At 38.3% G+C, this 72,089-nt stretch overlaps 1 protein-coding gene across 3 annotated transcripts; it reads left to right on the top strand.

Moving 5' to 3' along the window:
- Positions 1-4,374: 4,374 nt before the first annotated feature.
- On the top strand, positions 4,375-50,708 carry LOC149263509 (uncharacterized). Of its 3 annotated transcripts, none has more exons than XR_016259277.1 (4): positions 4,375-6,361; positions 46,626-47,649; positions 47,930-48,596; positions 49,161-50,708. XR_016259277.1 is itself a non-coding variant. In XM_089426404.1 (3 exons), the coding sequence occupies exons 2-3, from the start codon at positions 46,653-46,655 to the stop codon at positions 48,445-48,447; spliced, it is 1,515 nt and encodes a 504-aa protein (XP_089282530.1). In that variant the 5' UTR covers positions 4,375-6,361; positions 46,626-46,652; the 3' UTR covers positions 48,448-49,180. The 3 variants fall into 3 exon arrangements, 1 of the variants encoding a protein (XP_089282530.1); XR_016259276.1 differs by having other exon boundaries at positions 48,687-49,180; XM_089426404.1 differs by having other exon boundaries at positions 47,930-49,180.
- Positions 50,709-72,089: the final 21,381 nt, after the last annotated feature.

A 72,089-nucleotide genomic window follows, 5' to 3' on the forward strand; every position in this document is an offset into this window, starting at 1 on the left:
TACCGTAAAAAGATTACTTCTCGAGAAAATTGAACCTATAACTTTTCAATAACAAAAAAATGTAGTAGTCTAACTAGCTTGCAAATTTGCCTTGAAAATTATAGAAATCCAGTGAGATTTTGATAGAATCTGGTAGGGATTTTTTTAAGTCCACACTTGCAAATTTGCCTTGAAAATTATAGAAATCCAGCGAGATTTTGATAAAATCCGGTAGGGATTTTTTTAAGTCCACGGTAGGGATTTTTTTAAATCTAGGTTACAATGGTCAAACTTCAAGATTTTGGGTGTCCCAGAGGTTTTTGATGGTGCCTAATCCATTTCCACCATCAAAAACATGATTTAAACACTACTACTAGGAAATTTTTTGGAATTTTTTTATTAGATTATAGCCACTTTTGACTGTCCTAACAATTCCTCCACCTAAATAAACTACTTTTGACTCTCTTAACAATTACTCCAGCTAGATAAACAATGCCACCATTTTTTTTTTATAAAAAAAATCATCCGAATAAACTCAACCTTAAAACTTATGTTTATTATTTATATACACATATGTATAATTAATTTTATAAATTTGCTTACCATTTCCGTTTAAGTATTTACGATGGTTGAATGTGAATCCTAAATGCATAAAAGAGACTAGAATTTTTAAAAATGTTTTACATTACCGTTTAAAACGTAATTGTACTTATAATAAATTTATATTATTTTCGTATGGAAACAATTTGGTATGGGAGTTGTTTTGGTCAACTCGTTTTGGATGTATTATGATTCTACAAGGTTGTAGGATTAATTCATTTAGCATTTTGTGTTATAATTTTTATTTTATTTTTGACCATTAAAATGTATTAATATAATGTATTTTTTTATTAAGTTAAAAATTTGATTTAATTTTTGTTAACGAATTAAGTAAATTAAAATTATAAAGATATTTGTTTAATTTATAGATGGGTTTTGAAAAAATTAATTTAACTTATTTTTATTAAATTTATAGTTTATGATAAAATTAATTTATTTTATAAATGTAATTTATTCTATAAATACTTTATAACAAAATTTTAAATTTATAAACATTATACATTTATGAAAATGTTTGTAATTTTTTAATCAACACAAATCTCTAAGTGCCTGCTAATAAGGGATCTATTACCATAATGTAAATCAAATCTTAGAGGGAAATTGAAAGTATTGATAAGAGAGTCTCTCTTCTTTTATGCGATCTATTTATTATAAATGCAAGATCACTTACTATCCCTTAGCTTTTTTATAGAAGTGTGGGGATGGAAGTCAATATCAACAAAACTAAAGTAGTGGTTTTCTCTAAAAAAGAAAACATAACCAACATAAGTTTTAATTTGAAGGCAACATTATGGAAAAAGTTGCGGATTACAAATACCATGGAATTGACTTCAACAAAAATCTAAGTTAGGATGGTTGTAGAAAAAAAAGAACTTTGGGGTTGGAAAGCATTTTATGCTTTTCAAAATAAGTGTAGAGAGGAAGAGTTATGGGACTCGAAAACCACTCAAACTCTTTTTGGGCTTCTAGTGATTCCGGTGATTCTATATGGTTGTGAACTATGGAACAACAGTACATCCGACATGCAGTGGAGACAAATTGAGAAAATTCAGAAGCGTCTGATTACAAACAAATTCAAGATTAAAAGTGTAGTTCCTTATGCTATCTTGTTAAGTGAAACAGGGGTTGCTCCTATTGAAGCAATTGCTATGGTGTGAGTCATAAGGTATTTAAAAAATTTGAGCAAATGGAAGAGGGTAGATGACCTAAGGTTGTCTTTAATGACAAATTGTGCAAAAAAAAAAAAAAAACCTTGGATGCAACAAAATAACAAATGGTTTAGTAAATTGGGTATTTGCTTGAACACGTGTCCCATAAACAACAAAGAGATAAAAGCTTTTGTTATGGATAAGTTCCACATGCGTACTTGGGATAAGGAGCTAGGAAGAAAGAAAAGTACTGTATTGAAGTGTTTAATCCCACTCATAGTCATCAACCAAAAGCATACATAGAGGCCAATATCTCTTGGAGGGCCAAAACTCTTATTACTCAGTTAAGGACTAATTCTCATTAACTCCGTTGTGAAACAGGGCGCTGGAAAAGGCCAAAAGAAGTGTCGGAGGAAAGAGTATGCATTTTTTGTTCCTCCGTAAAAGTGGAAACATAAAAGCATTTCATTTTAGAATGTGAGGCCTTCAAAGACAATAGGGAAAATTATGCAGATATGATGACAACTAGCTCTTGGGATAATCTATTTAGCGAGGGGTTTGTCGAGACGCTAGGAGCATTTATTGTGAAGCTTCACAGAAAAAGGGTCGAATACATCAAGCAGATGAAGAAGCAATCTGTCCCATAGGCTATCTTTAGTCTCGTGGACGTTAAAATAATTTCTTTCTTCTTTCTTTCTTTCTATATAAAATGAAATAATTGAAGAATTAATTTGTTTATAGAAATTTTGTTTAGAAAATTTTGTTGCAAATTATAATTCTATTTAATTGATAGAAGTTTTGATCATGCAACTATGTTCTAGAAAGTTCTATTTCTCATTCATCTAAATTATTAACAAAATTCAAATAAAATAATTTAATCACAAAAAAATAAATTTATTCACCTTTTTTTTTTCCAAGGAAAAATCATAATTTCCATTATACATGAAAATTCCATGCTATAGGATGGTGCCAAAAAAACATACAAACTACTTCTTAATGTCCAACCTATCACAAAAAACATGACTATGTTTATGGACTATCTACTAGCACTATAATAATTGTTTTAAACAATTATGAGATAATTACAAAACAATAATAATAAGTATAGAACCAAAGTATGACTATAACTGAATACAATAAACAAGACTTGTGATCTTTGAAGTATAAAGACTAAATTGAAAATCATGCCTGTGCTGTGTCATCTTGATTGCCTTCTATGAATGGCCGATGATAATAAGCATAGTGAACATCATCTATCTACTATGAAATGTGCCAAATGCCCCTAGTGAACGTCATCTATCTACTTTGAAATGTGCCAAATGCCCCTAATGAACATCATCTATCTACTCTGAAATGTGCCAAATGCCCCTAGTGAACGTCAACTATCTACTCTGAAATGTGCCAAATGCCCCTAGCCTGTTGTGCTGCTCCTTTGGAAAGCGCATAAAAAATTGTGTTCCACTCTCTGTAAATGTGATGGCAAGAAATGACGTCAAAATTCATTTTTAGCAATAAGATTTCTTCTAACAGAGGCCATAATGGTTGCATGTGACAAACAGGTTGATGGTTAAAGCCATTTATTACCACACGAGAGTCAGAACTCACGACACCCTTTTTCTATGGCAAAAACAAGAAGAAGTTTGAAATTGAAGAGCTCCATATAATTTAATACCATGATCTCGGCAAAACTTGTTCTTGAAGGAATGAATTTTAGATAGGTGGAGCACTGCCTCTCCTCCACAACTATTGTTTGGTTCTTGACTTAGACATTTCAACTCGAATGACTTTATAAATGGCTAAATACCGTGTTGCATTAAATTTATTCACTTATTAACCTATATGAATAATTTAATTAAACAATTTAATTTGTTTAATATTTTGTATTACTTGAATTAACACAATACACATCATACGTACTGGTGAATTAACATATTTAAAATTAAATTTAATAATAATTATAAAAAACCATATATTTTATAAACATTAAGATTAAATAGTGTAATTATTAATCTGTTTTGAAAATATATTTTAAAAGATGTATCATTAAGAACAACAACTACACCATTAAAAGAATAATCACTATTTCATAAATTTAGATTTTTAATTTTGAAGTAAAGTAATTTATTTTATAAGTTAGATTTTTTATTTATAAATATTTATTATATTATTTTTTGAAGGAAGAAAAAAATAACCAAGAAAAAATGAAAATTAAAAAATAAATTCTTTTAAAAATAAAATAAAAAGTTCACAAATATTTTTAAATGGAAAAAATGAAAATAACAAAGATCATAAACACCTCTAAATTTAGAAACACCTCTAAATCATTTTAGAAGTGACTTTGATAGCAACAAGTTAAGATATACTACAATGCATACACAATTCTTCATTCGACTATTATTACCAAAAACGCCACAGCGAGCCTAAAAGGATTGCCATAGGATTGTGTCCAACTATGACAATCCTCACAACACAACCCCTTTTAACAAAATGAATACAACTCAAACGAAATTGAAAACAAAAACTATGAAACTAATGGCAACAAATAACACAATTTCCTCATTTAATCCTTCTCTCCAATTTAATTGTTTTAGAACCCCGCAGAGCCAGTTAGTGGTGTTCCCCCCTATATATTTGCGGGGGCGTACCTTCTGTCTCTCCTTTTATTCATTTCTTCCTCGGGACGAGCACTCGTTTCGTGTGCGAAAACACTTGGGTCTGAAACCCTCAGAGGCACTCGGCTCCATCGTTGCCCACAAAACAGTCACAAAACTCCCTGTAATATACACAGATCAAACCCCATTACAAGGCTCTACCGGCCGATGCGCAAATTATGCCATGGCCCGCAGGAATCGGCAGCCAGAGCTTACATTTTTACTGTAATCTGGTTCTCGGTAGAGGCCGATCTTACCCCACTTCACAGACGTTTTCCTTTCTAGCGGGCACGGTAAAAGATCCTCTTCACTGCACTTGTATTTTTATTACGATGCTGTGATACAGTGCATTTAGGTTTTCGACATGAAAGAATCGGGAATCTAAGTGCCGGGGTTTGGGTTTTCTTGAATCTTTTGCACTCTGCGAATTGGGTTTCTGTTTTATCTCTATTTTCTAGAGTTTCAAAGAAAAATAGCTGTACATTTTTAGTTAGTAAACTCCGGGCAACCGTCAATGAGTGCATGGCAGGGGAGGGTAGAGCTCAGGAAGTGTCTGTTAGAAGAAGAAGGTCAATTTTGTTGCGCCTTCTGCTTTTTCTGGCAGCGCTCAGTGACGGCCTTCAAAACTAATTAATGCTCAACCGCTGAAAAATTTGCACCTGCCTACCTCAATTTTGCATGTTGAAGTTTGATATACAAGGGAAATTCAGGGGCAAGATCAGCCGTAGAGGGCCCGACTACTGTTAGTTTATGCGAAAAGACTTTTACTGAGAGTTTTCTGAGGCAATTCATACATTAGTTCTGTTTGAAGATTAACTTTTCTTGCATGTTTTGCCCTACTTTTGGCCGAGTTTTCTCAAATCCAAACTTGGTTGAGAGTTGAATGGTCTACCCTCGTTATATGGGTTCACGGGATGGGAGCTGTGATGCTGCTTTGAGTGACAAAGAGTTTGAATTTATTTCCTCTTAAAGGATCGGGCACTCTTTGCTGGATTTTATTGTTAATACTTCTAGATCATTGTTTTTTGGGCATTCACAGAAAGAAACTGGGGGTATGCAGAGATGGTTTTCTCAACCGAAGAAGTGATTCTAGTGAGAAAGGTTGGTAGGTGATGAATAGGTAATCCCTGAAAGGTCTATAACAACCGGAAAAATGCAGGCGGAATGGTTAGTATGCGATCGTTCTTCAAGTTTCCTTTTTAGGAATGGAGTTACTCTACAGTAGGTGTTTTTAGTTATGCAGTTGTGCATTGCATTGCATCGGCTTCAGGACTTCTGACATGGAAAGGTGAATCTGACAAAGATACTGGCAGGTGAACTATTGTGGTTTCTATTTAGAAGTTCCCTTGAGCATTCTGTTGAGAAGCAGTTGTATGGCTGAGCATTTTTGGGAGGTTTATTTTCTTATGTCATATGGATCATTCCAATTCCCGATATTGGCTCCAGAAGAACATCATTCTATAGAATTGTCATTCTTATTTTTACAATTGCCTCCACTTGTCAAAGGCACAAGTAGCTAAAAAGTCATCTTTCAACTCTGAAGATTATTTATTGGGATTTTTGGTTGTAAGCTATTTTCGGCTCATATGCAGTTCCCTTGTTATTAAACCAGTTTTGGGGATCAGTTTTGGGGATCACACAAGTTCAAGCACTACCAGCAGCGAACTCTTTGTGCTGCCCGAGTTTTGCTAGGACAGAGTGTTGTAGTAGTTTCAGAAGCAAGAACAGTTTCATCTACCACCTTTCTTTTTTCAATCCTTTTTACATAGGGTGAGCCAGAGATGATTGCAGTGATATGGTGCATGATTGGGAGCAGAGTTGCAGTTCTGTACCGGAGTTGTGTCAACATTCCCAAAATTTAGGTTACCAACGATTGTTGCTGAAAGGATTCACCTGTTCTGCACAATCTAACGTTGTTTACCATTCCCACCTCCTGGATACGAAAAGAAGAACAAAAATGATGATACGGAGTTATCAACGAAGGTTTGGATTCTTCCTAAGCCTCAGGCTGAAAACTGTTTATTTTCTTGATAATTTATGAAAACATGTTCTTTCTTCTTGATCATCACAACTATGGCCCACATATATATATATATATATAGGTGTGTGTGTGTGTTCAGTTTCTTTTTTCTTGTACGGTTAGCATTGCCTGCACAATCGTGGCTATATTCCATATACTGTGAAGGCCCATACAATGATTTATTTCTGGTCTCATTTCTTGGTAGACTCCAGAGTTTGAGATTTGATTTGTTTTGTTGAGTCAGTCTCATACAATTGAACAACATTCCTAAAATTTATTATATCATTTCTCTTGTATGCTTAGAACTAGTGTACTACACTTTTCACTGTTTTGATGTCTTAGCAGTAGTCATTGGCCTTTGTATTTCAATGATTTTCTTGTTACTGTCATAGTAGTCGCGAATTAAATGGCATTGCTTTTCTGTTATAGGATCTATCAAAAATCCAATATTTGATATTTCAAGGTGAATGTTATACTCTTTCCGTGTCTGCTTTCGAATTTTAAAACAAGGTCTCCCGTGTTTTCATCATGTTGCTGATTGGATAAACACAGCTGAGATCAGTTGCTATGCTGCAACCTATTCGCTGAAGCAGCTTGGGAAAAACTCAGGCTTTCCCAATACATGAGATATATTGAAGCTAGAACACAGGAAACCAAACATTTCAAAATTTTTGAAAACTGAAATCGGATAAAGCTGAATTTGTTTTAAATCTGTAGATTTGATGGAGGCTAAACAATGAACTACACTGAGCCATCTGCAGAAAAGCATCAAAATAGAACCTTTGTTGATATGATGTTTCATACATTATATATTTGAAAAATAGCTTTCCTGAGACTCTCAACAGAAACCTGGAACTTGGAAACTAATGATTTCTGAAACTAATAGGGCAATATAAATAGTCAATAACAGGAAAATTTCAGCTGCAACAGCAGTAAATTCAGCACCAACAGCAATAAGCTTGGTAACAACACAAGTAACTCTAGCAATAATCAACAGTACATGATTACATCTGTTAGCAGATTCTAAAGTACCGGTAGAAGAAAACGTGCATGAGTAGTAACAACACCTGAATAATTGAAAACAACACATATGACCAAATACTTTATTAAGGATGTATGGACACCAACTCAGGCCCAAATCCAATGGCTCTATGAATGCTGCCCTTTGTCAAGAACGGTCTCTCAGGGATTACATGTAATAACACATTCTTTAAGAAGGATCCCCACTGTAAGATGTAAGAGCTTTTTGTAAGCTTATGTTCCCACCTTAGCTTCTTTGTCTTTTGTGTGTGGTATAACTAGACTTGACATAGAACTCTGTTTAACTAATAGAAAAGTACAATTGGCTGCGATAAAATTGATCTTGGCATAAAATTGGTAACTAACAGAAATTATAAATGACTATGAAAAATTCTAATAATCCACACAACCTTCAAAATACCAATAATGAACACTGAAGCAGGTTATTTTTGGATATCACAACAGTTGCACCTTCTCAAACTTCTTTGCCCCTTAACAATATTAGTGCTTGATGATGCTTTGTTTCAGGGCCTCCCCATGTAGCATCCCCCAGTAGTAAAGTCTTCCACTGAACGAGGAATTCTGGCAGTGCCTTTAGTCTTCAGCTTCTTCTCTAGAGTTGCCAAATACATTCTAGAATTAAAAGAACTTGTTGTTCATCATCTAGAGGAGGCAACATGATTTCCCTACCACTTTCTTGAAGCTCTAGACATGAAAATTGTTATGTACTCACGATATTGCTGTCACTTCAAGTGTATATGCAAACTGCCTTATTCTTGTTAGAGCCTTGTAAGGTCCATGGTATCTAGTACCAAGTTATCCTACATTTTGCCTTTGAGAATTGATTATGAAGTTGAGTCTCAAGGGAACGCAATCAGCCACTTCAAATTTCGACTCACTATGGTGCTAGACTGGTTGGGACTTCATCCCACCTCAGGTCAGTTTGAGGTTCTCCTTTTGCTGCTTCAATATTTGCTGGGTTTCCTAGAAAGCCTCTGACAACCAACGTTTGAGTGTCTTCAATGGTCAAATCAATCAGCAAAGGAGGGCCATAACAAAAAAAGGCTTCAAATGGTGACATTCAAATGCATGGGGTATATGTTATATTGTACAAATTCTTTTCGAAGTGCAACTAATTTTTTAAAGGAAGGTTGTTGTTCAGCACAGTTTCTAAGTACTCTTCTAGACATTTATTAACAATGTCCATTTGTCCATCAGTTTGAGGGTGATCTTGGGATCAAGATTGTGCCATCCATTTAAAAATTAAAACAATTCCTTCCTATAGTTGTTGATGAACTTTGGGCCTTGGTCATTATCAATGTTCTTTGGAATCCCATGCAATGTAACGTTGCATAAATAGCCGAGTAAAATTTGAGGCTTTAACAGTGATATCCATGAGAATAAAATGGTCATAACTAGTGAATCGATCAACCATGGTGAAGATACAGTGGCCCTGCACCCAATAGGCAAACTTGTAGTGAAACTCATGCTAATTGGATTCCTATTTCTGGTTGGAAATGGGCAAAGGTTATAACATATAATAGACATGGTTTCTTCATAATTTTCATATCAAGCAACAGTTTTTTTTCACATTTTCTACAAGACCCTTCCAAAAGTTGTAACATGTCTTAAAAGGACTAGTGTGACCAACAATAGGGAAGGAATTGCTTTTTGCTAAGACCTCCATATATTTAATAGGAGGTTGGTACACTATGTATGAGGTTCTTGTAGAAAATCAGATCATCCAAGAATTTGTACTTGCTATCTTCTTGTTGCACCTTCCTTGGTTCTTATAACATAGCAATGACCTTCTCATCCTTGGCATGTTCAACTAATTTCTCTCTTCTTTTCACCCTAGTTCCACTGTAGATATTACTTGTAACTTGGGAATTGAGCTAATGAATATGCAACCACATTATTTTCCCTTCTATCATATTGAATTCCAAAGTTACACCTTGATACTGGCTCACCCACTTTGCTTGTTGCTCACTTAAAAGTCTTTCCTAGACAAAAACACTTCAAACTCTAATAATATGTTTGGATAATGAAGTGTTGCCCTAACAAATATTGCTTGAATTTTACTACAGCATACAAAAGGGTGAACTTTGTTGTACCTTTTCCAATTCTTTAACTTAGCAACAACCATCTCATCCTTGGCGTATTCAACCAATATCTCTTTTCTCCAACCAAGTTCTACTACAAATATTACTTGTAACCCAAGAATCAAGGTAATGAATTTGCAAACATGTTACTTTTTCCTCTCTTATATTGGAATTTGAAAGCCACATCTTGTAACTTTCTTTCCCACTTTGCTTATTGCTTACTCAAGTTCTTATTGGATTATACCTCAAGCTCTAGTGGCTTGCTTGGATAATAAAGTGTTGCCTCGACAAATATTGCTTGAATTTTCCTGTAGTATGCTCAAGGGTGAACAATTCCTTTTCACAAGTGCATAGTAACTCATCCTTATCATCCAACTTCTTGCTTTCAAAGGGATTTGTCTATGGATTTTGCATAAGGACAACCTCTATGATGGTGAAATATCAATGTTGAAAATAGTAGTGAGAAAGGTCCTTCTTTGACTTGTGCCTTAGTTAAAGAGACCAAGAAGCAATTTTCCTTAGCATGCATAATTTCCTAAAAGTTAGGATGAGTTCCTAAAATTTAGGATAGATTCCTATAAGTTAGGACAGTTCATGAAGCATTTTGTTTAATGCGCAGAAGTGGAAGGCTCAACTGTTGTCTTCTAGTGCGAGTTAGATTTGGGAAAAGGACGAGTGATTGAGTCTCAATTCTAAATTGAGACTAGACGAGTTACAAGAGTTAGTTTGACTCAGTTAACTCATCAATCACAAGTCGGCTTCCTAAAATACAACTTGCTAGATTTAGCCTATGCAAATTGCTTATAAGGAGGACGAAGGCACCATTGTACATCATTGTTTTGTGAACACAAGTTGGTGAGACAAAGCAATAATAAGCACAAGTTTGTGTGTGTGAGCTTGTGAGAGGAAGAGCGTGCAAGAGAAGCTTGTCTGCAGATTTGAGGAGGAATTTCTCTTGGGATTTGTGTAAGGATTTAGGGAGAATCCCCTAAATAATGGGAGCAGCCTATGCGCATAGAAATAGGGAGGCAAGATTAGGCTACTGGCAGGGGTTTCAAGCCTAGTTCAGGCAAGGAGAACCATTGTGTTTTTTATTCAAACAATATTGTATTATAAGAGATCTATTGCTCATTCTTCTATCAATAAAATTCTCAAACAAACAAAGGGTTTTCTAGTGGGTTCCATAGAAATTTTTGTGTCTTGATTATCGAGTGATTGTGTTTATTTTTGTTCCTAATCCTCTGCAAATAAGTAGAGAAAATCTGTGTCCTAATGAAAAGAAACTAGCTTTCAGATTGTTCATTAGAGCAGTTGCAAAATTTTGTGGATTTTCTACACTCAAAGTGTGAGCACAAGGCTATAAGTCATTATCTTTTTCAAATGTTGAAAGGTGGTCTTCATTTCCTTCATCCATTTGAAGTTTGTTTTTCTTTGTCAAATTTGTGAGTGGTATCATGAAGCCTACAAATCCCTATATATATATATTTATATATTGTTAGAATTTATAGAATCCTTTAACTGTGTCTTAAGGTGCACAAAACTTTGAAATGGGCACTTGGTTTTTTAATAGAAAACTATTAATAAAATTGGAATGAAATGATATGCAAATCATAGACTTAAAGACAATTTAATAGAAAATTAAGTATATGGCAAACCATGTTGCACTTTGGATTCCAAAACGTGGGAATGATAAGGATAGGGAAGGAGTGTTTGGCATGACTATAGAACACTCCCAATTCTCTCTCTTGCTCTTTATATATATATATATATATAAAGAGCGAGAGAGAGATTTGGGGGTATATATATAAAGAGCGAGAGAGAGAATTGGGGGTGTTCTATATATATATATATATATATATATCTATATATATATCTATAAAGACAATTTAATAGAAAAATCATGTATACACTAAACTTTCTTGCACTTTGGTTTCTAGAATGTGGGAATGATAGGGACAAGGGAGTGAGTGTGCGGAAAACTAGAGCAGACCCCCAAATTTTTATGGGATGACAATAATCTCTCTCTCTCTCTCTCTATAATGTCCCTTTCTTAGGATTGCCCAATCAACGAATAGATAATTTCTAAATGTGCCGGATTAAACTTGTGCAATAATAAAAATTTCTCATTGAATCCTTCGTTAAACACATAACATACATCCAACCACTACATTGGTCATCAACTCATTGAAACATTTTGTCAAACAATTTATAAACAATCATCTTGACAAACAGATTATTTAAACAATTTGCTTGTGCATTATTTTGACAAATATTTTGCATGCAAATTAAATAGAAACTGTCAGTATCATTTGTGTTGCGCATAGTGTTGTCATTGATGTCAAAGGGGATGTCCAAGACAATAGCAATATCGTCCATAGGTCAAAGAAAGCAGTTTGACAACTAGATATCTTGCATGCCTTTATCAGGTGAAGCAAAAGAAATTTGAAGTTCATTGAGTTTTTTGACGAGGTTATGGTGCCCTAATGATCCTATAAAAGGTCCATCTTAACTTCGTATCTACCAAGCACTGAAGAGAGATCAAATCACTTTTTATTCTAAAAGAGATCTGCATCTCAAAAGATTTGATCCCCTCTTAGCACTTGGTAGATCTGGAGTTAAGATGGATCTAGGCTGGTTTATATAGTTATTAATTTATTTGACACATATTTATCCATTACTTGTCATTGGTTCTTTTTCTTCAATTATAATCCTTTTTCTAATTAAAAATAATATTTATTCCCAATCTTTTATATATATATTCCTTTATTACTCTCTTCTTAAATATTAAAATTTCTTTTTACCATTTCAAAAGTTTCACACAAATAACTCCAATAAATTCAAACAATATTTTATTTTATTTGATATTATAATTTGATTTAAAAATCTCTTTAAATTTTTGATAGACAAAAATAATGTTCCATGATTAGTTTAATCCTTTTAACTTATATTCTTTAATAATAAATTAGGTAATTGTAAATAATTGGCTTTATTTTTTATGATGGTAAGGAATAATTGTTTATCCTCAGACTTGATTGATTGTTGCACCAAATTATATCCACTTTTATTCATCAATATGTTTAATGAAATATTGGAGTCCTTGTATAAAATATAAAAAAATAAAAAGTAAAAACCTATCACTTCATAGCATGTTGTTCATTCTACAAAATTAGTATCACCCTTTTATATTATTTTTCCTCGGCAATAAACCAGTTAACTGCACTGCACAACATGGTGTTCATTATGCAAAATTGGTATGACACCCTTTTAATTAATTTTCCTCAACAATAAACCCATTAACTGCATTGCACAACATGGTGTTCATTATGCAAATAGCATGGTGTTCATTATGCAAAATTAGTATGACTCCCTTTTATTTTATTTTTCCTTAACAATAAACCTGCATTGCACAACATGGTATTCATTATGCAAATATTGATGAAACCTAATCGATTTATGAGAACTAGTTCTTACCTTCTCAAGGTCTAGTCTGTTGTATTTACTAATTTAAGGTACTGCAATTTATATGGCAGTGTTAAATTTTCTCTTAGGGCCTCATTGTTCTTTGCTTTGGGTAATTGCATTTCTTCAATTTCATATTACATTCACCCCATAGTGTTTATACATCATTAGCAATTATATAAAAAGAATAATGACATCATCATAGTAGCAGAACATAAAAGATTACAAGAAGAAAAGCACGCACAAGGAGGACACCGAAATTTGGTCAGAGACCAGGGCAAAACTCTTCCAAATTCTTCTTCTTCTATTAGATTGTCGTCAATTGTTCAACGGAGAGATACAGAGTACAAATAGAAAACGTGCTTCTCATGGCTTATACTTGAGTTCTTCTTAGCTTCGCTTGTGAACAAGTCTTATCGATAGAACAACCATGTGATAGTAACATCAATAACTTGCCATATTAGAAATTAGGGCTGAAACAAATAGATGCCATCACTGCTTCTGTACTGGAGTGCCAAAAATTAATACTGAGAGCAATACCAGAATTGTCTCATCTCTTCATATATAATGATTAGGGTTCTTGTGATGCCATACAATGGTAGTGCCATGTAATACAACTGTAATGCCCACTGCCAAACACAACTATGAATACAATTGCCAAACATATCTATGATGTGAGAGCCAAATTGTTGTGATCATGTGAGAGCTATTTGTATCATACATATTTGCAATGCAAGAGCCATACATATCATACATAATCAAGACATACATACGTAGCTGTGATTCACGAGTGTAATTGTATGCCATAGCCATACATATTTGGAACAGAGAGCGATGAGACTATAATCATAGGTGCGAGATTCCTGCAGTTATTACAGTTAGATAGAGTGCAAGATCGCATGCCATAACAGTCACACCTGATTGAGATTAATGAGATTCTACAAAGATGCGAGTTCATGCCAATACAACAATGCCTTACTAGATACGTGAGATCAAATTAAACCATAAAAAAGTGTAACCTATAGCCTCAGGTATGTGAGAGTGAGGCGTTACCATAGAGAAGATACCGTGCCACATGTCATGCGAGAGACAAAAATCCCTGGCCATGCGTACTTTAGAATAAAGACTACTGCACAATTCTCATAGCAGAGATTATACACGAGAAGCGAGTTTCATATCATGCTATGCCAAGTGCGAAAATTAGAGAATCGAGTCACTGTGCCATACGAGCCAAGTGCAGACAAATACCAAACGAAAACCCTGAGCCAATGTGAGGACCGAAGATTCTTAAGGAGATTTTTGCTTGCAGAAATTTGTATCGATTGAGGATCAACATAATGGCCTATTTATAGTTGTTTGCCATAGGCGAAGGGTCATAACCCTTGGATGGGCGGACCTTGAGGCCGACCTCCCAATTTCAAATTTGAATTTCGAAAATAAATAATTTCCCTCCAATAACCTTAAGCTGACTTGGGATATTAAGGGTGGGAGAATATTAACACTTTAATAAAATGTAAATTTATGCCAATTAATTATAAATTACATCTTAGGAAATTCTTCCCAAAGTTGCCCCATAATTTAATAGGGAGAAGCCTCCTCACACGGTAATTTCTCGTTTTATACTCCTGTTGTTAAAAATATGATTGTTAATGGAAGATCTAAACAAACCCATGGATAATATAGATCTCTGTTCTATCAAAGAACGCTCATGACGCAATTATAGAAAATGAGGAAAACAACAAAAATATAGATATTTCAAATAGCATGAATGTTGATTTTAAAGCCTTTAACTTTTCTTACTAGAATCAAACCGAATGCAAATTTCCTGAAACTCGTAACCTTGATTTTCCCAAAATAAATATTCCTTTGCAAATAGTTACCAAAATTCCGTGGATAACGAAAATAATTCTTATATATATATTATTACATAAGAATACAATGGGTAAAACCATGAGTTGTTATATATATATATTATTACATAAGAATACAATGGGTAAAACCACGAGTTGTTAAAACCTGGAGCCCAAAGGTAAAGTGAATATTTTACCTCAATTCTATTTTAAATATCAATTTAATTTAATTGAATTTTTATTTTATGTAATTTGACCAAGTCAAAATGTTTATAGGACAAGACATTACAACATGTCTTCCATACTGGGCTGGAGAGCGCCTCTCGGTGCAACAACATGGTTGTGTATTCTTCGTCGAGACCTTTCCAACAGTATATCCCACTCTAAAAGACTCCTCTTGAATGAGAAGTTATGGCCATTTGACAGATCAACATTAATTGAGGGTTCAAAACTATAGGGCAAAACCCCCCATTCTCAATATGTTAAAGAGTGCGCTACTTTTAGAGAGATCCATGGTTCAGAAATCGAGGCAATGACGAATGGAGGTCATACATGGACGATATTTGACTGTTAAATGTCAAGCAACTTGGTGTAAATTTGACGAATCTTCCAGGGGTAAACAATGGATATTTGCTAGACATGTCCACTAGCTAACCTAGGGTGGTCCTCCATGACAACTAGTCATGCAATGCCATGTGGTGCACTGTGATTGGCCCATAAATGTAATGTAGCAATGATGACACATGGCAGAGGTTGATAGGACAAAGGAGATGATGTTAGCATGGTGACATGGTGCCACCAAGCATTGCCATGTGGCAAGTGAATTTGAGGCATTTTGATTGGTCAATAGGTTGAATATGGGTGACACATGGCACCCCTCATGGGTTGTGGGCTGCCTTGTCGCATGATGACATCATGTTGATTTCATCATGTGAATGGCCATGGACCCCTGGGATTCGGTCACATGGCGTGGTCATATGGATTAAATAACCAAACGCTAATGTCATCCATATTGGATTTGGTTAAGCCTCGGGTCTACATAGTCAGATATATACATGTGACCGAGCTCCATAACATATTAATCAAATACATAATGAAATCGTGAAGTATATGACTAGCTCAGTGACTATGGTTTATTGGCACGATTGGTTGATGGTTTGTTAATGATCTAAGTTTGAGATTGGATGGGTGTTGTTTCGTGATAATGTTGTGTCGCCAAGCCTAGATGGGCATTTTTGTCTGTTGCAGCCCAAGGCTAGAGGGGCATCATCTTGTCTATTGTAGCCAGGGCCCAAGGGGCAAAGTCAGTTGAGTACAATGTTGTTTTTGTTTGTAGAGGCATCATTTTTGTTTGCATTTTTGTTGGCCGAAGGGGTATCATTTTTGTTTGCGGTTGTGCTTGTCGAGCCCAAAAGGGCATCATCGTTTGATTGCAGTGTTGAGCCAAGGAGCAACGTCGTTTGAGTACAATGTTGTTGGTCGAGTTCAGGGGGCATCGTTTTGTTTACAATGTTAGTGGCCGAGCCGAGGAGGCATAGTGCAGTGGGTCAAGCCCAAAAGGGCTTTGTTGTTTGATTGCAATGTCAAACCAAGGGCATTGTCATGTTGTTGGCTGAGCTGAGAAAGCATCATTGTGTATGTCATCATGTGGTTGGTCGAGCCCGAAGGGCATTACTTTGATAACATTGCAGTTGGCCGAGTTGAGGAGGCATCGTTGTGTAGCTGGCCGAGTCGAGGAGGCATCGTTGTGTAGTTGGCCGAGCCGAGGAGGCATTGTTGTGTAGTTGGCCGAGCCCGAGGGGCATTGCCAGTGTTACTTGCCGAGCTGAGGAGACATCGTTGTGCAGTTGGCTGAGCTTGAGAGGCATTGCTTTGTCACAGTGTTATTAGTCGAACCGAGAAGGCACCGTTGTGTAGTGTTATCGTGTTGGCTGAGCCCAAAGGGATTGTCATTTGATTGTAGTGTCGAACCAAGGGGCATCATTGTGTTGGTGGCCGAGTTGAGGAAGCATCGTTGTACAGTGCCATTGTGTAGTTGGCCAAGTCTGAAGGGCATCGCTTTGATCATAGTGTTATTGGTCGAGTTGTGGAGGCATCATTGTGCAATAAGCCGAGCTCGGCGAGCATTGCTTTGATCATAGTGTTATTGGCTAGGTTGAAGTCCATCTCCACACAAATTCAAGCATAAGTAGTTTTATAAAAATTTCCTTAATCTGGGTTGCAGCAATAAAACTTTCCTAGAGCATTCCTAATAGAGGATAACGATTGGAGATTCCAAAGATGCAAGGGTAGGTTCAAAAGCCTTACCCAAATTGGAGCTATGGAGATTTATGTCATTATTAGGTCATGTTAGATGTTGGGTAGCTCAGAAGGTAATTCCGAAAAGGATACCCACCACAAAGTAGTTTGTTGGGCGATTGACCCAAAAGTCTGAGTTTTTGACCCAGTTATGGGTTTAGGACCAAAAGAGAAATAATAATTTATTCTAAGGGTCAAGAGGTTAAAATCCTAGATCTAGAAGTTTCCTAAGGAACCCAGGGAAACATTTAAATAGAGGAGGCCTAAGGTGAGGTCACACACATTGTGTGCAAGAGAGATGTGAGTTCTCTTGTGCCAAGTGTGCCCTAGGAGGGTCGAGTTCTGCTTATGGAGGCTGAATACTGTTGAGAGAAGACACAACTACAGTTCTAAGAAGGTCGTGTCAAGTGTTGGAGAAGCAACAAGGCAACCACAGTTCTGAAGGGCTAAGATCAGGTTGAGTTTGCTTAGGACTTTATCTAAGCCAAGATCTGCCATGTTACTGAACGTTGAATGAAGGCAAAGTGTGAACCAATACCGAAGAAGACAGTCGAGGGCAAGGGTTCCCATGAACGAAGATAACCATGTTGCAATTCATCTTGTGAAGATTACAAACCCTAAGCTGACTTGAGGAGGATGGGTTTGCCAAATGCACGGTTCTGTGCAAGAAGAAAAAGGTTGTGAATTGTCTATGTTTAGGCCGAGTTTAAGTATTGCGCTTTAGGAGAGGGCCAAAGACCTATTTCAGTGTGAACAGGGAGGCCGCAAGGTTGTGAGGTAGTTGGAATGAGGGTTGGGCTCCCTCAGGCATACAAAGAGCTAAAAGGGGTTGCAAGCTGAGATAGGAGGGCCGATGTTGTGATAATGAGGCTGCAGGAGGGCTGTTACAGGGCCGCGAGGCCTCAGAAATTCAGATGCATAGGGATGTGTTACTTCAAGCTTGAGTAGAGGCCAATGAAGGGTTTAAGGGTAAGTAATTTGTTGAAGATGAATGTAGAGGCATAAATCTAGGAGGCTGTTCACAAACAATGTTGTGAACATGTTTTGAAGGCTAATGTACAGTGACCCTAGAGGATCTAAGGGACTGGAAGTGTTGATATTTTGGGGCTAATGTACAATGGCTTTGAATGGCAAATCCATTGAGTATTAGACCTACTTGGAAGTTGATATATGCAAGTATTTAGAGCAACAAATACTCATTGAGAAGCTGGTGGAAAGAGAAGCACAAGGAGGTGTTTCTCTGTAGTCAAAGGAGGCAAAGGACCTCCCAAGTGTACGGACAAAATGTATTGAAAGGGCTGAAGGAGAAGGGCTTCTCCAACACGTAATTTGTATATTTATTCTTGTCTTCTGATTGGGTAGATTGCAGATATGAAGTAGATGATTGCAAGCAATAGTTTGTATACTATGCATACTAGTTGTACTAATGATCAAGGGCCATGATCCCTAGTATGAGAGCCCCATGTTTCTTTTATTGATGGGTTAATAAAATAATTGAGCTTTGGGCTCAAATCACCATGTACTCAATTGATTTCATTGCTAAAGATTTATGCTATGCAAAGTGCTAGAAAGTTGAGGGTTCCTAGTGTGTTTATGTGTGTGATTAGCCTCAAACCGGATCTAGGGCCTAAGGAAAAATCAACAAATCAAAGGTAGGAGATCACGACTACATGAAGAGACCGACACTACCCCAAAACGATGGCTCAGATTCGCAAATGGCCTTCTTGTCCTTAATATGGTCGAAAACGACAACGAAAAAACCCTGAGCCATGGGATTAATATTCATATCATTCGTTAAACGAGGTTTCCATGTCTTAGAGATCCAATTGTGTAGATCTGTCAGTTGCAACCAAAATCCATTAAACCTACAAACCAAACCATGCTCCGAAAGAAACTTCTCATAACTAAAAGCTTCCTCATCCAAAGGAACATTGAGGGAAGGAACTTCTTCAACTATACCGGGAGGCGAGTCTCAGATTTCAGAATGGAATTGTATGGAACCGAAGAAGAGCTTGCTTGTCTGGCAACCATTCCTAAAAAAGAAATTGTCTTCATCGTTGAATCACTAAGATTCACCATTGATTAGATTGCAACAAAGATCTGTAAAGAAATCCACACGATCTAAGCATAGATCAATCAGCGAGGGCAAAACTCAAGCCGCCGCAAGGGTTTTCAAAGCTCCACCCCCCATTCACAATTGTCTTAGGCGAACTAAAACATATTTTGCATTTTTTAATTTTTTTTTTAACCTAAAATAGTTTCTTATTTTATGGACTTTGGATTTGATCATTTGATTTCTTTGCTTATATATTTTAGTTTATGAAATATGTCTTTTTTTTTCCATTTATTTCATCACTTGTATAAACCTCTTGATACTAATATATAATATTTATTCGCTGCTAATATAGCTTGATGTATAGTCACTGTGTTAGCATCCTTGAAGTTCAAAACATAGATTTATATGTCTCAATTATAGTCTGCATGGAATGGCAGAATGATTGGTCATGGTGTTTGGTGATTTGGCCCTCGCTTTCATCCAACTAGCTCTGTTGTTCTTTATGACCTTGATCTATAGCACTATTAATGACAGTTGATGTAGGTTTTTAGGGTGGCATGCATTTTTAGTTTAACCACAAATACAACGGCTAGTAGCATTTGCAATATCAAGGTGGACGACTGTGGAAGTGTAATAACTTTGTTAGGAAATGTAACTAGTTTCAGTCTTCATAATCGCTGTTGTACTTATATTATTGTATATTTTATGTAAAGATCAAAAGAAGAAAAAGAAATATTATTTTTCAAGCATGGGTTTCATGCTCAAATTATTTGGTCGTCTAGGTCAAGCATGTTCTTCATGCTTCTAGGGTTTATTGAGTCATAAGAATATTTATCACAAATCTAAATATTGTATTGGAGTCAAGTCCCTTTGGACTTTGAAAAGAAAGTGGAATATTTTTTTATTTGAGTAAACAATGTCATTTTTGTACCAACAAGACCAAGTCGGCTTTGGAAGGGGTAATTTGACCCCTTGGATGTTTATAAATATAGATAGCTTGACCTCATTTGTAGCACCACTCAAGCAAGTTCGATCTCCAAGACAAGAAGAGTGAAATTGAATAGAAGAAGAAGTTGGGAAGCAAGAGAGAGAAAGAAGAAAGAAAAAATGAAGTTTCTGCCTTAGATTCCACACATGTGAAATTCTAAAGCTGTTGTAGGGGTCGAAGTTGCAGGTCTGAAATTCTGAAGCTGGGGATCGGAATTTTTAAGTTGGGGGCCAACATTTTGAAGCTAGAAGTTGTTTTGGAGGTTTTGACTTGAGTTGACTTTGACTTTCTAGAAGAGCTTGGGAGGAGGGTTGACTTGGGTCTTGTTGGAGGTCTTGGTCTTGTTGTTTGGGTCTTGGATTTCTCATTTGATCTGATTCTATAAGAAGAGAAGAATTTTCTGGGTTTTCCCCTTGGAGGAATTTTGCCCTGGCTTGGAGCCTACATCTTGTGCCCATTGTCTATTTGTGATCTTCATTGTTTATGGTTTTGTTAATTGTTTGATGAAAAAAACATGATAAAAGTAATAAGAAGACATTGTAATTTCACAAGCAATTATCAAAGTAAAGAGAAATCACGCTAATTGCTGCCCTAATCGATTTCTCAACATGGTATCAGAGATAGGGTGAAGAAGCAGGCAATTTGAAGATCACCCTTGTTGGCATACATAAATGACATTCATATAGGATACCTTGGAAGACATCATTTGCAGGGAGGACACAAGAAAGGATATAAGGAAGAGACAAAGGACATAAGGAAGGATACAAAGAAGAGGACTCAAAAAGGATCATCTTGAGAGAAGGCTGCAACTCCTTTGAAGGCTCTTGTTTACACATCATCATCTTGAAGAACATTGATCTCTCTCTCTTGGAGGGTTCATTGGAAGACATCTTTGTACAAGGCATCATACAAGGAAGCATCAAGAATCTTGGGAGCATCATCCACACTCTTTGAAGTAACCTAAAGTCACTATTGTTCGAAGCATCCTAAAAGTCATCATTCTAGGGCATCTTTGAAGTCTCTTGGAAGTCTTGGCAACATCAAGGTATTTAAAGATCTCTTCATCAAGCTAGACACTCTTATATCAAGTAAGTACTACATTATACTCTATGGCTCAATCTTCAAATCAAATGACTTCATTTTGTAAGGAAGGCAATAAGCTTGATGGGTCTACAAACTTTCAAGCATGGAAGAAAAGAATAGATTTGATACTTGTAGAAAATGAAGTCATGGACTATGTTCAAGGCAAAGTTGCAGAACCAAAAAAGGATAAGACTCGAGAATTGGCAAAGTACATGAAAGGAGAAGTAAGGGCTCAAAGGATTCTCATTGAATCCATTAAGGATCATCTTATTCCTTTTGTGGCAGATTTGGGCACATCTAAAGCGATATATTCAGTGAGTACTACAAGTTAGTAGATATCTCTGAGGAATAAGCTTTACATGACAAGGTTATGAAAGGATGAAGACTTGACCTCATATCTCTTGAAGGTCTTCACAATTGAGGGATCAATTACAAGGGCTTGGAGAAGTTGTTACTAATTCTGAACTAATAACTTGTATACTCAATGCATTACCTCTCAAATGGAGCAGTTTTGTGACAAACATTTATTCAAGAAAGGACACTCTGAACTTTGATGAGATATGGTCTTTGTGTATGATAGAAGAGACAAGATTGAAGGCAAAGGATGACACCAAACCAAATGAAAAGTCTCAAGATTTTGCTACCAAAGTAAAGAAGAAGAAAGGGAAGTTTGGAAAGTTTGAACCCCATCAAAGGAACAATAATCAACCATGAAGAAATCTAGATGTCCAAGGTGCAATGCTTTGTATGTAATGAATATGGACATTTTAAGAGAGATTGTCCCAAAGACCCGCAAAACAAGAAGAACAACAAGAGGAAGGAAAGAAGTGGAGCACATACAACTGAAGAAAATGAAGAACCTGAAAAGAAACCGAAGAATGAAGACAACAAGGATCTATACTATTGAAGGACTCTCACACTATCAGGTCTGGTAACAATATGCTCTCTTTTTCATTAAAAGATGGTAGTTATGGTAGCATGTACAGTTACATTTGTAGAAGAAGTTTGGAGGCATAACATCATGGAAAGAAGCACGAGGCATTGAAAGGATTAGAATCCACACCGTTAGTTGCATCTCATTGGTAGCTATCATCAAGCAAAGATAGAAGATTTTAGACCATCTAGCACTCCACCATTCATGTAGTTACTTTTTGGCATCCACATCATTATGGAAGCAGTCTACTAACTAGTAAGGATCACAAGGATCCTTGATAGTGATTATGAAGGTTCTTCACCATGTGAAAGAATCTCTATAACATGATAAAAGGTATATCTCTACAAAAATTATGGAATCTAGCATCAAAGAAGCTTGTAGAAATGAAGATAATCGAGTTGCAACATAAAGATATAATAGAGTACTGCTCATCTTAGAGAAGGAATCTCATATTGAACATCATTCTAGACATCATCCTCACGAAGAGATGCTGCTCGTTCAAAAGAAGAAGACTAGATGGCAAGCTTAAAGGAAGAGGCATGTATATCTTTAAATGCTTCTTTTTAGGAAGTAAAATTCACTTCTTCAAGTAATATTGCAGGAGAGCTCGTTGCAGAAATATGCTTGGGAACTCGAGCATTATATGTTTTGGATAAGATTGGATAGAACTCTTCTGTTCAATTGTTCGAGATAGAGAAGCATGATGAATATGAAAGAGCTCTTCCATATACATAGAAGTATGATAGATGAGCAAGACGATATGTTTTGGAACTCTTCCATGTGATTATCGTGTATATAGAAATGCGATGGATGGGAAAAACACATGGTGATATATTGATCAACACTGATTTGGTCTATTGAAGAATGAAACATGGACAACTTCAAAGGAAGTTGCATGAACTATGACATATATGATCTTGAAGCTTGTTAGTTCACTCCACGTTAATCGATACTTGAAAGACAGAGAGCATGAAAAAGAATTTTAGCATGAAAGACCATATAAAGGGATGTTGATCCGAGAGAGAGCTACTAGCAGGACATCCCATCTTAAAGGCTATCATAACTAAGTAACTCTGATCTTGATAATTTGGTATTGATGATTCGACTTGGCTACTTGGAAGGTCATATTGCAAAAGTATAGATTGGAGAGATAACAGTTGAAGGTTATACATCTACAACTGTTTGGTATAAGCTCGATTTCAAACACATGGATTGAGTGAGCAACATTGATTTTGGCTTAGAAATGTTGATGGCACAAATGTGCACACCATGAAGGCTAGAAAGGTAGCAAGTCATAAGATAGCATGTTGGTCATGTTGAATCTGATGATATTCACTTTCTGATGAACAAAGGAAGCTATGATTATCTCTACATTGATTGGTTTGGCAAGATACTATTGATGATGCAAATGATTAATGGAAAGTGATGTAAAAGGCTGATGGAAAGAACCTTGTCACGAAGGAAGATCAAAGAAGGAATTTCGCTCCACAACATCCAGGAAGGTCGAAACTCAAATATGATATGATGATGAGAGAGAGGAGCCCTTACAACTACTACCATGATCTCGATGGAAGAACAAGTAGTTGATGAAAGAAACAAAGAATGAAGCATACGTTTATGATGAAGTCTCCCTGATTGAGAGGGTGCAAGAAATCTCCTTCATATTGGATAAAGAGTAAGGACCTCCTCCTTGGTTGAAAAGGATTGATGGTGGACACTATATTCTCCATAGGTGTCATGCACTAGGCCAAGACCAACCGCCGTACGTCTAGTGTCACACTGTGAGGTGAGAATGCAGGATTGGATAAGCATATGGGACTAGTACTCCTTGAGGATTTAGAATCCAAGATAGGAAGTATTCCCATGGACCAACACTCTTTAAGGACTTGACAGGGCATACAAGATAAGAGTGGTTGAAGAGGACCAATATTCTTTGAGGATTGGGAATCCAAGATAAGAATAGCCCTGAAAGGACATACCTTGTGAACATATGGATGGGGTATGTGCCTTGAGAGGCTGAGCTGTCCATATGTGTGCCTCCCAACATTATGCTCTAATCTCGTGGAGAGTTAGAGCTTGGCGTTACTATGTTTCTATTTGATAATGCTGGTCATGATGTTGATGCTTAAAAGATGGCTTACCAATCTGACTTTTCTTATGAGAACATTTCAGTTTGGGAGTATTATCGTACCTATTATGGGTTTGTGAATAACTCCCTAGTTAAGAGGAAGTGTTAGAAAATGTAACTAGGTTTGGTCTTTATAATTTCTATTATACTTATATTATTCTATATTTTATGTAAAGATTAAAAGAAGAAAAAAATATTATTTTTCAAGCATGGGTTTCATGCTTAAATTATTTGGTCATCTAGGTCAAGCATGTTCTTCATGCTTTTGGGGTTTATTGAGTCAAAATAATATTTGTCACAAGTAAAATTATTGTATTGGAGTTGAGTCCCATTTGAACTTTGAAAAAGGTGTAAAAAAGTAAATTATTTGAGTCAAAAATGTCATTTATGTACCAACAAGACCAAGTCGGCACTGGCTCATCAAGTTGGCCCTAGAAGGGGTAATTCGACCTCTTGAATGTGTATAAATAGAGACAATTTGACCTCATTTGTAGCGCTAGTCAAGCAAGTTTGATCTCCAAGACAAGAAGAGCGAAATTAAAGAGAAGAAGAAGTTGGAAAGCAAGAAAGGGAAAGAAAAGAGAAAAATCCAAGTTTCTACCTTGGAATCTGCCCTAAATCTATCACGTGCAAAAAATTAGAAGCAGCTGCATGGGTTGAAGTTGCAGGTTCGAAATTCTGAAGCTAGGGACTGGAATTTTGAAGTTGGGAGCCGAAATTCTAACGCTGGAAGTTGTTTTGAAGGTTTTGACTTGAGTTGACTTTGACTTGTTGGAAGAGCTCGGGAGGAGGATTGACTTGGATCTTGTTGGAGGTATTGGTCTTCTTGTTTTGGTCTTGGATTTCTCATTTGATTTGATTGTATAAGAAGAGAATAATTTTTTGGGTTTTCCCCTTGGAGGGGTTTTACCTTGGTTTGGAGCCTACATCTTATGTACATTGTCTATTTGTGATCTTCATTGTTTATGGTTTCGGTAATTGTTTGATGAACAAAACATAATAAAAGTAATAGGAAACCAACATAACTTCACAAACAATTATCAAGTAAAGAGAAATCACCCTAACTACTGCCCCTATCGATTTCTCAACAAGGTCCACATGATGATAGTTGTGGAATCAATAGAACAAACCCTAGATATTTTAGTGACAATGGGGCTGACTTCCATGGACTTAGTGGTTTGATTCATGTTTAGGAGCTTTACATACACTGATTTAGGTAATTTGATTAATAGTGACGTTTCTACCTGTGATTTTGTATATTATAATGATGTTGAAGCTTTGAGGTGTTTACCATAATTTTTATGCCTTAGTTAGACTTGCATGGTTGGATGTTTTGATTCACTGACAGGGTTGGCTAATAATTGTTTTAGTGCAGTGGATTTTTTGTTTGTAATCTTGTTACCCTTATCTACTTGCATAATAGTAGTGTTGTATAATGGAAACCTTTAGAAATGTTAAACCCTAGTTTCTATTACTGTTATTATCTCTCTTTGATGGCAAGATCAAGAGCAAACTAGCAACTATTTCCACATAATAGTTGTATTTATGTATTTTTTTTGAAAATTGGTTGGTTATAACAACTATGTGTTTATTTTTTCAAGATAGTAACTTTGTGGTTTCTCATTGCAGTGCATGCCTATTGACTCATTATCTTAATACTTATATTGATTATTTAAGTGTTTGGCAACAAAAAAAATGTCCTTGGCTAGTATGATAAAATGAGCAAAGCTCAAATCATGGCCAAAAGATGGGATTAGAGAAACTTTAAAAATTGTGTGGCCAATTGTTGGAATTGTGCCTTGGAAGGGGCTTTGATACCATTGTAATGAATGATAGTTCATTTATGGAAAAAATTTGAACACAAGATGGATAACTTGAATGAATCCATATATGTATCATTTCCTATATATACATGAGTTGTATAATGAGTGTTGTGCTCGTGACCTCCCTAATGACCTCCCCAACTTGGAGGGGTAGATCTCATGTCTGGTTCATGACTGCTTCAGCTAACCCTTGGGCCTAACACAAACACATGACACACACATATATTACGTTCATAACACTATTGTTCACCTACAAGCTTGGAGGAGTTGTGACTCTAGATTGTTGTGTCCATTTGAAGGCGTGCCAAAAATATTTTACACCCTCATTGTTTTTCTCATAAAGCTTGAGATTTTGTTTTAGCAAATAAATAAAGTGAGATTTTGCATTTGCAAATTTGTTTTTCGTTTGAGACATCATCATGGCCCCCAAGAATGTGAAAGACCTTGCATGGAGCCATTGTGAAGAGGATGATGGGAATTTTGTTTGTAAATGTTGTAAGAAGGAATTAAAAGGGTAGGGGATTTATAGAATGAAAGATTACTTAGGTGGGGTTACAAGGGCAAGTTAATTGTTATACAATGCCCTAACACTATATCAGATATTATACATTAAATGCTAGCATTTATTGAGGACATTTAGCAAAAAAGGCCAAGCAAAAAGAGGTTGCTGAGGAAACCCTAGTTTTTGAAATATGTTCTAACTCATCGAGAATTGGATTTGTTCGACTTTGAAAAGCTAAGATCCAAATACGACGAGGATTTGTAAAGTACAATATATATATAGAGAATTTTAAAAAACATGTTTAGAGTTTAAAATTAAAACCATTCATGAATCACAACATTACAGTTGAAATTTGTCATTGCTTCCATGGCTAAGTTTGTTAGTCACCCATTGCTAACTACTAGAAATAAGTTTATTGAGGCCAATTGCTCGCTGTCAAGGATAAGTCGGTCAACCACTATGGATAAGAGGGTGCCAAATAACAATGAACTCAGTTGAGTTCAGTCACTTGCCTACATTCTTAGTGCTCACACAACACGAAGCTCACTCGTGAATCACCCACTTTCTCACTTAGCTTGAAGTCATGTAATTAAATATCTACTTCTTACCCTTCATAGTGCTTACTCAACTTGATGCTCAAGCCTAGATCATTAGGCAGTGTTAGATTTCTACATACCTAGCACCCGACACTTAAATTCCTAGGGAAAAAAAAGATCTACTAATTTAAATGAACAATTAAGTTCCTAACACAATAAAATTTAGTGGATGCAAATATACCGATTTCAATCACAATGATACATAGATTTCTACCGAATCATAGTTCTTCATTAAAATAAATTTGGAACTTACTTGGGCTCCCATCCTAGGAAAATGGCCCAACTTAAAAAATACAAATGCCTTGGATCTGATCTAGTAGATTTTCCCTAGATCAGTGCTCAATTGCCTTGGTAGATTTGGATTTCCAGGCTCCCTCTTATACTTCCTCAGACTCGACACTCTGGAGTATCACACTTCTCTTCCTCTTGAGGCTAGTGTCACTTTATGGTGTGTCTCCACCCTTTCACTAGCCTTGCTTTTATTACTTTAAATTGAGCTAAATTTCTAACCCTAACCCTAATCTTAAAGTGATTGACAACCAAGATTAGATCTCGCCTCACTTGAGATCAATGGTTGAGATTAAAACAAAGTCAGTGAAATAATTTACTTCACTTTTCTTAAGTTTACTTTAGCCCAATAAACCAACTTGATACTTATGCGCTTTTCCTAAGTTACATAGAAACTTGCTCAACCTAGAGCAGGTATCCTAGGGAGACCTTGTGGGTGAATTCTGCACACCTAGACACTTTCTCTTAGCTAGGGAGGTACTTTTGTCACTTGGAAGTCTCTTCGATCTTGGACATGTATCTGTGGCCTTGGCTACTCCCTTTGAATTGGAATCCTTCTTTGCCACTTGGTTTGGAAAGATCCTCAAAGTCCAACTCCCTTTGGCATTGTTCCTAGAAGCCTCCTACTCCCGAACATCTTGTAAGGTCTGTTACCCACCAAAAGTGGGCACCCCTAGGAGAACTTTTGTCCTATTCATCTTCTTCCATTCGACAACCAATATCCCGCGACAACTACCTTCTAGCTGATGCGATGGGCCACTTTATCTCCATCACTTGCATCAGTTGTATGTTTCCTCGCCCATTTGTCGAGAGCTTATGTTAGAAGGTGGGCAATCTGACCCTAAAGGTATGTCTTTCATTATGCAATCAGGCGCTTTTGTTTGTTTTTCATTTGGGCATCATGGGTATGGATTATTGGGTGATTTTGAAGAAGGAAAGGTTTTGACTGTGGTTTTTTTCTCTCACCTGAAATGGGGGGTTAATCTTCAATCCTAGTGCTGTGGGATCTCCCCTATTGGCCTACGACTTTAGGAAGGGCACTACTTGAGAAACCTCGATTTTGGTAGCGTGGTCCCATTTTTCGATTCCACATTTTTCACTCCCCTCTGCACATTACAAGCCCTATTTCACCATTTTCCTTCTCTGGGTCCACAACGCATTGGCACACTCTCTTCGCTTGTCCACATATTTGCGTCTGGCTTGGAAACATTGCCCCAGAGGTTGATGCATCTAAAGGAAAGTTAAAAGCATATCATGGCCATGAGCAAGAATCAAAAGAAGAAAGAATTGCGAAATGTGAAAAATGGCTTGGACATTTGATATAACACATGGGCAAAAGGCAAACATGAGCTCTACCCCTTATCATTATGGCCATCACCTTGGTTCCCAGGGTTCATGAGTGCCCCTCACATCATTAAAGGAACCCATTGATGTCCCACCCTTGGTGGGCGATGAACTGCCCCACCTGAAGGGGGGTATTAACTGTAACCTGAAGGGGGTATTAACTGCTTTACGTCATTCACAACATGCTCCCATTTCCCAGAGCTTCAAGTTGTAATACAAAGAAAAAATCAAGAAAAAACAAAAGACAAATAAAGAGGGGTGGAAAAACAAAGGTGGGGGTAACTCATGTAACTAGGATTGCTCCCTCCTCACACCTGAACATCTAATATGTGGATTTCCCCATTGTTGCTATCCTTGTACCCATGGCATTTGGCCTTGAGACCCTTGTGTCCCCATCCATTTCATCATCATCATCTCATGCCACCGATTAATTGAAGGATGTACCAAGGACATGTCTTTCCCCTTAGGGGTTGGGAACACCTAATAGGATTGCTTATTAACCACTTCTACCTACGGAAGTGACACTACTTTGAGATCAAAACCCAAAATTTGGAATAGACGCCCCATATGATGTCTCAATTTGCCCTTGACTAACAAGCTTGGCCCACTTAGATGCACTAATGATTAATTGTATGTGATGATGAAGATCAACACTGGATATTATGTGTGATTGGCACGTGGTTTCCATCATGGGTTGGGCAACTTAATTGGGGCCCAAGTCCACTAGAGGAACATATGACACCCTACATGTGAGGCATTGAGAGCCATGGGACTCCTATTACTTTAGAGCATCACTCCATTCCATGGGCGTCTTCAGCACCACAACAGTGTGTGCTTTGCCCCACATTATTCATGAGATGATGCACTTGGACTAGTTTGCCCCAGCTAGCTTAATAGTGATCACATGGTATGGTACTTGATCTGAGGCCCAACAGAGGTTTGTCTCACCTTTAAGACATGGGAGGGCTAGCACCATTCTCTGGGCCCTCAACGTTGGAGCATAACTAGCTTATTCTATCACTAAGAGGCCCATGAGACCCATTTTGAGCCCCAAACAAAATTGGGCTCCACATGATGATTTGCATAACTCTTAAAGGATGATGTTTGGAGCACTCTTCACTCAACTTGGCACCAAGAGAGCTCAATGCATGCCTCCAAGAGGCTAACACATGGATGACGTCACCATTTTGACCCTCTTGTGGGTGTTTTCTTATGTTATAACATTGGTTTTGAGGTTGGATTGTAACCTCAATTAGTTCTTGCACATCATTTGACAACCAAGAGGGGCTTCAGGCTAAAATTAGACTTGATAGAACATGTATAAAATAGAAGAGACCTCATTTGAGTCTCTCATCATCATCACACTTGGATTGGATCTCTTTAGAAGAATTCATACTTGTTCCTTTGGCTATTGGAGAATCTTTTGGAATGCATTTTGAGATTTGGAGCTAATTCACATTTCTTCTTTGGAGCTATTTCTTGGATCTTGGATGGATATATTGTATGTCATCTTGTAAGTGCTTAATGTAGATGGGATTTTTCTCTTGAATTTGTTTAATGTATGGAATTGTTGCTTCTAGAATTGGCTAATTGTGCCGTAATTATTGAAGATTAATTTTGGAAGGCTTTCTAGTTGATTATTGCATATGTTATTCAATGTATGGCATGTAATGAATGTTTGCAGCGGAGGAAATTCTTGAACTCTCCATGAAATTCCATTATCTTTGAAGTGGGTAACTGCTTAAATGTGGTACCTAGGGCATCATTTTAAGCCTCCTTAGAGACAATTTAGCTCATATTGAACATCGTAAGACTCCATAGGCCCGAAGGACAAGGCACTAATCCAAGTCCTTGGTGGTCATCTCTACTTTTCATCCATAATTTTTCCTCTTAAATTGGGTCCTTTTAAGGCTAGGGTGAAAATTTAGGGCTTGCAACGAAATTGTAGGGAGGAGACTTTTTGGGAATTCGAGAGCCTAAACATCAAGCTTAAGGCCTAGGCTACCTATGTTCCTATGCTCTAAGATTGGTCGGCATCCACTTGAGTTTCATCGATAAAATATCTTGCCCTAGGTGATGCTCCAAGAGGGAAATACTAGTATCTTCTCCCTCAACTTGGGGAATTATTTGAAGGTTGTATGAATTTAGTACTTGTTGAAGTATATCTCAAGAAGCCTTTTATTTCGGGCCTTGACCTTGTGAATACCTATTACCCTCTAAAAACCTCAAAATTATTGGTCTTGTGCCTTCTTTTGTAGGATTTTTCTTAGAGAGAAATTTGCTTCTTTGAAGCATTGTACCTTTATTGTACCTATACCTAGCATATGTATTCATAGTGATCTCCTTCCTACTGGGACTCCTACCATCGGTGAAAGTCTGTAAAGAGCAGGGGACCTTGGCTGTGGTGACGATGGGCCATTGTCCCATTGTTAGCACTTAGTATCGCTTTTTGTCCTATAGTCTTTCCCTCCTTAGGGCTTGCTAGATTTTGTGGCAAGAAGGTCATCTCGTACCAAGAGACCTTCTTGATAGACTTTGAGGAATTTGTCGGCTGCTACTCCCTACCTAAAGCTAAAGGTTGGCGCCCTTTGAGCTGCTCAATCTTTGGAGCCTCCTGCTCCTTGTTCTCTGTCACTATAATGCTTCTTGCCTTTGCGCCTGTGCTAAGTCCTTTTAGCACTACTGTGGGTTTGTCTCAGTCTTTTGAGACACCCACTAACTTTGGTGCCAATCCCCTGACTGGTACGATCTCTCTCTCTTGCTCTAAGGGCTAACCTTTTCCAATCCTGTTGGATGTTGGTACTGTTCTTTGTACCTATCACTGGCTACTTCTAGCTTAGACAACAATTGCTGGCCCATGCTTGTCGTAGGTTTCAACATATCCCCTACCTAGCGACTCTAGCTAGCCATTGCATCCTGTAGTTACTTGATGATGTTGGGAAAAATACTGAGACGGGGGGGGGGGGGGGGTGGGGGTGTTTAAAAAACTCTAAACTTTTCAATTTCATATCCAGATTTTTGTACGCGACTTTACTGAAGGGAACCCGCATATGTATGCGACTGTTATGCAGACAACTAGCGTATATCCAGTAAACCTACTTTTCAGTTAATTCATCATCTGTTTAACTTGAGTCAGTGTATCAGTACCTCATTAAACATTAATTAAACAATAATCATGTGCAGTAAGAACAAAATAAACCATCACACATAAGCAACACATTAACACACATCAACACCAAGATTTTTAGGTGGAAACCTAAAGTGGGAAAAAACCACCATTGCTATCGTCTCTATCTTCTTTTTATTATAAAGAAAAACTTCATACAATCTTGTACTGGCGCAGACTCATACCAACACGGAGGCACCCACCTGCAGAAGGTTACAACCTTCTCTCGTTCTCTAGCACCCACTGGAAGGGAGCTCCAACCCCTTGATATTATTTACTGACACCCACCGGAAGGGAGCTCCAACACCCTGGTATGATTTACCAGCTACCACTGGAAGGAAGCTTCGACTTATTCATTGAAGGCTCCAACCCTCAACACTTCTGCAGACCACGTTTCATAAATTTTCATACTGGATCGACCTATGAATCAATTGAAAGCCCAGATCAATAAACTATTAGAATATATACGCTACTTCACTGTAGCAAACTTGCGTGTATACACGACTTCCTTGAAGCATATTCACATACAAATCTCAAAACATTGAACCATGAAATTGAACCACTGTCACTCTGAAATAAACACTGAATCATACACAGATCCACTGCATCATTCTGAAATAATCATAGAACCATCACTAATTTTCAATCACAAATAGCTAGTAGCCTTATCTTTTTTCAACATATCAATCCTCAATCAAGACATCACTATTAAGCCCAAATCATCAAGTAAGACTTTATTGACAGACAACAAAAACACAACAACATTGATTAAACTGATTAGATATCTTTTACAGCAAAACCCTAGCTTATATACGCGCTTTCCTTTAAACATTTCCGTGTGTATATGCGCTTCTCAAGAATCAAACCCTCGTAAAGATTTGAATAGACACACGACTTACCATTATTAAACCTGGATGTACACACCTTTCAGGTTATCAAATCCACGTACAGATCTGCAATTATTGGCACAAACCTTCGTTGCATAACAAAACTTGAGACATACCCAAATCTTGGCATACATAGAAAAATCACACGTTAAGACACTATCATCACTGATCAAATCAACCCATAATCAAAACTTTCATCTCAGATCTATTGGATCTGATTCATCATCAAATTCCCAGGTACATACTTAGTTTTAGATCAAACAAATCAATAATAGTCCATGCACACTAGCTCCAGATCTAATTTATTCATGAAATATTCATCACTGGCACACTTCAAACACTTTGATCTTCATCTCCTTATAGAGCTTAGCCCTTAGGAAATACCACAAGTCAAAACCATACTAGTGCCAATGGTATTCTTGGACAAGATCAAATATTTGTTGCCGGGCTCAATACCATGGGTCAATACTATGGTAAAGACCCTTTGTATTTAGAATACCATGGTGTGGAAATTGTACGCGCCTTTCCTTCTTCATACTCGCGTGTGTATGCGACTTTGCTTCACAGAACCCACGTATACTTCTTGAAACTTCATCTTTATCATTCATCTGTCTCTGAATTGCTATGCCTTTGACCAAATGCTCTGTCACATGTAGTTCATCAAGTAGGTTTCTATCAAAAGACAACTCATCAAGTAGGTTGCCATCAAGGACAACACATTAGTCATAATGCCAACAATCTCTCCCTTTGGACTTGATGGCAACCACTTTGGTGTTTGGTCATCACAACTTGATACTTATAAAACACATCAAGCTAAGCACCAAGCTTTGCAAACACCAAGTTACTCTCCCTTTTTGACATCAAGGGCAAAAGGTTGATTAATGTTGAATGAAGGCTTCTCTCTTGAGTGCTGTAGATTTGAATTGTTGAATATGAACAATGAATACTAACCATGCTCCCTTGAGCACATGTTGAAACTTCTGAAGGATGTGCAATGAAGTACATGACTCTATGAGTCAACTGAGTATGAATTTTCCTATCATGAAGGTCTCAAACTTACATCAATCACCCAATCACAGTGGGGTTACATTTTTGACTTCATTATTACATCAACCTCCCAAACACAGTGGGGTTACAAATTACATCACATGTCCAAAAAAGACTTGACCACAATATTCCATACATCAATGATTACATCATAGGTCTTTACATGACCTTTACATCAAATGGCAGAGATGCCATTTAGAATCAAGACAAAAGACCTCAATAAGACCATGATAGTCATTAACAACTATCATATACCATATCAGATTTGCACCATAAGCATTTGTTAGCAGCAACATGAACAACAACATGCACTTTTTCATCATTAATCAAGAACTTCAACAACATAAGCAACATCACCATTGATAAACATCATTATGTACCAAGGAATTATAATACCAACAATGCATTATTAAAATCATAGCAAATGCTCCCCTTGAACCTGTGCCAACTTTTCCTGAGTCTGTCTCACTGTTTCTTCATCATAGCAAAACATACGCGACTTGTCTTCATAGGATCTGCGTACAAAAAGTGAAACGCTAAAACTTCACAACTTCAGCTCCCCTTGACCCTGTTCTGTATGTACCTGTTCATTGTTACTACACTAGATGCACTGTTAGTAGTATAAGCAACATGAATATCAAAACAATCATAGGAATCATCATCAAGACAAAACATGTATTGCTCCCCCTGAGATTACTGATCCTATGGACTTGATAATTAAGTACCTCACATCACTTCTGCAGTGATTGTTAGAAGTATTCTTTTAAGAATAATGGATTGCAATGGGCACCATCTTCTTTTACAGTCTGAATCCTCCTCATATTTTCGAGAATTCCGTTCTTTAAGCACACATAATTTGTCTGGGTTTCTATATCCTCTTGCTATGAATTTTCCAGTTTCTTCATCCATAACCTTGCACTTGGTTGATGTAAACACAATTATATTTCCCTTATATGCCATTTGACCTACACTTAGAATATTCTGGTTTAGCCCTTGAACTAATAAAGCATCCACTGCTCCTCTATGTTTATTAATTCTAGCTTTACCCTTTCCGAGAACTTTTGCTGGAACATTAGTTTCAAGAATAACATTACCATATTGGTTTTTCTTGAGAGACTCCATCTTACTCTTATCTCCAGTCATGTGATGAGAGCATCCGCTATCTATGTACCAATCATCTTCTTTTTCAAATGAGCAAAGTGCAAGACCACACATTATCTGTTCGTCTTCTTTCTGCTTGTTATGATAAATGTTGGTGGATCCATCTTTTTGAGGTCTTCTGACATCAATATTCTTATCTGGTTGCTTACCATGTTGTCTGCAATTTGTTCTTGCATGCTACATGCCCAAACTTGTTACAAGCATAACATCTTATATGAGCAGATGAATCATAATTTTTCTGTTTCATATTCCTTCTATTGCAATCAATGACTTCGTGACGAAATATATTGCAAACAAAACAATATCCCTTAAAGTACCTAGAAGTTGATGATCTCTCTGTGAGGCGGTTATTAGCTTGAAATAGTCTACTTCTGCAATTGGATACAATATGTCCATAATTATGACATATAGAACATTCAACATTATTGATTAGAGGAGAGAATTGATTAACATTTCTATAATTAGGAGTAAATAATTTTCTTTGAAGGTTCACTTTCTTTGGTTGTTGATCAGGTTGACTTCTTATTCTCTTTGTTGAGCATTTCAGGTTTTGCATTGTTACTCTTTAAATTCCTTGCCTGAGTTTGTGAACTAGATTCTCGTTTAACAGTTTCATGAAAACCAAAACCAAATTTGATGGTGGGAGACCTTTGACTACTAAGAATATTATCCAAAATCGTAGTACTATTTTGAAATCCAAATGTTTATCTTTTTCTACTAATTTACCTTTTAGGATGTTATTAACCTACATCCTTTGATATTGCTTTTCCTTTCTAGACATTGTTTCTTCATACCTTCTTCAACCCTTCTTCCTGCTTCCACTTACTCTTTTAATTTGAGAATCTCATCTTTCAGCCCATTTTCTTGTTCTTCAAATGCTTGAAGTAGTACTTCATTCTGCTTATCTGATTTTTCAAGATCTGCTCTTAGAGAGGCGATCTCAACTTCAAGATCTTCACAATATTGTTTAAATACCATAACAACATTTACTGATTTAATATGATTCTCGTTATCATATGTCTGCAACTTATAAATCTTTTTCAAAGCAAGATTACGTTTTGTTCTAAAATCAAAAATCACTTCTAACTTGTCTTCTTCTGAATCAGCAACAAAGATTGACACATTGTTAAGGATAGGATTACCTGGTAGTTCCCTTGATAAGGAAACTTCTTTTGGAATTTGTTCATGGATTGCTTGTAGCTTATCCCACACTTGCTTTGCAGTTGTACAATGCATAACCTTATTTAATGTTGAATCAACTATACTACAAAAGATGTCACTCAAAGCCTTACTGTTCTTTTGGACTTCATTGTCTGATGGAGGAATCTTGGTGTAGCCATTGCATACTAGATACCAAACATCAAGGTTCATTAGATTAGACTTCATCTTTTCTTTCCATTGTTGATAATTATCTTTTCTTAGCATAGGCACATTTGCATTGTCCATTGTTTTTGACTTGCCTTGATCTTCTGCTTCTAGAGGCATCATTTTTGAATCTGTTTTCTCTTTAGAGTGCTTACTTTCACTTTTACCCATAAGTGCAAGTTCAGTTGTTTCATTGTCATCATCACCATCATTATTGCATAGACAAGGAAATGGATCACAGTTAGAACAAAAGCTCATACTTGATAATTCTTTGTTACTGTCTTCTTCATTCTTGATCAATAGAAAGCGGGGTGCTCCCAAACTTGAATATTTGTTGACATCTGTAATTGTCACTGAATTTGATATGTCACTATCAAAGTTTTCTGAAACCTTCCTTTGAGCTATCTTCTTCTTTCTCATCATCGTGACGGATCTCCTTCAAGCGATCAAGCTTCTTTTGAAGGACTCGCTCTAATACCAACAATTGTTGGGTAAAATACTGAGAGGGGTGGGGGTTTGGGTGAATCAGTGTTTAAAAGACTCTAAACTTTTCAATTTCATATCCAGATTTCTATACGCGACTTTACTGAAGGGAACTGCATATGTACGCCACTGTTATGCAGACAACTAGCGTATATCCAATAAACTTACTTTTCAGTTAATTCATCATCTGTTTAACTTGAGCCAGTGTATTAGTACCTCATTAAACATTAATTAAACAGTAACCATGTGTAGTAAGAACAAAATAAACCATCACACATAAGAAACACATCAACACACATGAACACCAAGATTTTTAGGTGGAAACCCAATGTGGGAAAAAAACACCGCTGTTGTCATCTCTGTCTTATTTTTATTATAAAGAAAAACTTCTTACAATCTTGTACTAGCGCAGACTCATACTAGAACGCAGGCACCCACCTGCAGAAGGCTACAACCTTCTCTCGTTCTCCAACATCCTCTGGAAGGGAGCTCCAACCCCTTGATTTTGTTTACCGACACCCACCGGAAGTGAGCTCCAACCCCCTGATATGATTTACCAACTACTACTGGAAGGAAGCTTCGACTTCCTCATTGAAAGCTCTAACCATCAACACTTCTGTGGACCACGTTTCATAAATTTTCATACTGTATCCACTTGTGAATCAACTGAAAGCCCAAATCAATAAACTATCAGAATATATACGCTATCTTACTATAGCAAACCCGCATGAATATGCGACTTCCTTGAAGCATACTTGCGTATAGATCTCAAAACATTGAACCCTGAAACTGAACCACTGTCACTCTGAAATAAACATTGAATCATACACAGATCCATTGCATCATTCTGAAATAACCACATAACCATCACTATTTTTCAATCACAAACAACTAGTAGCCTTATCATTCTTCAACATATCAATCCTCGATCAAGACATCACTATTAAGCACAGATCATCAAGTAAGTCTTCATTGATAGACAACAAACACAACAAGACTGATTAAACTGATCAAACATCTTTTCCAACAAATTTCTAGCTTATATACGCGCTTTCCTCAAAACATTTCCGTGTGTATATGCGCTTCTCAAGAATCAAACCCGCGTACAAATTTGAATAGATACGCGACTTACTAGTATTAAACCTGCGCATGTATGTGCTTTTCAGGTTATCAAACCCGCGTACAGATCTGCAATAACTAGCACAAACCTTCGCCGCATAACAAAACTTCAGACATACCCAGATCTTGGCATACACAAAAATCACACGTCAAGACACTATCATCATTGATAAAATCAACCCATAATCAAAATTGTCATCTAAGATCTATTGGATCTGATCCTCCATCATATTCCTAGGTGCATACTTAGTTTTAGATCAAACAAATCAATAATAGCCCATGCACACTAGCTTCAGATCTAACTTATTCATGAAATATTCATCACTTGCACACTTCAACACTTCGATCTTCATCTCCTTATATAGCTTAGCCCTTGTACAATACCACAGGTCAAAACCATACTAGTGCCAATGGTATTCTTGGATGGGATCAAATATCTATTGTTGCGCTCAATCCCATGGGTCAATACTATGGTAAAGACCCTTGTTATTTAGAATACCATGGTGCGGAAACTGTACATGCCTTTCCTTTTTCATATCCACGTGTGTACGTGACTTTGCTTCACAGAACCCGCGTATACTTCTTGAAATTTCATCTTTATCATTTCTCTGTCTTTGAACTGCTTGCTTTTGACCAAACTCTCTGTCACATGTAGACGTATCTTGTTGACATCTTCATCAAGTAGGTTTCCATCAAAGGACAACTCATAAAGTAGGTTACCATCAAGGACAACACATTAGTTATAATGCCAATAGATAATGCCCAACACGACAATTTGCCTGCGGCATGATCCTTTGTGCTATCTCCTTGCAACATTCTTTGCATAGTTCTTTGTAGCCCTATCAACTTTTCCACAACACCCCGGGTACTAACTCCACTTAGCTCGCACAACCCTGTGCTTTACTTGTCAACCACTTCACTGTTGTGGAACTTGCCGCAATTCACATGACCTGTCCACTTTGTCCAAGCTTAGTTCAGGTTTCCTCTGTAACAACAACATTGTCTTGTTGCCTTGTGGCTGCTTGCTCCTTATCTGGGCACTTGACTTTAAATCATCTTACGACTGCACTTGCCTGACCTTTTGCACTTTGCAGCTGCCCCTGACTACTCCATGTTCTTTTCTACCATCCATGCACTGGTTTACAAGTTTCGGTCCTTAGAAGTCACTTGTGCATGACCGACTAACCCCGCAGAACCTGCCATTGTATCACTTGGTGAACAACCTTTGTGGTGGTTGCAAATATCATCTGTGCTTGTTGCAAACATGTCCACAACCATGTCAATCTTTGGCTAATATTCACAACCAAAGACTTTATGTATTCAGTTGTGGTGGCTGTGATTGATCCCATGTGATGGCACCCTATTGTCCTCTGTCCGCATCGGCCTGCTTCATGCGAATGACATCCACAATGGCTACTGGATTCTCGACAACATTTCGTAGACGCTGTCAACCATTTACTTCACTGACTGTTGCAGTTATCACCCACGACAATTCTTTGCCCAACTCTCAGTGACCTCCCCCTATTGTGCCGTGGTTGTCCCCCAATATTGGACCCTCAACCTTGCATTTGTCTAGTAGTCAATTGACTCGATTGTGTTTGTCGCCTATTGCCATGGTCTTTCTAGCCTCTATTTTCTTTGCCCCTAGTAGAGTTCACCCACATTAGCTGTTCCCTACAAGCCGACGACTGGTCTGCTCGATGGGTGCCTTGCCTCACGCTTGCACTAGTTGTGGCAAAGGCTTGCTGGCCACAAGCTTTTACTGAGCTGCCGAATCGTGGGTTTGGCCATGCACTGTGTTCTATCACTCTTGTACACATCCCCGACCACCATTTGTTCACCTCTCTGCCGAATCTCTTTTACACTTTTGTCGCTCCTAATTGCTGCCCTAACTAGATTTGTTGGTGCTTGCCCCTTCCTTGCATTGGTCGGCCCGAGCGACTCCCTGTGGCGGCTAGGTGGGTTGCCAGTGTTGTTGGTCTTTGCGCACTTTTTTTTTTATTAATATAAATTTATAATCTATGCTTGGGCTACCATGTGATTTGTACAGTTGATTTCAGCCCCCTCTAATTTTTTCCCACCTTTGCACGATTGCAACCGAACCCAACCCAGTGATCCTGTACAAACCCTGTCTTCTGTGATTCCAAGATCACCTTTCTTTAGAGTTTTTGTTTTGATACCATGTTAGACTTCCTACAAACCTAGCACTTGACACTTAAATTCGTAGCAGAAAAATTGATCTACTGATTTAAATGCACAACTAGGTTCCTAACACAATAAAATTCAATGGAAGCAAATATACTGATCTCACTCACAATGACACAAATTTATGCTCAATCACAATTATTGATTAAAATAACCTCATAACTAACTTGGGCTACCTTGTTGGGAAAATAGCTCAAATATGCCCTAGATCAATGAGCGATCTCCTTGGTAGATTTGGATCTGGACCTCCAGGCTCCCTCTTGTACTTCTTCAAACCCGCCACTCTAGAGTCTAGAGTATCACACTCCTCTTCCTCAGGCTAGTGTCATTGTATGGTGTGTTTTCTCCCTTTCTCTAGCCTTGCTTTTATAACTTTACATTAAGTTAAATGAAAATCCCTAACCCTCACCCTAATCAAAATGATTCACAACCAAGATTAGATATCACCTCAGTTGAGATCAACGGCTGATATTAAAACAAAATCATTAAAGTAATTTTCTTTACTTTTCCTAAGTTTACTTTAGCTCAATAAGCCAACGTAATACGGTAATACTTATGTGCTTTTCCTATGTTCCAAAGCAACTTGCTCAACCTAGAGCAAGTATCGAGGGGAGATATTGTGGGTGACTTTTGCACACCTAGACACTTAGGTCTATGCAGAATTACCTGCCTTTGCTACAAACATCAACAGGGAATGGAGTAGGGCCTTTTGATGAAGGTGGGGGTGTTAAGGTACCTATAAGTGTCAAGAACCCTAAAAAAAGCTAAAATGAAGTCTCAAAATAGCGTGAGGGCCCATGGACTGAGGGATCCGTGTCTTTTTTGGTGTTTTTGCACAGGATTCATTTCCTCTGCAAGGTTGATTGAACATAGATCTTGGTGGATATGTGGATCACACATCAAACCCCCGTGGATCCAGAAACATAAGATATATTGCTCCAATTCATGACAAATCTACACCCAATAGGAAGGAGAGTGATGGTTTATTCTGCACCAACCTTCACTCCTACTATTGGCACTTCGTCCGCCATTGATAGCCATTGGAAGAAGCAATACAAGGAATTAACTTTGTAATACATGGCTAGATGGTGGTATGGAACGATTATCTCTTTCAATGTGTCTTGATCACCTTATTACTAGCCTATGTTAGATGCTATGGTTACATGTGGTAAGGGCTTCAAAGCCCCCATTTTTCATGACATCAGGGGGGCAATTTCACAGTATAAACTTGGGTCCATAGATGACTATTTGAAGAGTTTTAAAAAACCGTGGACTAAAACAGTATGTGCAATCATGTTAGAGGGATGGATTGATGGTAGGTCCCATACCATATCACACAGATAAGTATCTTGCAAGCTGAAAATAATGTGAAGAAGAGATTTTGCATCCTCATTTTAAAGTTTTGCAACATGTAACATATATAACACATCAATTTCATATGCTGCTACTTCATGTTGTGCTGTGTTGCTTAAAGCATTGCAGTGTTCAAAATTCAATTAAAAAGCAACTCAGTATTACATTCAAAGGGCCTTAGTATTGATCATGGTTGCATTTTCATGTTGTATTGGTTGAGCCATTTTTGTGAATGCTATACGTCATGCTGTGGCAGATACTGCTGTTAATGTGGACTTGTATTTTAGATTCTATTGAAACGATCTTTGAAGTCCAGTGTCTTTTTTTGGGATTTGCGATGATTTTTTTTTGAAGTTCCCAAATAGATGTAGGCTCTAGAACCCATAAGTATTGACAGGGCTTGCTGCATGAAAAATTTCAGTCCAACTTGACAATGAAATGAACATTTCATTTTAGATGAATATATTCACAGCAGGTGTGTCATGCAAATTATCTAAATTGAAGAAATATGTGAATTTCTTGTATTCGTAAAAGTGATTCTTTTAAAATCATTAAAAACACGGTGACAAACTTACTATTTCTCTTGTATGAATTTTTTTTGTGCCTTTTTCCTTCTTATTTCTTATGTCCTAACGCAATATTTTTATGAATGGGTACAACATTCCTTCCTTCAATAGAAAAGTCAGGGGGGCTTGCAAGATTCTGCAGTCTAATAGAGGATAGTCTTTCTGCATCTCTCTGTACAAGTGGGAGCAATACGATGTTTTGTTTTCTGTATTTGGTTGACACAAATGTTGACTTTAATATTTTTTTGATTTGTTAATTGTTAATCTTTGAAGGCCATATGATTTATAGCTGAGAACTATACACCTCATATTATACACCTCATATTGATTGCAGAGTTCTAAAGAAGTGTCCTTAGGTGTGATTGGGTTGTACCATATTTTTGCAATTGACTAATCAATTAATATTTCGAAGTCTCTGAAGTCCACCAACAAGAAAATACTGTTTTTTAGATCAATCTTGGGTGTGATATTTAGGTGTCAGGGTTTAAGGTTGGTGATGTTTTTTAATTGGATATTGATGATGATGATGATAATTGTTAACGTCCATTGAGATCAAATTGGTCTATTGGACCTATAATTTTCTTAGTTTTTAATTATCTGGCTTCTCGTCTTTCTTGGCGAGATTGGTGCTGTAGCTTTCTTTTTTTTCTCTATGGTCTTCCAACTTCCTTTATCTTGCATTTCCTTCATCTCTTCTGGTTCTTGGGACATTGGTGTCTTAGCTTCGCGATCTATTGTGTTCGTCCTTTTGAAGGTAGTCGGAGAAGAAGTTTGGTCTAGGAGATCTACTTTCCTGTTAAATGAAGATTTATTTTGTGCGGTATTCGAATCCTCATAACCGTTGATGCTTGAAGGGTTGTCGAGTTCACTTTTTTGTTGTTGGGCGGGGCTTTCTCCCTGCTTGTCTTGAGAGTTGTTTCTTTCTTGCCCGATTTCTTGTGATTCAGAGTTTTCTCTAGAGTATTCTTCTTTGATGGCAGTGTAGTGTTCTTTTTGTGCTCCTTCCCACCATGTAGATCTGTGGTGGTTTTTTCTAGCAGAATTTTTCTCAGAGGCTTTTGGGCAATTTTTGGCTAGATGGCCCGTCTCAAAGCAGGATCGACATCTGAAGAGGACACTTTCATAATCAAGTTTCTGGTTCCACACATAGTCTTTACTTGTTAGGTTTATTTCAGCTGGGAATCCAGCGCTAAAGTCCATTTCCACACAAATGCGTGCATAGGTGGTTCTGGCATATTCTTCTGTTTCTGGGCCCCTGCAGTAAAATTCCCCAATTGCATTTCCAATGGCTTTTAGCGAGCAGAGATTCCAGATATGCAAAGGTAGACTTGGCAATCTCACCCAAACTGGTGCTGAGGTTATGACTGCTGTTGATGGATCGAATGATGGGTTCCATGGTTTCATGAATAGGCCTGATTTTTCCCAATACCAAGGGCCGGAATCTAGAATACATTGTGTGCTTTCAGGATTTTCAAAATCTACTATAAAGAAACCCCTAGCACAGGGGTAGATATTAATTTCATCAGAAATGACAGGCTTCCATACCTCTGAGATCCAATTGTAGAGAGCTGTCAGCCGCGACCAAAAACCATTGAACTGGCAGATTAGGGCACTTTCGGAAAACTTCAAAGCCTCATCAAGTGAGGCCTGGACCACCTGGACAGTGGGAGCTGGGGCTTCATTGACGATATGGGTAGGAGCTTGCCCTCCAGAAGCGGACGGAAATGAGCCAGCAGCTATTTTCGCGAAGCTGGGAGCCATATTTTACTTGCCCGTAGAACCTAGCCGCAGAGAAATAAAGAAGAAGATAAGATTAGATCTAGATCTAGCCGCAGAAGATTAGTTCTAGAACGTAGCCGCAAAGAAGATTAGATCTACATCTAGATCTAGCTGCAGAAGATTAGATCCAGAACCCAGCGGCAGAATCTCCGTAAGCCTCCTTAGCGAATTTTGATTGCATGACCCGTAGACAAATTTGTGGATCTCAACTTCAATTTAACTTTGCATAGGTCTTCGCTTTTACAAACTGACTATGGGGGTAATCTCGTGATGTATTGTTTGTTTGTGCAGGCTGCTGCAACGCCAGCTGGATTGATTGCAAGCGAAGAATGGTTGAAAGCTGGACGGGATGTTGTGAAGGTCACCGAGATTGAACCCGCGATCGAAACGACTAGTGAAAAAGAAGCACTTGTTTCCAGTCTTGTTGAGGAGGTTACCGTGGCAGAGAAAACAGTCGATCAAAACCCCACCGCCGTTGAGAAATCAGAAAAGGAATTGACTGTAAGGCCAAATGCCTCGGAGCCCGAAGCAGAATCCAAATCCACCCAGCTGGAATCCAAGGAAGTGGAAAACGCAACCCAAGTAGTTCAACCTCTGGCCGAAGCCGCAGATCTGCTCATGCAGAACCGCAGATCTGGAGCCCACACGTTCTTAGTGCCCGCGTTAGAAGAATTTCTGGAACCGCAGATCCGGAACCACAGATCTGGAGCCACAGAAGATGGGGAGCTGCAGAAGATCTGGAGACACCCGCAGAAGATCGCAGAAGATAGGGAGTCTTAGAAGATCTAGAGGCTGCAGAAGATCTGTTTACAATAATATTTCCCTAGAGCCGCAGAAGATCTCATTTTGGAAATTCAATAACTAAAAACTGTACATCTCATTTTGATTGTAGAGTCCCGTGTTCTAATTGGGTTTTATCATATTTTAGCAATGGAGTAATCAATTAATATTTAGAAGTCTCAGAGCCCACAGGGAATATCTCAATTGGTGATTACCTTGATAATGAAGTGTTATGTTCCGTGAGATTCCAGGTTCAAACACCCCCATAGGTCAGCCAACCAAAAAAAAATATTTAGAAGTCTCAGAAGTCCACCAACAAGGAAGGACTGTTTTTGGATTGCGGGTGTAAGGGTAATGATGCTTTTCTGTAAACACTTTCACTGCCTGCATTGGTGCTGAATTGTGCAGTTTTATCTTCTCTTTTCTTGTAGATGACAATATCTCGATTCTTAACTAGTCCTCTAATTTTTGGAATAGAGAGGGTCCAACTTCTTTAGGTCAGTTGGCATTTTGATAATTTGTGCCTACGTTAAATGAGGTATGCCTATGCTGAGATTTTCTGGATATTTAAGCCTCAAAGTCTCCTGTAAGACACAATTCATTGTTTTATTGGTGGTAAAATGAATTTAGTCAAAAATTAGTTGCTGGAATCACTTGGAGGGAAGGCAGACTGCTCTTTAAGGCTCTCCATTGCTAACCACAGGTTACAAATTTAAAAAGGGTAGTTAGAAAGTCGAATATCCCAACATGTTTGCACTTTGCAGTTTATGCTTGTAGTAGAGGCTGCAATGAGTAAATAATTTTGTATCAACTGAAAATGAATGGTTGTAATGCTTATTCCATTGCTATAACCTTCCCTTTATGGGAGAAGACTTCAAAGTGAGGATTGTAAGTGGGTTAGTACTTTTAATTGTTTGGTGGGCAGCAGACACTAAGTGAAATAGATAATGATTAAACAGACACTAATTTAAATCTGAAAAAGGAAATGTGGCAGGCGTTAATTTTCTTGTATGATGACCTAATATGTCATAAGATACAGTAGATTATGTGCAATGTCACAGTTCCTGCCACTTAATGATAACACTCTAGGCTTTCCCTGGTTTTGTGAATTTTCAAGCTCTGTGTTCTTCCATAGTGTGCTTTTCTCCAATGCTGGATTTATTCTCGTTATTCTTCCCCTCAAGCTTTTTAATTGATGACCTTTCTGTATGTTTTAATTGGTAATGACTAATGTGGCAGAAATGTATTGCTGTAGAGTTGAAACATGCACATACATTATACTACTAATGTCCCCTGATTTCAACATGATTGCGTTTTCTGAAATATAGTTTCATGGCAATGATGGGGTCCTATTTTAGACAGTGGGATTTACTGGTAGCTGCATGGAATGGCACTGCATTTGCAAAGTTGTCTGGTAACTTTTTATCTGTGTGTCTGCTTGGCATGCGGCTTGGTATGGTACTGTTGATTGATTGGTATTTATTTATTCTTTTTGCTCATCTTTAACTTGTGTGCAATCTCTCAATTGAGGCATATCCCACAAGTCAAACAACCCAACCAGCTTCGTCTCTTATAGCTTGAATTTGTGGGAAACTTCATATATGGATCCTCTTTATAAATTGGTTCCCGTCAGTGTAGGATATCGTTTTCGAAAGCTTTTGTACTTATTTTAATATCTAAATAATCTCGTGTGTCATATTTTTATTCCTTTTTTCAACAACCTTGTATTTTTCTTATTATGAGGAATTACGTTTGTTGCATTCCTTAATTTCATGCTTGGTTTGTGTCAGTTAATTACTGTATCTGAATTGTAACCAGTACTTGACTTTCTTTTTAATTTTTCAGAAGGAAAAGCACAAGGAGAAAAAACGGATGAAAGATAAGGACAAGGAAAAAAAGGATAAAGAGAGAAAAGACAAGGAGAAAAGCAAGGAAAAGCACAAAGAAAAAAAGTCTAAGGATCACAAGGACAAAAACAAAGAGAAAGATAGAGACAAAGATGGAGAAAAAGATAGACTCAAGGACAAGAACATAGATGAAAAGAAGATAGGAGAAAATGACAGAATCTCAGAGAAGGATATTGAAGAAAAGGCCAGGGAAAGAGACAGGCTGAACACAGGTCAAAAAATGATTGGAGAAAAGGACAAGCCCAAAGACAATGACATTGACGAAAAGACTGGAGAAAAGGACAAACTAAAGGACAAGGGTAAGGATGAAGTGAAGATAGGAGAAAAGGACAGGCCAAAGGACAAAGCCAAGGACGAAGTGAAGATAGGAGAAAAGGACAGGCTAAAGGACAAGGGCAAGGATGATGCAAAGATAGGCGAAAAGGACAGGCTTAAGGATAAAGAGAGGGATGAAACTAGGATTGAATCAAAGGAGAAGATTAAAGATCTGGACAGAGATGAAAAGAGAGTTGTAGGCAAAGACAAGACCAATGATAGAGAAAGAGAGGAAAAGAAGAAAGACAGGGTCAAGGATAAAGACAGAGATGAAAAGAAGAATAGAGACAAGGATAGGGACAAACTTAAGGAGAAGGATGCAGAAAAGGTAAAAATCAAGGACAAGGATGGAAAAGAGAGGGATAAAGAGAAGGAAAGATTGAAAGTAAAGGAGAGAGACAAGGAGAAGAACGGAGACAAAGATAGAGTAAAGGACAAGGACAAGGACAAGGACAGGGAAAAGCAAACAGATAGAGACAAGGATAGAGAGAAGGTCAAACAATGGGATGCAGAGAAACAGAAGTTCAGAGACAAGGACACAGAAAGGGCCAAGGAGAAAGACAAGAGCAAGGACACAGAAAAAGACATCAACAGGGATACATTGCTAAAGAAGAGGAAAGATATTGACACCAATGGTGATCTACATGGTGAGTTGTTTTGTTTTGGTTACATTCTTGAATACACAAAACTCTTCATGGCCAAAGATTTTTTTTTTATTTTCATTTACTGCCTAAGTTCTATTCTGCTTGTAAATGTCATATAAATAGTGAGGCATTTCCTGATTGCAGAGGCTACTCACTATATTAAGAACTGCAGAAATGGTGGTCTTTTATCATCCATAATTTATTTGACCATGTTGCATGTCTTTGCTTTAACAATTATGAAATAAGAAATTGGGCTTTTGTATCTACTTGCCTGTGCTTACAGACAATGAGAAGAGGCCTCGTAAGGTCCCTCGAATTGGACTTAGCAGTGATCTTTACACAGAGAATGGGAGGAGAATTCCTGAGGCAAAGGAGTTTTCTGTTCAGCTTGTGCCCAGCAGGAGTGGAGCAACTGATAATACTGGCATCGAGCAACGTGTTGACAGCAGAAATAGCTTACCTGCATTGTACAATAAAGATCAGGCAATTAACGGCAAAGCAGAAATCCAGTTACCTTCGGTTTCTATGAGGCCTTCAATTAGTAGTCATGCAGAATCTGGTGGCCCTCCTAGGGATAAACTTGATAATGATTTGCAGGATTTAAGATATACTCTCAGTTTTCCAGTAAAAGAGGCTTGGTCAGATGTTGATGACCAGGGCTGGTTATTTGATAGTAATCATCTCCAATCGAAGCCTAAGGCTGTAATGGAGGTTGACAAAGGAATTCCACAGGTATGGTCAGAGGCATTGCACTTAGAATCAGTTGACATACATGCATTGCCCTTTGTCATTCCTTACTGAAATTGGGCTTTCCTTTCCTCATAATGCTGAGTTTTGAAGTATCCATCAAAGGAATGGAATCATCATTTTGGGGTTGGGCCTTGTCTTATTATCCCCTATTCATCCTCACTTTGGGTGCATCTTCATGTCAAAATTCACTTTTCATCCAGGTATCAATTCTTACCTGTCATAGTAAGTATACATGGAATCTTGTTTGGAAAATTTGGTTTTAAGGCACTTTTCATTCTTTGCATGTCCAGGTTGGTAGATCTTGAGGCTTCTATTTTGAATTTTCTCTGAAACTATTAGTAGTCTCTTTATATAACCATCTTGAAGATTGTTCTAAACCAGCTCCCTCCATCAATGAAGATCTGCACGGGCCAGAGTATCATATAAGTCCATTTAAGTCAGCTTAATTCTTCTGACATATGAGTGTATTTTAGTCATCTTAATCGATTGTAAGAGCCGCACGTGGTCCTGCCGGATACAGGCCACTCAATTTTGATTTGTATTCTATATTCCAAAAGCAAAGTTGTAATGAGATTTCAAGCCAGAGTTTTCAGCATTCTTTTGTACTGTTCATAAGATTGGCGATTAATGAATCGATTATAAGTTGCCAGAAAAGAAAGGGCTATTCTAGTATCTTCCATATCCTAACTGTGTGAAATGGTGGTTTTATTCTTTGATTGACTGGATGATTTTCTAATGAAATATGGCCTCTGTCTTGAATGTAGTTGCATATTCAAGAGCCAAATTTGAACAACCCTTGCTTCACTGAGATGCTAAATGCTGCTAAAGGAATGCTGCTGTAATAAATGGGATTCGGTTCACTGAGATTCCTTGCTTGAGATTGGCATGGAGTTCAATATTTTAATATCAAAGCAAGCATTTGACGAAGTGGTTGCTTTCAGTTTTTCCTGAGTATAGACGTGAGATATATAACCCTAAGGTTTGGAGTCTGGACAACATTATATCTTTTCATCTTGAATTTGGTTTGCTTGGAGGGAACAGCGTTATTTACAGAGAAAAAAGTGGTCAAATATTATTGTTGATATTTAGAGGTCAAACAAGCATGATGTGCCACCTTGATTGATTCAGTTTTTATCTGGTTCTTTTGAAAGGGTTGCACCATTTAAAAAAAATGGTGAAATCTACTTGTTGACGTGAAGAAACCAAGAATTGTGATGCATCCGCTTGTTCTATGGAATTTATATTCTTTATGGAGAAGCACATCATTTAGAAGCAATGGAGATGTAGGGAGCCACCTTAATCTAATCATTATATTCTTTATTAAAGAGCTATGTCAAAAGGAGTCTTGGCTGGTCAGTGAAAATGGCTTGTTATTGCCCCCACCAGGGTTCGATTCCCCAGAGTGACTTGTTTGATCCTTGTGGGTTGGCATTCTCTTGCTAGGGGACCATTGAATAATGGAAATCGTTGTCGCCATTGCATTGGGCCTGTGATTACATGCCTGCTAAATGTTTCCCACCTCTTGATAGGTCATGGATTCTGTTGGCACTTCAAGAGTCTAATGGAAGTATCGTCGAGACTTTTTATGAAGGAGCTACTTTATTTTGTTACAGATTCCATCCATGTGAGAGAGGATTTGTATTTAGTCAGTGGTATGGGCCTTAAAGCCTTTAATATCCATATATTGGCAATGGACATTGGAAAAGTCATTGTGGCTGGTAAGTCAGGCCCGAGATTACACATCTGCTAAATGTGTCCCACCTCTTGGTAGGTCATGGATACTGTTGGCAAATTAAGAGTCTAAGGGAAGCATCCTCAAGACCTTTTATTAAGGAGCTACTTATTTTGTTACATGGATAGAAGTTGTTAGAAGGCAACACCCATTTCATTTCAGAAGTTTGCATACAGATTCCATCCATGTGAGAGAGGATTTGTATTTAGTCAGTGGTATGGGCCTTAAAGCCTTTAATATCCATATATTGTTAATGGACATTGGAAAAGTCATTGTGGCTGGTAAGTCGGGCCCGAGATTACACATCTGCTAAATGTGTCCCACCTCTTGGTAGGTCATGGATACTGTTGGCAAATTAAGAATCTAAGGGAAGCATCCTTGAGACTTTTTATTAAGGAGCTACTTATTTTGTTACATGGATAGAAGTTGTTAGAAGGCAACACCCATTTCATTTCAGAAGTTTGCATCAAGATTCCATCCGTGAGATGGAAGTTGGAACATGTATTTAGCCAGTGTTGTGGGCCTTTAATATGCGTTCATATATTGACAATGGGCATTGGAAAACATGTTATTCTGACAATCCTGGACCAATTGTTTAAATGGGAGTTTGTCTTTAGGCACTTGTAAGGCCTTTTTATTTTCTACATAATTTGTGAAGAATGTGATCTCTCTAATGATGGTGGTGGTCTCATTGGGTGGATATATCTACCCTTCTGGCAGAGTACTGACATTCCTATTTATGTGGAGTGTGGAAAGCATCTGATTGTTTATTTCATGTCTGTAGACGTAAGAAAATGATAACAGTTTCGAAGGGATGGAAATGGTGAAAGGTCCCTCAAGAAATGATAAAAGTAGCGAAGCAAGTTATTGGCTATTGTCATAGGGTTGTTGTGGCATATTACATATTACTGTTCAGAGAATTTAGGATTCCATATTACTTATTTTTTTGTTTTTCAGTTATATTTAGGCAGAGTGATGATTTGCGAGTTATAGAACCTGGGAGAATTGAGAATCTGTGAGTGTAATTTGGAAGGAAATATTGTAGTCATAAAATTGTCTTCAAAGCATAGCTAAGTGTCCTGCATAGCTATGACTTCTGAAAACCATGGAACTCAGGAGAAGAGTTCAAATCTGTGCTGAATTTGGAAGGAAATTCTGTAGTTGATTCACATCAATTGACCTGGATGGTCCACAATTTTGTATTGGTGAAGAGTGCTGATGAAAGGTAAAAGCTTGAGGTTTGAAACCTTTAGCTTACACAAAGATATTTATACTCAAGGGGACACAAATATTCAATGAATAAAGCACGTGTATAATATTTACCATATTAACCTATTACAGGTCCATAGACTGCGTCCATATTGTATGGAAGTCTATTGGAAGATAGAAACAACAGTATGAATTAACAGTGGTCAAATCATTTTACTGCTTTGATAATGTTAAACAGTTGACATTAACTGTTGGAAATTGAAACCAATATCAGCACACAAATTTACATAGTAAAACACTCTTGTTATGAATTCCTTAGAAGTCATGCATCTTTATGTATCTCATACATCTGACGCTACTTCTAGGAATCACTGTTCTGATAGATACAATTGATGGCTTACCGATGAACCGATTCCATCCAGGTTTGGTTGGTAGGTTTATTCCTAATTTCAGTATCCTTCTATGATGGCATGCATTCTTCACGATGAAAATTGTAATTATTTAAAAAAATGAACTTCTAAGCCTTTTCACTGCAATCGATATCAATATCCGAATTTACACAGTAAAACACTCTTGCTGTGAATTCCTTACAAACCATGTATTTATATTTATGTCATACATTTAATTTCTAGAAGCCATCGTTCTAATAGATACAATTGATGGTTTAATGATAAACCAACTACATCCATGTTTCGACAATAGGTACATACTTTTCTAATTTCAGTGTCGTCTTTTCTAATTTCAGTGTCGTCTTGTTGTATGATGCCATGCATTTGTCACGAGGAAGCGTTTTTAAAATTGAACTACCAAGCCTTGACCTCTTTTGTCCAGCCTATTTGTTGTGTGATAATGTTGGTACAGCTTCACCCGTCTTTTTTTTTTCAGGAAAGAAAAAACATTGGAATTATAATAATATGAAGTAATCCAGTGCATATTTAACGAAAAAGTCGTTGAAGTATACTGATCTCTGAACAGCATAAAGACACTACAGAAGTCCAGCACCACTGCAAGTAAGCCTGAACTCATCCCCATATTATCAAGACTTGAAGCTATGTTTGCCTAATACAGAGTATATGTTCAGATAAATGACCTTTTAACACAGATATGAAGATCTGTTCATCTCTCAAGAGAAAAGCTAATATTCTGGAAAAAACTTCCCATCAGCTTCACCCGTCTTTGTTATTAAAAGGGTTTTTGCAACATCCAACTTGGGTTGTTCGGCTTGTAGTTAGACATGCAAATTGATGCTAAGTTCTAGGTTATATTTATTGAAATTCACGTGTGTTTTATCAATTGATAAGCATGGGATATTGCATGGACATCTACTTTCTTGCCGATGTCCATTTGGTCTTAGTTCATTGATTATTCCATTTTTAATATACCTTTTTTTGACAGAGAAAATAATTTAGTACAATTTGTACAAAATTATATTAGTCTCCTCAAATTTGTACTTGGAGGGTGTTTTGCATCTTGTTACTGATTTTTTGCTCGATCTTTTGCTGTCCTTGAGCTCTGTTTCAAGAATATGATATCAGACTTCTTGACTCATCTACCATACCTGATTTTAAAACTCCAGTTTTTCATTGACGAGCATTCTAAGCTTACTCATGGTGGCAGACCACTAGCACAGACTGGTTTCAAAGCAAGTATTTTTAAATCTACTAACATACAAATAAAATCTATGCTAGCAATTGTCATATTGCAAAAAGCTTGACCGACTGGCAGAATGAAGGAGTAATCTATTGTTTGACCTCGATTTCTTTGTTTAGTCATCCACTTCTTTGCTGTCAGTGTCTAGGATTATCATTCGTTTGGCTCCAAGGTAGTTTTTCTTGAGACTGAAAGATCCATGCATGAGGTTCTCCATTACTTACAGCTTTGACAAAACAAATCTTAAACACCTATGCTGCGGCGTATATGTCCAATGTTTGGCTTGCTAATTGAAATCAAATAGTCCTCTCTTTATTTTATTTAGTATTTTATGATGTGATATACCAACTTGTATCCACAAAAATTCCTATATACTTGGCATATCACACTAGCTACACATTCGGTACACTTGGATAGAATAAAGACAAAAAGGATCTCTATTAATAATATGCTCATCTCAATTTGAGCCTTATTCCCTTGGTAAGTTGTTGGCTGAAAGCCTCACAGGGTTTCTGTTAAAATTGGCAGCTAGGGCTAAACTCCATGTGGGTCATCTTATTAATGGCCGCTGATATTTTTCTTGGATCCCTCTCATCAAGAGGTGTAGGATTGATCTAAATGTCATTCGATTCCGATAAGTATTCATGGAGATATGTATTTATTAGTGTTATGGGACAATTCGTCAAAGTCGGCCAACGACCAAATAAACCCCACTTGTGCTCAACATTTTAGTATAAATAGAGGTGGTTTTCAAGTCATTTCAACACACTCGGGATCTCTTCCTCTCTACTTATCTTTGGGTTTTAGTAGGAGGAGAGATCCTAAGGGATAACGCTGCCCTAATCTAGAGGGAGTGCCTAGGCCCTACGCTGCCCTAACACAACCCTATGTAGAGGCCCTACGCTGCCCTAATGTAGCCCTATGGAGAGGCCCTAATGCAGCCCTATGGAGAGGCCCTGTGCTGCCCTAATGCAGCCCTATGGAAAGGCCCTAACGGAGCCCTATGGAGAAGCCCTAACGCTGCCCTATGGAGAAGCCCTAACATAACCTATGAAGAGGTATACACAGTCAAGAAGGGCAGCAATGTAAGCCCTCAACGCAGCCTAGAAAAGGGTTTATACCCTAAATGGATGCCCTAGAACCTTAACGTTGTGTATGGATTGACCTATCCGCAGCAAGAGAGGGAGGCTCTAAGACAACGTGGAGTAGCCTTGAGTTCCTCAATGGAGGCCGAGTTAATTGCAGGAGCAATAGCTTGTTTTTGGGACATCAATGATATAATGCTGCAATATTCAAGGGACAACTGTAAGATGTTGGGACAACAATGATATAGTGCTGCAATATTCAAGGGACAACTGTAAGATGTTGGGACATCAATGATATAGTGCTCCAATATTCAAGGGACAACTGTAAGATGTTGGGACAGCAATGATATAGTGCTGCAATATTCAAGGGACAATTGTAAGATGATGAGACATCAATGATATAATGCTGCAATGATCAAAGGGACAACTGCAAGATGATGGGACAACAATGATATAGTGTTGCAATATTCAAGGGATAGCTGTAAGATGTTGGGACAACAATGATATAATGCTGCAATGATCAAAGGGACAACTGCAAGATGATGGGACAACAATGATATAACGCTGCAATGATCAAAGGGACAACTGTAAGATGTTGGAACAATCGTATGATGAGACAAAACAATAATGGGACAACAGTATGGTACTTGGAGCAACAAGTACACGAAGCAAGCAATAGTAAAGCAAGCATGCAAGGTACAAGCAAACACATAGGACAATATGGCAACATGGTGCAGCAATGGCACATGATGCAGTACAGTGATGATTGATGAAGCATGATGAGATGCAGTGTAGTGATGATGGGTGCAACATGGTGCAGCACGGTGAGGTGCAGCATGATGATGAGATGCAACACAATGATAAGTGAAGGAATCACCTTGGAGAATCAGTTGAAGCAACATGTCTTCAACTAATCTCATGTATCATCTTCTTAGAGATGATCTATGCTCTTATCTAGATAAGTCAAAGTGGTGACTTTTGTTGTAAATGTACTATCTCTCTCTCTCTGTGCTGAACTATTGAAGAACATAAAAGAAGAATTGATCAAGAGTTTCCCCACATTGGGGTTTGTCCCTGGCTAGCACCACATCTTGTGTCCTCTTGTCTTGGCTTATCTTCTGAGATTTATTTTATGTTCTATCTGCAGTTTACACTTTAATGTTGATGTGATTGCTAATCTGGAAAAGATATTGAGCTAACTGTGAAAATTGAAATAAATTGCTCTAAGCATAGAACATAACTAAAATTAACATGGTATCAGAGTTGAGGTGAAGACAAAGCCCAAGCAAGAGTGAAAGAGCAATCGCCGAAGACTGTTGGGAAAGGACAAAAGGATCAATGGATTCCTCATCCCTCTTCTAATTCACAAGGGTGAAGTCGAAGCAGAGAATATTATTAGAATGGCGCAACTAAAGTTTCTGATGGTCTACATGAAGATCACTTCTATGGAAAGTTCGGATCTAAGGGTGGAAGGAAAGGTAGATGCCTTGGTTGAAATAAGTTTGGCCATTATACGAAGGAGTGTCCGACTGGCAGGGACACATCACTTGATAATAATAATAATCATTCCAGGGACATCTTCAATGATTAGAGGAATGATAGGTAATGCAGGTCATCAAGGACACGACCGACTCTTCAGAGAAAAGGAACCCCAGGCACTCCATCGGATAGAAGGGTGCTCTCTTTCTAATTTGGTAGAAATGGAAACATTCGTGGGATTATACTTGGAGCTGATGCCACCTATCCCGAAAAGGGTGTTACCCCTCAATTGAATGAGGGTAACTCGATTCATTTACAAAATATCTTTTATGTACTTGATCACAAGAAGAACTTGGGGGGTCCATTTCGACAATGGAAGTCAAAGGTTTCAGGGTGGCATTCATCGACGGAAAGGTACGTGTTTGAAAATAGAATTTTCAAAGATGCTTTTACTTGTGGGTTCAGGGTTGGCAATTTGTATCAAATTGCAGAAAGTCCATTGGGGACCATGTCAGTTGACACATAGCACCGAAGGTCTGTGAGTCAGATGATGACAGGGATGTCTGAATTCAAAAAGAGCATGAAGGTACATGTCTGAGATGTACCGAAGGAAAATATCACAAGGGGACCATTCCCCTCATGTAGCAGGTCCACAGGCTTGGAACAACCGAGGAGGTTTGAGATTCATGATCGGGAATCTCACATGTGCAGGGGGAAGAAAGCCCTCTATGGCTTGAAGCAAATCACCTCGTGTTTGATATGAGAGGATTGATAGCTGTTAGATGAAGTTGAGATTCACCAAGAGTGAAGCCGATCCAAACAATTGTTTGAAGGTTGTGGATGTTAGACCTCTCATACCAACACCTTCTAAGAACGACCTATTTCTAATAGGTGCAGACTCTCTCACTTGCAGAAGTAAGAGGGAGTTGGATTTCGGATGTGGAATGGTAAATTGCAAGCCCGTGACTACCTCGAGGATCTTAACTTTCAGAAGTTATATGGTGATGATGCCAGACCAGATTTGGGAAACGCCTCTGAGTTTCATAAACCCATTTGCATTGATGTTCTTGGTGATTTTCCGTCCGGATATATGTTTTGCAGTTAGCATGGTGAGCTCATATTTGGTTGAGCCTCACTGGATTGGTGCCAAGAATCTTCTGAGATATCTTTAGGGCACAATCTCTCATGGATTGAGATACACTGCCGGAAATATGAAGCTGCATGATTATTTGAATGCTGACTGGGTAGGCAGTGTGGAGGATCACTAGAGCACTTCTCAGTGCTGGTTCTTTTTGGGTTCTGCTTCAATATCATGGATGAGTAGGAAGCAGAAGTCGGTTGCTATAAGCACCGCCGAGACCGAATACCTAGCCACGAGTATGACTTCGTATGAAGTTGCCTGGTTGTAGAAGCTCTTCAATGAGCTGTTTGTACACATGATGAATACCATCGTGATCCTCTGTGACAACCAGGGGGGATTCGATTGTTGAGGAATCCCGTATTCGATGATTGCTCTAGCAGATAGACATTAGATACTACCTTATCTAGGATATGGTAAGTCGATGAGTGAGGATCAATGAAACTGATCTGGGATCAGTATGAATGGTTTGAGACACTCTCTTGTAATATTGATTTGGGATCAATAAATTGACTTCGGGTCAGTAAGAGTGGTATGACACACTCTCCTCACATGAAACTGACTTCGGGTCAGTAGAGAATGATATGAGACATTCTCGATCAAATCTTCTTCTTCATGGTTCAGCAGAGCAGAGCAGTGCAATGCATTGATGGCAGAGATAGTACAGTTGGACATATGGATCAGCGGATGGAGTTCTCCCTATTTGAGAGGGAGTGTTAAAATTGGCAACTAGGGCCAAACTCCACGTGGGTCATCTTATTAATGGAAGCTGATATTTTTCTTGGATCCCTCTCATCGAGAGGTGTAGGATTGATCTAAAGATCATCCGATTTCGATAAGTATTCATGGAGATATGAATTTCTTAGTGTTATGGGACAATTTGTCAAAGTTGACCAACGACCAAATAAACCCAACTTGTGCTCAACGTTTTAGTATAAATAGAGGTGGCCTTCAAGTCATTTCAACACATTTGGGATCTCTTCCTCTCTACTTGTCTTTGGGTTTTAGTAGGAGGAGAGATCCTAAGGGATAACGCTGCCCTAATCTAGAGGGAGTGCCTAGGGCCTACGCTGCCCTAATGCAGCCCTATGGAGAGGCCTTAACGCTGCCTTATGGAGAGGCCTTATGTTGCTCTAATGCTACCCTATGGAGAAGCCCTGACGCTGCCTTATGGAGCCCTCAACGCAGCCTAGAAAAGGGTCTATACCCTAAATGCCCTAGAACCTTAACACAGCCTATGGATTGCCCTAACCGCAGCAAGAGAGCAAGGCTCTAAGATAGCGTGTAGGAGGCTTGAGTTCCTCAATGGAGGCCAAGTTAATTGTTGGAGTAGTAGCTTGTTTTTGGGACAACAATGATATAGTGTTACAATATTCAAGGGACAACTGTAAGATGTTGGGACATCAATGATATAGTGCTGCAATATTCAAGGGATAGCTGTAAGACGTTGGGACAACAATGATATAGTGCTGCAATATTCAAGGGACCGCTGTAAGATGTTGGGACAACAATGATATAATGCTGCAATATTCAAGGGACCACTGTAAGATGTTGGGACAACAATGATATAGTGCTGCAATATTCAAGGGACAATTGTAAGATGATGGGACAACAATGATATAATGCTGCAATGATCAAAGGGACAAATGCAAAATGATGGAACAACAATGATATAGTGCTGCAATATTCAAGGGACAACTGTAAGATGGTGGGACAACAATGATATAAAGCTGCAATGATCAAAGGGACAACTGCAAGATGATGGGACAACAATGATATAATGCTGCAATGATCAAAGGGACAACTGTAAGATGTTGGGACAACCGTATGATGAGACAACAATAATGGGATAGCAGTATGGTACTTGGTGCAGCAAGTACACAAAGCAAGCAATAGTATAACACGCATGCAAAGGACATCAAGCATGCAAGGTACAACAAGCAAGCACGTAGGACAGTATGGCAACATGGTGCAACAATGGCACATGATGCAGTACAATCATGATTGATGAAGCATGATGAGATGCAACATAGTGATGATGGGTGTAACATGGTGCAACACGGTTAAGTGCAACACGCTGACGAGATGCAGCACAATGATAGGTGAAGGTGTCACCTTGGAGAATTAGTGGAAGCAACATGTCTTCAACTGATATCATGTATCATCTTCTTAGAGGTGATCTATGCTCTTATCTAGATAAGTCAAAGTGTTGACCTCTATTGTAAATGTACTATCTCTCTCTCTCTCTCCGTGCTGAACTATTGAAGAACATAAAAGAAGAATTGATCAAGGGTTTCTCCACATTGGGGTTTGTCCCTGGCTAGCGCCACATCTTGTGTCCTCTTGTCTTGGCTTGTCTTCTGCGATTTATGTTTATGTTCTATTTGCAGTTTACTTTAATGTTAATGTGATTGCTAATCTGGAAAAGATATTGAGCTAACTGTGAAAATTGAAATAAATTGCTCTAAGCATAGAACATACCTAAAATTAACACTTTCTTTCTGACATGCTTCCTACTTTATCCCTCATTCCTTCGAGGCATTTGATTCCCATTTTGTGCAACATATATTCCATTCAAAAAGATTGGACGATCATTTGGTCTTTCAATGCTTGAGCTCCTTAGGAATTTCAACATAGACATTCTAATAAGGGAATCACTCCTTGGGCTTTTTATTTTTGCTGTATTGAGGGAGCTCAGGTTTCCTTCCATTTCTCACATGAAACTAGCTATAAAATCCTTGCTCATGCAGAGTAGATTCCAGCTTTGAATGTTTTTCTTTTGGCTTTTTGGTATATTCGAGATTTGATGGGGAGAACCAGAGGGTCGGTTATCCTTCAACCTTTTAGACATGCTTTCATCCATGCACCTTTCAATTGAAAGTTCATTTTTTTAAAGCCTCGGGGACATTGGAGGATTACAGAATAATTGAGTATGGTGTTTTGCTATCCCACCCTAGTTTTTATTGTAGCGTCCCTTTTAACATGCATGAATAGTGTTTTAGTTTTATTTTGCTTTTGTGGGAACCCTTTGGCAAGCATGCTGTTCAATGCTTCGAGCATCTCTTTTTGCTATCTCAACCTGGTTGAAATTGCGCCTTCTGTCTTGACGTGGGTGAGTAGAGTTTTAGTTTTATTTTTACCTTTGGGAGTACCCTTTGGCGTGTTGAGAATTCAATAGGGCAATGGTTATGATTAATTCTCTTTACATGATAATTGCTTGTGATTCCTTTTTACTTATTAGATTTGTTCCTTATTATTATATGCGTGAAGCATCAAGAAACTACCAAAACAAGAACAATGACACAGTATATAAGCTGCAAGCCAGGGCCAAAACCTCACCTCTTGAGAGGAAAACCCTTAAATAACATCTTCTTTATAGATTCTTCAATTGAGGAATTCCATGACCTTAAGACTGAGACCAATACCCTCCAAGACCAAGACCAACCTCTTTGGATGACGTGGCAAATTTGATATAGTCAAATCCAGTCAAATCTCTTCCAATAGCACCTTTTCGACTTCTTGCTACAAGATTTTTGACCTCCTACTGCATATCTAAAATTTTGGACCCCCAACAACTACTGTTGCCAAACGTGGGACCTTCGATCTTCCTCTAGATCCCTCCTCTGACCTTTGCTTGCCTTTCCCTGACTTCTGGTGCTTGAGAGAGACCCTTGGTGACATTTACTTGACCTCTTTGCCTTCTTTTCCCCAAGATCGAACTTGAAGATGGATGCCTTAGGTTTGCTGTAAAAACCCTAGTCCTCTTAAGCACATGAGAGTGAAAAATAGCCCAAACATAATTCTCCTTCATCACACTTCTTCGTCGCTGCCTCTTCCTTCCTCTTCCTTTGTTAGAATGAGTGGTGATTGAGTGTGCTTCAAGGAGGGCGAGTCCTCTTCTATTTATAGGCTTTTTCAAGGGTGGATGTGGCTCTTCCTTTAGGCCGACTTGCCAGCGGCCAGGCCGACTTGGTCTTGAAGGGTATTTCGACACTTTTAAAGACAAAAATATTTTTCTTTACAAATTACAATGTGCCCAATGGGGTCTTCAACTTATGACAATGACTCTTTTGACTTCTTGACCTAGGACAAACCCTAGAATCACTCAATGGGTGCTTCCCTTATAAAATAAAAGACCTTGAGCATGAAACCCATGCTCTAATAATAATAATAATAATTTTCTTTTACAAGAATAAAAAATACATTTCATACTTATGAAGACCGAACCTAGTTACACATTTTTCAACACTCCCTCTTAACTAGGGAGGTATTTATAAGAGGTACATGGACATTCTCAATATGAAGAGATCTCATAAGAAGAGTCGGATTGGTAACTCTATTTGTCTAGCATCATATCAACCATCATTGCCACGTAGCAAGACCTTGACTAATAATTCTCTCCCTCCAAAAGATCAAAGCACAATGTTGGCGAGACCAATGATTTATAGACACCATCATCATTTTCTCTCAAGGTACATGCTCCACTTGAGTGTTCATCGAGTATGATCTTCTTTGGACTGTTCTTGCCTTGGATAGCTAGTCCTCAAAGAATATCGGTCAACGACTACTGTTATCTTGGATGCCCTACCTCATCCTCAAAGTGTATCGAATGTCAGATGGTTACCTAATCCTCCAATCTATCTTCCCAAGTGAAGACAATAATGACGTGCCTACCTCTCCCTCTCAACTAGGGAGGATATATTAACCAAGTGAAGCTTGTCTCTCAAGTACACAAGCTTCTTGTTAGGAAGAGATTTTGTCAATATGTTAGCTACCTGCTCATTAATGGAAATATATTGTAGTTGCAACACACCATTTTGTACTAGGTCTTGAATATAGTGATATTTGTTGTTTATATGCTTTGTCTTTCCATGAAAGACTGAGTCCTCAGACAAACGTATACAAATGGTGTTGTCACAATGTATCACTGTAGGGTCCATCGGTCCTTTGAATAGGTCGGATAACAACTTATTTAACCAGACTGCTTCTCTGCTTACTTCACAGGCCACAACATACTCGTCCTCAACACTACTCAAAGCAACTATGTCTTAGTTTCAGCTCATCCATGAAATCATAGAGGATACCAAACTGAAACATCCTCATGTAGTGCTTCTTCCATCTTGCTCGCTGCCTCCCCAGTCAGAGTCCGTATATCCAATCAAGTGGACATTATTCCTCCTATCATATTTCAGGCAGTGGTGGATAGTTCCTCACATATATCTCAGTTTATGTTTTGCTGCTATCAAATGATCATGCTTTGGCTCCACTTGGAATTGACTGAGAATGTTTATTGCAAAACATATGTCTGGTCGAGTGTTCACCAAGTACATCAGTGAGCTAATCATTTGTCTATACTTGGAAGGATCCACAAGGCTCGATTCAAAACTCCTTAGTCTCTTCAAGTTTGTGATCATCAAAGTGGTCATAGGTTTGCAATCCATCATGTCAGACCTTTTCAACATCTAGATCACATACTTTCCTTGACCCAAATAAGCTTCATTAGTTCCTTGCCAGATTTCTAGGCCCAAATAGTAATGGATTAACCCTAAATCATTCATGTCAAATTCTGCTGCTAGTTGCTTCTTACATTCTTCAATTTGACCTTTTATACCCGTCAAGAGAAGATCATCTACATACAAAAGAATAATTACAGGTTCTCCATCTACAACCTTGATATAAAGGCTTGGATCAACAAAACTTTTTATGAAGCCTATTCTTTGTAGGTATGCATCCATTCTAGCGCCCTTGGTGCTTGCTTGAGGCCGTATAATGCTTTCTTCAATCTGCAAACATATGCCTTCCCGTCTTTAACTTCAAATCCAAAGGGTTTCTCTATATAGACTTTCTCATAAATTGTGCCATTCAGAAATGCAATCATGACATACATTTGATGGATGTTCCATTCCATCGACGCTGCTAGAGAGACCAATGAACCAATTGTTGTATACCTTGTTGTCGGAGCAAATGTCTCTTCATAGTTGATGTCTTCTTGTTGAGAGAACCCCCTAGCCACAAATCTTGCCTTATATTTATCTATACTTCCATTTGCCGCATGTTTGATCTTGTAGATCCACTTGTAAGTCACCACAGATTTGTCTTCGGGCCTAGGTACAATTTCTCGAACTCCATTCTTCATTATAGATTGATACGCTTTATTCATGGCATCCTTCCATTCATGATGGTTGACAACTTCAAAAGTGGATGGTTATGCTTTTATTAGTTTTGTCATGTATGCATCATACCCAAAATATCTCTTGGGTTTCTCGCTTTCTCTAAATGATCCTTTCGTTGCCCCATGACCTTTTGCATCAAGTAGTTCAGACTTCAACCAATTTGGTCTCTTTCTTGATTCGGGGAGGACCACAGGTTGAATGGGTTCACTGGGACCTTCATCTTCATGATGAGATTCTTTTTCTTCCCTGTTAACTTCTTCTTCAAACACTGGAAGTTCTTTGTCATTAGAGTCCATGTGAAGTTCCTTAGATTTCTTGAATGTGACACTTTCGCCAAATATGACATCTCAACTTACTTCTATATGGTGTCATTCCTTTATGTAGATTCTATAAGCCTTAGAGGCGTTGCTGTAGCCAACAAATATTCCTCTCATGCATGATGTATCCAACTTCTTCCTTTTGTCCTTTCGTATATGAATATATACGAGACACCCAAAGATTCAGAGATGATCTACAATAGGTTTCTTTCCAGTGAATACTTCTTCGGGAGTCCTGTTGTCCACCGCCTGTGGGGACTTCGATTTTGAATATTAACTCATCTTTATGGCTTCTCTCCACAAAAATTTTGGTAGATCTTGATCATGTAACATCGCCTTTACACTTTCTTCAATGTATCAATTCTTTCGTTCTGCAACTCCATTTTGTTCGAGATTATATGGAACTATCAACTCCCTCTTAATCCTCGATTCCTTACAGAATGCTATAATCTCCTCTTTTATTGGATCTTAGTATCGTGATTCTTCTTTCTATAAGGTTCCCCACTTCAGCTTTGAATTATTGAAATTTTGTAAATACTTTGTCCTTGGTTTTCATTAAGTAAACCCGGGAATTTCTTGAATGATCATCTATAAATGTGACATAATATAGATTACCTCTAAGATATTTAGGAGTCATAGGGCCACATACATCAGAGTGAATGAGATCCAATATTTCTTTTGAACGTGAAACATTGCTTCCAAATGGTCCCTTGGTATTCTTACCCAATGCACATCTCTTACATACTCCTTCATGGTCTTCTTTCAATTCAGGTATTCCATCTACTATGGAACTTAGAGTTGGGAGGATCTTGAAATGAAGATGACCAAATTTTCTATGCCATAGTTCACATGGGGTTAATTTCAATGTGAACCAAGGCTTGAGCTAGAGGAGATACCAGCCTGTAAAGTATTCCTTCTTGAATACCAATTACTATAGCATTCTCTATGCTTGCGTTTTTATTCCATACAACAACCTTTCCATCAATGAAAGTTACTGTATCACCCTTGTCCTCTAGACTTGATATGGAAAGCAAGTTCTTATGCAAACCTGGATCAAATCGGATGTTGTTGAGGTGAATGTTGCTTTCATTCTCCAGCGCTATAGAGGTTGATGCCTCTCACGAGATATCTTTTGTTATCTCCAAGTTCCATTGACTAAGAAGATTTTCCCTTTGATAAAGTTTTCAATTGTTTATGATGACCCGTCATGTGCCTAGATTCACCACTATCAATTACCCAAATGCTCTCGTCTTGGAATGTGCTAGTGAGTGTCGAGAAGAGAGCTTCATCCTTTTCTTTGATTACTTCCTTCTTTGTAGAGAATAAGAGACTCCATGCTCCCTTGATGCTTTTCTTGAGATAACTTGCTACCTTTGAGCACTTCTTGATGAACTTCTTCAATCTATTGGAGATCTTCATGATGCCCTTAGCCAACCTTAGCTCTGATACCATGTTGAGAATTCAATGGGGAAATGATTATGATTAATTTTCTTTACTTGATAACTGCTTGTGATTCCTTTTTACTTATTAGCTTTGTTCCTCATTATTATATGTGTGAAGCATCAAACAACTACTAAAACAGGCTGCAAGCCAGGGCCAAAACCTCTCATTTTGAGAGGAAAACCTTAAATCTCTTTTCTTCCTTATAGATTCTTCAATTGACAAATTTCATGACCTTAACACTGAGACTGATACCCTCTAAGACCAAGACCAATCTCTTTGGATGATGTGCCAACTTCAATCTAGTCAAACCTAGTAAAATCTCTTCCAATAACACCTTTTTGGCCTCCTACTGCAAGATTTTCGGCCTCTTATTGTAGATCTGAAATTTCAGTCCCCCAACAATCGCTGCTGCCACACGTGGGAACTTCGATGTTCTTCTAATTCCCTCCTCTGACTTTCGCTTGCTTTTCCCTGACTTCTGGAGCTTGAGAGAGACCCTTGGTGACCTTCGCTTGACCTCTTTGCCTCCTTTTATCCAAGATCGAACTTGAAGATTGATGCCTCAGGTTTGTTGCAGAAACCCTAGTCCTCTTTAGCACGTGAGAGAGAAAAATAGCCCAAACATAAATCTCCTTCATCCTTCTTCTTCTTCATTGCCTCTTCCTTCCTCTTCCTTCGCTATAATGAGTGGTGAGTGATTGTGCTTCAAGGAGGACGAGTCCTCTTCTATTTATAGGCTTCTTCAAGGGTGGACATGGCTATTCCTTTAGGCCGAATTGACAGTTCCCAGGGCGACTTGGTCTTGGAGGCTATTTTGACACTTAAAGACAAAAATAATTTTCTTTACAAGTTACAATGTGCCTAGTGGGCTCTTTAACATATGAAAATGACTCTTTTGACTTCTTGACCTAGGACAAACCGTAGAAGCACTCAATGGGTGCTTGACCTATAATATAAAAGACCTTGAATATGAAAACCATGCGCCAATAATAATAATACTAATAATATTTTTCTTTCATTTCATAATTTACAAGAATCAAAAATGCATTTTATACTTGTGAAGACCGAACCTAATTACATATTTGCATTGATTGTTTAAATAATACATTAGACTAATTGCCATCATTGTTTATAACATGTTACCATAAGCAATGGTAATTATCAAGTTTAGTGATCCCTCTATAAAACTCTATTTTTATGGAGCAGATATTAATACTTTCCAAGGATGTGGTAAATGCAAGAAAGAGCAAGTGCTTTGCAGATGAGATCAAAAGCTCCTATGGTTGATGAGGCTAAGAGTTTCTTTTTGTCGTCTGGTGCTAATATTACATTGTCAATTTGTGAGATATGGAATTGTATTGAAATCATTTCTATACATCATTGATTTATTACTATCCTAGATCCATAACTATGGATATATCGAGCATTGGGAGGGATCAAATCTGTTCACTCTAAAGAGGTTTGCAACTTGAGATTTGATCTCTCTTGACACTTTATAGATTTGAAGTTAAGATGGATCTAGACTGGTTTTGTGTTTATATATATATATATATATAATTTCTTTTTACGTAAGAATAACTTTGGCAACACCATGGGTTGTCAAAACTTGAAGCCCAAAAACTGGCAATGGTAAATTAACTATTTCACCTCAATTCTATTATTATTATTATGTAATTTCACTAAATCAAAATGTTTACATAACAAGACAAGGCATTACAAAATTTCTTCTATACCGAGCTCGAGAGTGCCTCTCGATGCAATCAGTAAAAAAAAGGTTTAAATGTCCAATATATTTTTAAATTTTAAACTATCTATTAATTATTTTTATGAATATTCAATTGCTTCTAAATAAATTATAAAAATATTTTGGGTGCACAGTAAGTGATCCAACTTATGATGCATACCTCTTTTTTTTGGTTTATTTGTTTAATAAAATTAATATTTTACTTTTGATTTATGAGGAACTTTGAGCCCTTATTTCACATTAGTGAGATACAAATGTATTTTAATAATGGGGAAATGTGATTAGAAGCTTGAATATCGTGTGAAATCAATTTGGGTAGAAATTAGGGTTTTAATTTTGTTGAAAATGCAACAGATGATGGAGTTTAGTGAAAAGAAGTCGCCTTCACTAAGTGGGCCCGCAGGCTATTTTTGGCGCAAAGTCTATTTTTAGACATATGGATTATGGTCTATGAGTTGCAGGATGCTATTTGTGGATGATTGGTCATGTTGGTAAAAATAGATGGACTTCTATTTTTAGACATATGGGCAGAGTCTATTTTTAGACTGCCAGGCTAAAAATAGAACAATGGAATATTATTAGCTCTTAATAATATTTGGACTATAAACATTATCTTATCCTCTTGGAGCACTTCAGTTCGAGCTACGGATGTGGCACATGCAACTGCCAGAAAGAAATACGCTTTTCTTATGGGTCAGTTGAGCTATTGCATGATGGACTTCAGTTAGAACTCAAGTGATTGAGTTTGGTGGAGTTGATTGAGGAGTTGATGGAGTTGTGTTCAATTTGACTTGGTTGAACTAGTTGTATTTAGTCTAACTGCGGAATACACTGGTGATGAGTGATGTGAAATAATTATTAATTAATTCACTAATTATTAACTCATAAGCAACTAAAGAATACATTAGTTAACTCAGTGCATGGACAGTTCAATGGAGACAGGTGTTAGAGGTGGAGACTACTATCAGTTGTGACTATAGCTGTGCATGAGATTTGCACAATCAGTGATTGAGATTGCCAATGAGGATTGCGCAGTACAAGCCAAGAAAAACGAGCTTGGATCATTCCTATTCTTACTTTGGATTGTGCAGTAGAGGTAGGCAGGTAGCGGAGGAGATTTGAACCTGTGACTTGATTCAGATCTGAGCTAGTTTGTGTGTAACAGGTGGAGATAGTACTGAGTATTTGTGAGGAGTATTGTACTATGTATTGTTACATGTTCTCTATAATTATAATATACAGATAGTTGGGGGTTTTCAGCTGTATGATTTCCCCGGTTACATACTGTGTTGATATGTGTGATTGATGTTTCAATGTGCGCATGCGATTGTTTTTGATTCCGCAAATTGATGATCAACGTAGAGGAGGTTATGTATTATGCATGCATTCCGCAAATAGTGTATAATCAGAATAATCTCTATGAATAAGTGTCATATTATTCAAAATTTTCTACATGGTATCAGAGGGGAAGTTGATCATCAGATCTATTATTCAGAAAGTGATTACGTTTTATTTCTCCAGGCAGAGTCTGTAATCGGGCCAGGTAGCCTTTGGATTCATCCTTCTTTTGGAAGATGAGATATCCAGTAAAAGCCCATACAGTCAATCTCTGTATGGGAAATACTTTGTTCTCATGAATTTTAGACCAGAAGCGGTTGAGTTTTGAGCTGGTGGAATTCAAATTTGCAGCAGTGTTTTCTTGGTGTCAAAGTTGAAATGTCTTTCAACGGATTGCGATTGGAGTATGCTCTTGAGGGCAACTCAAATTATATTGCATGGAAAGACATGATGGAGGCGGTGTTAGATGACAATTGGTTGAAGGAGCTCATAGAGACTGAGGTCCCAAAGCCTATTGATGCTGCTCACGTTGAGGTTTGGCAAAAGAAAACAACAAAGTGTCGAAGGATTCTGTTGGAGGGCGTGAAGGATCACATTGTGTCCAACTTGCATGGAAAGGCTTCTCCATACTTGATGTGGAAAGCGTTGACAGATTTATTCCAAAGAAAGAGCGACCAGAGGAAGTTAGCGCTCAAGGATAAACTCAGAAACATTAAGTGTGAGAAAGGAGACAGTATGCCCAAGTATCTCACGAAGTTCACTCAATGCCGGGATGAGCTGGGAAGTGTGGGGGTGACTGCCGATGATGAGGACTTCGTGAGCTTGGCTCTACTTGGTCTTCTGAAGAGTTGGCATTCCTATCAGGACTCTGACAATGGTCGGGAGAAATTTCCAGGATGGGAGAGACTTTGGTCGGATCTTGTGCAAGAGGAGATCAGGCGGAATACCAGGGACGTATCTTCATCAAAGGCACTTGATGAAGAAAATTGCGCTTTGGCTGCCAAAGCAAAGAAGGGGAAGAACAAGAAAGCTTCTCATTTCGGTGCGAAAGGCAAGAAGCAGGACATGTCCAAGGTGAAGTGCTTTCACTATCGCCAGCACAGACATTATGCCACAAATTGTCCGAAGAAGAAGAAAAATAAGCAAGCTGCTGGATCTGCAGCGGGAGAGGCCTTAGCCTCGCAGTTTGAGCTGGATTTTTCGTTGATCGCATGCTTGGTATCAAGTGTGATGGGATTGGTATGGTCCTTGGACAGTGGTGCGTCTTTTCACATGACAGGAGATCGAGATTTGTTTTCTGATCTGGATGATAAAGATCTTGGAGTGCACATCGAGATGGGCGATGATGGTAGATACAGTGCGACCGATATCTGTACCATTTCCTTTGAGAGGGAGTCTGGTAAACCCTTCGTATTGAAGGAAGTGATGCATGTTCCAGGATTGAAGAAGAATCTTATCTCTGTGGCGATGTTAGAAGACAAGGGATATGATATTGTTTTCAGCGAGGGAAAGACTTTCCTGCGCAATAAGACCACTGGAGAAACCCGGAAGATAGGGGTTCGAGTCAGGAACCTTTATCAATTGCATGTAGATTGGTGCGCAACAATGGCATGCAAGGCAGAAGGATTGGTGAGCCGGGATGATGGCGAGCTGTGGCACAGGAGATTGGGCCACCTTCACCATGGATCCTTGAAGACACTGCAACAGATTTCTACTGGGCTTCCTAAAGGCACTCTTGCGCAGTCAGATCAGTGCAAGGGGTGTACTTTGGGAAAATTTGTGAAAGCCACCTTTCACGAGAAGGATAGTCGTGCCATGACGATCTTTGAGAGAATTCACACAAACGTGTGTGGACCTTTCTCAGTAGCTTCGACAGCAAAGCACAGGTACTATGTGATCTTTGTTGATGATTTCTCTCGAAAGTGTTGGATCTTCTTCATGTAGAAGAAGAGCGAGACATACTCAAAGTTTTGTGAGTTCAAAACACTGGTTGAGAAGGAATCGGGGAAGAAGGTGAAGGCTCTTAGGAGCGACAATGGTGGTGAATTCATCTCTGGCGAGTTCAAGGACTTCTGCAGCGCAGAAGGGATTCGAAGAGAGCTCATAGCTCCCCATAACCCACATCAGAATGGGGTTGCTGAGCGGAAGAACATAACGATCGTGGGTGCTGCACGGGCGATGTTGCATGATCACTGCCTACCCCTTCACTTGTGGGCGGAGGCATGCAATACTGCAGTATATGTGCAGAACCGTTGTCTTCATAGGATACTTGGCATGAGTACAACCGAGGAGGCTTATTCTGGTAAGAGGCCTGATATTTCCCATTTGAGGATTTTTGGTTCTAATGTTTACATGCATGTGACGAAGGATGCCAGGACGAAGCTGGAGCCGACCGCAGAGGTTGGGATATTTGTGGGGTACACTGATACGCCCCACAACTATCATGTGTATTTGCCAGACAGTCGCAAGACTGTTGTGTGACGGGATATCAAATTTCAGGAGGAGAAAGCCATGAAGTGTTCGCTTGAGAGGGAGCCACACTTGCATGCAGATGAGGAGCTATTAGTTCCTAAGGATGAGCTTCAGGATGTGGATCAACCACAAGATGAAGTTCATGGAGTGGAAGAGACCACTCATGCAGCGCCAACCATCAGAGGGCGAAAGCGCACTACAGACGCTGAGCGACTGACTCAAGATGCAGAGAAGGTTGTAGGACCACCTACAGGACAACACAGACAGAGACAGTCACCTGATCGGTACACTGGAGACATGGCTCTTGTGAGCAAATGTGTCATGACGGAGCCATCCTCTTTCGAGGACGCTGTGGAGGATCCCGCATGGGTAGATGCCATGGTGGAAGAGTATGATTCGATTGTTAGAAACAATGCATGGGAGATTGTCCCAAGACCGGAGGGGAAATCAGTGGTGGGTTTGAGATGGATCTACAAAGTAAAGCAGATAGCTGACGAGAGTGTGGAGAAGTACAAGGCAAGATTTGTTGCCCGAGGCTTCTCACAAATAGAGGGGATCGATTATGAGGAGACCTTTGCACCTGTCGCAAGGTATTCTTCCATACAGACGATTCTTGCTCTCTCAGCGCAGATGGGGTGGCACATTCATCAGATGGATGTGAAGACTGCGTTTCTCAACAGAGTCATTGAGGAGGAGGTGTGCATAGAGCAGCCCAAAGGTTTCGAGATCTTCAGCAGCGAGTCGCATGTGTGCAGGCTCAAGAGAGTGTTGTATGGGTTGAAACAAGCACCACGTGCTTGGTACACACGGATAGACAGTTATTTCATCGGACTTGGAATCTCCAAGAGTGAGGTGGATCCTAACCTATACCAGATTGTGGTGGAGGGTAAGTTGCTTATCATTGTACTTTATGTAGATGATTTGATTTTGACGGGAGATGAGTTGTTGATACTTTCATGCAAGGATGATCTTGCTAGAGAGTTTGAGATGAAGGACTTGGGCTTCCTTCATTATTTCATGGGATTGGAAATTTCGCAGCGCAGTGATGGACTATTTGTTTCCAAGGGTAAGTATGCCCGGGAGATACTGGAGAAGTTCAACATGCATGGCTGCAAGCCTGTTGATACTCCTCTTTCTGGAGGTTGGAGGAAGGAGGATGCTACTTCAGCGGAGGTAGTGGATGCCACTGTTTATCAAAAGTTGGTGGGGTCGCTTATGTATTTGGTCAATACACGACCCGATAATATGCTATGCTGTTAACCAACTTTCACAAGCTATGGTTAAGCTAACCAAGCTCTTCTGGAAGGCAGGCAAGCATGTATTGCGTTATCTCAGAGGCACATCGGGATATGGATTTTGGTACAGACAGGAGGATGAGGTGAAGCTATGTGCCTTCACGGATGCAGATTGGGCAGGGAGCCCAACAGACAGAAAGAGCACATTTGGAGGGATCTTCAGTATGGGTCGACAACAGTTTCTTGGTATCGCAGGAAGCAGAGATCCGTGGCACTCAGTTCAGCAGAGGCCAAGTATATGGCAGCAAGTTTGGCTGCATGCGAGGCTATATGGATGAGGAAGATCCTGGTCGGGTTGTTCGGGTCACACTTGGAGCCTACAGTGATTTATTGTGATAACCAGAGTTGCATTAAACTCTCAGCTAATCCAGTATTTCATGATAGATCCAAGCACACTGACATTAGGTACCATCATATCAGAGATTGTGTGCAGCAGAGAATCATGTTACTTTCATACATTCCAACGAAGGATCAAGATGCTCATATCTTGACGAAGGCGCTCACCAGGAGAAAATTCGAATACCACCGAGGCAGGATAGGGGTTGCAGATAATCCATATCTTGTTGAGAGGGAGTGTTTAAAATGCAACAAGATGATGGAGCTTAGTGAAAAGAAGTC

The sequence above is a fragment of the Pinus tabuliformis genome, chromosome 6 (genome assembly GCF_031772625.1).
Source record: "Pinus tabuliformis cultivar Carrire ecotype Pingquan chromosome 6, CPIR1, whole genome shotgun sequence".
NCBI classification, from domain to species: Eukaryota; Viridiplantae; Streptophyta; class Pinopsida; order Pinales; family Pinaceae; genus Pinus; species Pinus tabuliformis.

Excerpts from the sequence above, each read along its gene's own strand:
- LOC149263509 (XM_089426404.1), top strand. The coding sequence starts at position 46,653 with ATGAAAGATAAGGACAAGGAAAAAAAGGATAAAGAGAGAAAAGACAAG. Across the intron at positions 47,650-47,929 it reads CACCAATGGTGATCTACATG|ACAATGAGAAGAGGCCTCGT; the intron begins GTGAGTTGTTTT and ends CTGTGCTTACAG.